Raw genomic sequence first — 66,060 nt, 5'->3', positions numbered from 1 at the left:
CCAGGATCATATGCAATTTGTTGCTGCTGATCCTCATAAGGTCCCTTTCCTAACAACATATCTAGATTTCTCTGAGGATAACCAGCTGCTGCATTTCGCCTAGCCGTCTCCTTGCAAAATTCCTCATTGGCAACCTTCCATAACAGGTATTGTCCTCCATTTAGCACAGCTTTACACATATTAGCCCAATCTGCTGGCGTCATGTTCAAGTTGTTAATGGATTCGACCATGCTTACAGTGAAGGGTGCTTGAGGACCATAGGTTGTTACAGCCTCTTTTAGCTGCTTCACTGTTTTGAAATTTAAAACTTGGTAAAATCGCTGCCCTCCTGCCTCAAATACAGGGCATGTTAATATTTGAGATCTTGTCTCAGGATCCCAACTATCAACTGCGGGGGTTGGGGACCTCCCAGCATATGGAGGTGGCCTTGTTAGTTGGACACTTACGTCCTCTGGTGATAGAAAGGTGTTAGTAGCAGTCTCCTGTTGTAACTTTCCCCCTGATGGCTTTTTCTGTTTTACACTTTCTTTCTCTGTCTGACTAGCTTGAGAGGCCTTCTCTTTTACTTGAATCTTTTCCTCTGTCTGACTAACTTGAGAGACCTTCTCTTTTACTTGAATCATTATGTCTTCTTCTTCCTCTACCATTGTCTGAACTGAAGGCTTTGGACTAAGCAAACAAGATATGAACGTCCACAATGGCAATGTGCCAACTGGCAGAGTCCCTGGGCTTTTCTTTTCTATTCTTTTTAAATCTTCACCATGATGGTTCCATTGTGATATATTTAACAACTCCTCCTTAAAAAGCCATGGGCTACATTTTTGTATTGTATCAACATATGCCCTGATTGTTCTTGATTTTACTGAGATGCCTCCTTCCTCTAACAATTTACTTAACACTCTTTCAGTTTGTTTTTTACTAATTTCTGATCCCGTATTTCTACTATAATACAACCCAACAAGATAACGCCTAACAAAACTGAAACAGAGTGAAACAAAATTGAAACAACACAAAATCATTATAATAGCCTCCTGAAATGTCCATCCGTCCTTTCTCCCTATCTGTTCCTCAGATGTGAGCGGTTTTTCTTCCATCTTACACATCTCCAGGGACAGGCAACTTAAAACAAAAGTGAAACAAAATAACAAAAGAAGAATCTTAAAATGGCTACCCATCCTCTTGCCCTGCCCTCAGGGGCGGCAGTTCACTTACCCTCAGTCGCTCCCCGTGCGAGCCACCAAATGCCGCAGTCTGGCTGGGCACAATCAGAAGCCACTTGTCAAAAGAAACTAACTTTATTTTTAGAACCACACACGCCAAACAAAACAGCCTCTCAGGAAAAATCCTCAGAGCCTCAACTGCCACCACCGGCTTTCCACAAGCCTCTCTCTCCCACACAAGCTTCTCTCCACCTCCCACAATCCTCCTGCTCTTGAGGCCGATTGGCTGGGTCACGTGGGTGGAGCCAAAAAAGTCCCCCAATGAGCAGCTCCGTGGTCTGAAAGGGCAGGGAAACAGCCCAATGAGCATCACCGCAGAGGAGCCAATCAGCTAGATGTTGCTGGGGCCGCTGTGAGCCAATCATCAGCCGGCAGCTGGAAGTTTGCTGGGGCCCCTTTGGCTGTGGCTCTCAACAGTAAAACATCAATATCAGATACTTAGTAATACCAGTTGCTAGTTACTAGTAAAAAATGCTACAGTTTTTGTGATTTCACCATGTTGTTGGATTACTGAGTTCCTACAATGTGTCAGGTACTCTCCCACACTTTTGAGGATACATCATTAAACAAAACAGACAAAATTCTGATTTTATCATAGGACTTTTGTCCTACTTGGAGAGGGCGTGTTTGTGAAGGAGGCTAACAAAACCAGGTAAAATATAAAGGATGTCAGATGTTGCTAAGATGATAGAGAAAGACACAGCAGGGAATGGGGTCACACATACAGGTTGGAGAGTGGTTACAATTTTAAATAAAATGTACAGAGAAAACCCCACAAAAAGCTTGAAGGGCATACATCTTTATGTCCGCCTTCAAAAACTATAAAAATCTAGTAGTTTTCCAATCTACTTATCAATAATTATTAGTGAGCCTATACCTGCCCACATGCACATACATACGAATAAAACCAGCATTTGCTTTTCAAACTAACTTCCAGCACTTTATGCACCTAAAAGACGAAATGAATTTGAATTTATGTTTTTGTAGAGATATAAGGATGTGGAATTTAGCTATTAGTAATCAGACCTCCCACTGTTTAGCTCTGTGATAAGATTCCACAATAAATTTTGACTTGAAAGATTTCAGGATATCACAAAAATGGGAATGACGAATGGAGGCTATGAGATGAGGCAAATATTTGGCAAATCCTGTGAAGAACTTAGAACAAGCTTTATTAAGTGTGGCGGAATCAGATGATCATTACTGTTTTTATTTTTATCTGGGGTCAAACATAATTAAAACATTTTCTGAGGGTTTCCAAATTAGCGTAACAATTTATTGGTCTCCAAAGATCTTTGTAGAGATGGCCATCTTGGCACAGAGTTCTAAAACAGAGGGCTCTCTCTTGATCTGGAAAGGAGTTGGGAAATAATTTGTTTAAAAACAAAACAAGTCCCAAGAAACACCGTATGAGAATGTTTTGTGTCATACTGAGAACTCAGTTGAAAGGTGGTTTTGGAGATTCTGTGGCAAGCTGAGACCCAGAATGCCCCATTGCTCCTGGTGGTTTAGAACTGCAAACATTTAGGAGAAAATGTTGCAGCTGCCCCCTTGTGGCCAACTACAAAGGTTTTTCTTCAATCTCAATATTTACAGGAAACAACCATATGTTTTTCCCCTGGAATTATTCATGAAATAATCTAAGAGTAATGAAGGATTTTGAATTTTCTTGTGGGCTGAAAAGACCTTCTCCCTCAAATCAATACCCTGCAGATCAGTAAATACATACTTCTCAGCTGAACAAAATCCCTGGCCATTAGTAGATTATATTAAAATTGTGACTCCTATTACCATACCCCAGGGGAAGTCATGTGTGTTTTCTGGGGTGGGAGGGAGCAGGGTTTAAAGATGAAATCCTTAAGTCTATGAGTAATTATTTTGCAGGGAGTAGTGTAGGTTGACTGCTGAGGAGAAGTTGGAAATAACAAAGGAAGGGCTTTGACATCTCTCAGCTGGATGATCAAGGTCATCACTTAACCTGAGAGTTTCCTCATATGTAAAATGAAATACTTCAAAGACAACATCTAGTATCCCTTTTAGCTCCGAAACTATAAATGTGAACTGATGGACAGGACAAGCTGCTTTTTGGGCTTTGGGATTTATTTCCTTTCTGGCTATATAGTTTTATAATCAGTGAACGAAAGAGCCACTGGGGATATATTGTGTTATGAAACCTTTGAAAATTGCAGAGCTACAGGGAAATTGGTGGAACTGCTCCCTTGATCTTATGAGGCTTTTCTCAGTTTATTCAGGCAAGTACTCACAAGTATATTCTCTTCTTCCTTATGCATTATTCTAATGTAACATTGGGTGGGGGAAGAATTCTTGTCTTCGAGGTGTGTATAGTTTGAAAAGTTTTAAATTCAATCATTTTTAACGTGGTTTTACACCATTGGTTTATATGTTCACATGCTTCTGAAATGTTAAGGGGAACTTACCTTAATTTTAAATGTCCCGATAGATCTTTGAGGTGGGATCATATTGAAGTTTAGCAAAACTCTCAAGAGTTGGATCTGGAGTCAAACCTTAGTTGGGGGAAAGTGTACTCTTTGGTGAAGCTTCTAAGTGAAAGTCACCCCAGGCCAACTTTGGTCATTCTGTAAGCTGCTCTTCAATGGGCGACATAAAAAGGAATTCCTACTAGGTCCTTCATGTTTTTGGAAAATGCTTTTTCCTTGTTCTGTGTGCAGATTCATTCTGGGGCATAGAATGTTTAATTCAAGAAGCAAGATCTATACATTTATTCAAAAATGTTATTCAGGTCAAAATTATTTTCCTTGGTTTGTTTTCTCCTTAGTTCCTTGTCCATGCTCCACTGTCTAAAGTAGAGAAGCACTCTTAAATTTGGCAACATTAATTGTTTGGGATGTTTGAAAACTTAAGCTGTAGGTTATTAAAATGAAAATTGACTTATATGGCCATACACAGCCATGCTATGATCAGTTTACAAGAGCTTGAGAAAAATGATTATTCCAGATTATAGAGAAATTTAGGGAGATTTCATGTTGACACAGGTTTTCCCCCCATGTTGCCTTGGTATTTTCGGAATATCTTGCACATCATCTGCTATATGTGGCTTTGTTGTAAGTCAGAGTTCGGTTAGATAGAACATTTGAACTCTGTTCAACTTGGCAATGTGAAGAGCCTGGAGTCCAATGATTTGTCTTTAGGGCGGTGTTTGGGGAATAACAAAATATTTCAGTATCATTAATGGTATTCCAAAAGGGAATTTGGGAGTGGTTGAAATGCTTTGTGTACTTCTAAGAAGGCAGGATGGGAGAGATTAGAGAAGGAAAATGGTTTTAAAATTTCACTGAGAGATTTATAAACATAATCAACATTACTGCAGGTTTGTAATAAAATGATAATAAAATAAAAACTGATAAAAAGTGTCTTTTTCTGTCTTTCTCAGTTTAATAAAACTGAGAAGGTAAAACAAAAATTCACATGTTGTAATGGCAGGGTCACTAATGAATGATATTAGAACTCCCTCCTGGCCAAAGATGTATCTGTTAAGAAAATACAGAGAGTGTGATATCATTTTTTTTATTGGTTGTTCAAAACATTATAAAGCTATTGACATATCATATTTCATACATTAGATTCAAGTTGGTTATGAACTCCCAATTTTACCCCAAATACAGATTGCAGAATCACATCGGTTACACATCCACAGTGTGATATCATTTTGGTGCAAATGGTGATGGCATAGATTGTTTCTTTAAACAGATTTTCAGATATCTAAAGGAGGCAGTGTGAAGTCTTGGGAGAACACAGACCTGGGTTCAGAATATGCTGGGCCACTCATCTGTTGGCTGTGTTGCCTTGGGTAGGTTCTTTTATCTGTTTCCTTACTTGTAAGTCAGGGTTATTCCTCTTCTCTTACAGGCTTAGCCAGAGAAGGCTACTTGCCTTTTTCTTGCCATACTTTCCAGATTTCAAGGAGAATTTTGCTCTATACCTGGCTGTTCTTCAATATCATGCCAATCAGCAAGGCCTAAAAAGCTGCAAGAACAAAATAAGTTGTTTAGATGTTATTGTTTGGATTAAGTAGCACATGAAAATTTAGACTCCCTCTTTGAACTATGCCAATAAAGAAGGATGCTTTTAACATTCAAGGCAAATGGGTCTTTGCCCCATAACCTGTAAGGAGACTTGCATTTTTAGCTTTTTGTTCAGGTGTGGTGATGTGGAGAGGTAGAACGGGTTTACAATTCCTACACATCTGGTTCAAAATCTTATCCAGGCATTTTCTGTTGGGTTGTGGTTTGAACCTGGTCATTGATTGCTTTTCAGGTAGACCTCTTTCCTACATTCATTTGTTCTGGCATGTCATTCAAATATTTCAACCATTGAGTGCACATTATTGAATATGGTTCTTGACTTTATGACTAAGACCTTGTTTGCAGCATTGCCTCATTCTGGATCACAAGCTTAATTCAGGCTATAAGTAGAACAGGCTTTACCAAATACCAAACATGAGCTCAGGAAACCTCAGTCCAGAGGTTAGCCACCTGTTAACAGCTGGTTGTCCCATCAGTATGTGGATTGCATAGTGCCAATCTTCCAGCTCTTTTGAGGATAGTCAGAAATAAAGGATTTAAATGTGAACTCTCTCCTGATTTTTAAAGCAGCATGCAAACAAAATGGAACCCCATTATCTGAGGATCACCAGTCTCTTAACTTGGATTCCAGCTGCATATAGCAACCTCTCTCCCTGTCTGCATCCTGGTAGCTGATAGTTAAGACCTAGCTCACCTACAGTCAAATCACAGCCACATCATTTATTAGCTATGTGACCTTGGCAAGGACTTGGCTTCTCATCTGTAAAATGATGATGGACTTATAGGGTTTTGGGGAATAATCAAATGAGTTATATATAAAGTGCTTAGAATAATGCCTGGAATGTAGTAGGTGCTATTGAAGTGTTTAATATCATTGGAGTCTCTTTTGTATTCTCTCACTAAGGAACCGCACTCCTTTAAGTGAGCTCTGGAAAGAACAAAGGAAGGAAAAGGGAAACTGACCTTTACTGAATGACTCCTATTTGCCAGGGATTATGCCAGGTGCCATTTCCTCATTTAGTCCTTAGGCAGATTGTCTAGGTAGGTTTTGTGCACATTTTACAGTAGAGGGAACTGGGGTTGAATGAGATTTAGTAACTTGTCCATGGTAGGTAGAGTTGGGATTTAAATTTAAGTGGATCTGATTCCAAATGCATCATTTTACTAGAAAGCTTATTGTCCTTGACTCAGGAGATTCATTGTGAATTTGATGCCTGCTAGGATCTCTATCATAGGGAAATTTGTGGGAAATTGCATTCTAAATTTTACTTGGCTCCACATTAACCAGGGAAAGCTGTGCTACTCAGGAACCCACTGTCCTTGCCAAGCACACCCCAGCCCCTTGGAGTGAGGGACTGGGTCTTTTCCCAAACTGAATCTCGCAGCATGACCATGAGTTCAAATGCTCCCAAAGGAATACGCCAAAGACTCACAATTTTAATAAGAGGCTCCAACAGTCTTGTAGACTGGATAGGACTTGTAATGATAGGTTTGCCAGGTCAGGTATTATAGCCTTTAATGACCACATTCCCACTGCTTCCCTTCCTAATGGGGTTCCTTATGGTATCAGTGGAAACAATCAGAGTGGATGGGAGGTGAGTGAGAGGAAGGAAGAAGGAAGGGAGAAAAGAACACAATGGGAAATGTGTCTGTAGAGATAAAAGAGAGCAGGCAGAAGCCACTAAGCAAACTTCCTATCAGATGCAGAAAACCTTCTGTGGCTTAGATGAACTTCCCAATGAGGACAGAATCAGAATGCACAGGCGACTGTTTCCTTGGAAAGCCCTTTTGTCTCAACTGGCTCCGCTGAAAACAGCTTTTGCTTTTGGTAGGTGGAATGAAAGAATGTGGAGAATTTACTGAAAAGAATATTTGCTGTGATAAATCACACGAAATCTTTCCCAATTAAGGCTTCAGTTACATCCATCTGTAATTCTGAAGGAGGAAAAAAAAATATGAACATGGCTAGTGAAATGTTGCTAAAGGACTTTTAATTCCTCTTCCATCTGAGCAGTTTGAACATATGCACAACTTGCTTGTCCTTGCCTCATTGACTCAAATGTGTTAGGAGTCAGTGAAAAGAAGGAAACGATGAACTGAATAATTGATAGGTCTGCTTTTAAGGATCCAGTGGAAAACAAACAGGCAAAGGAGAACTACAATTTCCCCCTCTGTCTCATTATCATCTTGCTCTGTCTCCCACTGCATTGAGGGAGTGTCTTCAGGGCTGCTGAGTCACCTCTTGCTGTTCCCTTTCATTCTCTCCAGATGGAGTGCCAAAGCTGGGAGGGCCATGCTCCCTGTGGCTGGGGCTAGGCAGGCTCACAGATGGATCTCTGGAAGTAATCCAGATGTAGAACAATGCTAGGCCCATCTTTACAGAGCCAAGGGTCAGTGTCTGGATGAATATGCAGCAAGTGCTCTTTAATGGGCTTAATCTAGGGCACCATGCTTCCAGGCTGAATGAGCTCTGGCATGTTACTTAACCACTTTGATTCTCAATTTTCTCATCTGTGCAAATGGAATAATCCTAAAATCCATCTCACATTAGTGTGATGATGGATTGGCGCAGTGATTGGTACCTATTAATAATACTTCAATAATGTTTTAGAGGTGAGACTAACCACAAGAGCAGGTGACCATATTTGTATTGGAAATAACCTTTCCCAAAGGCCTACTTTTACCTCTTTACATAAATCTTACAACTTGATACACTTATATAATATAGTCTTGTTCCTTAAAGGGGAATAGTATAATTATAAAGCAACTCTATGTAGACAGAGCAGGGATTAATTAGATGAATTAAGTATGATTTTTCAATACAAAATAGAGGTCTAAAATTCATTTTTAAGGAAATAACTGTTCCATACTTATTATTTCCAAATACTAAATTGCTTCTCATTTTCACTAAGTGGGATGCAAAATTCTCAGGCCCAAATAAATGTTTCACAAAGTTTGTTTTTCTAGTTCATACCAAAAAGTATCTTTTGCCCAATGGAAAGCAACATTATTAATTCTCAGGGACTGTGCTTTCACATTTTTCTGTGTCACATTATTACAGGTGGGAGAACTGAGGAGTGTTATAGTGACAAAGCAGAATTCAGGACTGTGCCCTGCAATCATGCTTCATTTAAAACATGTTCCATCCCCAAGATCTCCCTTTGGTAATGTTAGAGTGGGACGGGATAGAATAGAAAAGGCCACACGTTTCAGTACCACGTAGACCTGTACTTGAGTCCTGGATATACCACTTATTATTGGGTTTTGAACACATTAGTTATTTCAATCAATGTATGGAGCAGACAAATAGTTTTTAAACTTCAGCATGAATCAGAATGGACTAGGAGGCATGGTTTTAAAGCACAGATCATGGACACCATCCTAGAGTTTCTGATTCAGTTTATTTACGGTTCTGTCCTAGAGTCTGAATTATAATGAGTTCTCAGGTAATGATGGCAATGATGCTGGCTTGGGGACTACCTTACTTATCACTAGGATAAATTATGAGCCAGTAAATCAGATTCAGATGGTGGGTTGTGAACAGCTATTTGGGGTCAAGTTTCCGTATCTGTCAAAGGGAAGATAAATGAGAAAAGACTTGGATGGTTTTCTGCGAAGATCAGAGATGTCACGTAGAAGCACCTGGCCCTTAGTGGCAGTGAATGAATGGTAGACGTTATACCCTGGAGTCAGACAGCCTTCCATTCAAGTTAAAGCTCTTCTGATTGCTGACTGAGTGATCCATTATAAAGTCCTTAAACTCTCAAAAATATCATCTATTTGTATAGCGAATGCTATGGACTGAATTGTGGCCTCCCCATTCCTCTGCCTAAGCCCTAATCCCCAGTGATGGTAATTTGAAGATGGAATCTTTGGGAAGTAATTATTGCTAGATGAGGGATAGGGCTCCTATGATGAAATGAGTGCCCTCATAAAGAGAGGTATCGGCAAGCTTTCTTTCTCCCTCGCCCCTTCTCTCTCTCTCCTCACCACTTGAAGACACAATGAAACTCAACCATTTGCAAGCCAGAAAGAAGGCTCTCACCAGGGACTGAATTGGCTAGCACCTTGACCTTAGACTTTCCAGCTTCCAAATATGAGAAATAAATTTGTGTTTTTTAAGCCACCTGTCCATGGTGTTTTGTTATGACAGCCCCAGCTGACTAATACAGTAGAGGTAATCCCTACCCTGTAGTTATATATTAGGGATGTTCCATATATTAGTTATATATAATGAGATGTTCCATGTACGGGCACTCAGGACAGTACTAGAGGTAGCTAATAATGAGTATTAGTGTTATTATCTAAGAAGAGCAGTTATCACTCTGTCTTTTCTTTTAATTCCTTTGCAGGATTTCTCATGTTAACTTCAATAAGAACTCTCTAAATCTGTTGGACAATGATTTGAGGGGCATGCAGATAATTAGTGAGGGCTACTTCTAGTCACTGCCTTTCAACTTCATTGTTATAGATTAATTAATTTCTATCTCTGCATCTCATCTTTGGATCCACCCATATTTATATAAAAACAAAAATGGCCTCAAACATATTCCTGGGTTCAGCCTAATCGGGAGAGTAAGCCACCTTGGGTGGCATTCCTTTTTTTTCAGAGCATCCTGGTCAGTGATCTTCTGGGTGGTATCTTGCACATGTGTTTCCCATTAAAGTAGCTATTGAAGAGTGGCAACTGTGAATCTTTTCTGGCTGGTGCTCAGGTTCTATTTTCTGTAATTAGCCTGGGGTGGATGTTTTTGGAGGGAAAGACAGAGAGAGACTTTTTTTATGAATTAAAAGTTGGACTTGATGCATGTGACACTGGGTTAAATTGCTTAAATTGGCTGTGGTGAAAATTTTTTCCTGTTTCTCCCTCTCTCGCTAAAATTTCCTCAGTCATGAGTAGATTCCTCAAGGTCTTATGTTTCTACAATTGTCAAGCATCTAATTTTGTTTTAAAAATTGTGTTAAAAATATTAAGAGTTACTTGAAGCTTTCACAGTAGAAAGTAAAATCAAATGCCATTGATGATTTTGGGAGCAATATTTTATCATGGTGTCTAACATTATTGGAATCACCTAAACAAGGTAACAAGCCGGCAGGGGGCACTTTTAATAGTTTTTATTATTTCACCTTATGAGAAAGACATTATGTCAACTACTCTGGAAAAAGTCTGGCGGTTTCTAAACATACATGTACCACGTGATTGAGCACCCCCAGTCCTAGGTGTTTACCCAAGAGATCTGACAACTGATATTCACAGAAGAATTGGTACACAAATGTTATAGCTTTACCCATAATTCACAAAAACAAGGAAATAACTCAAGTGTCCTTCAATGGGTGAATGGATAAACAAACTGGCACTTCTCTACAGTGGACAGCTACCCAACAGGGCAAAGGAACAGGCTATGGACCTGTGCAGCTACTTGGTTGAACCTCAGTGGCATTGTGCTGAGTGAAATGTTACATGACAGTTATATGACATTCTTGAAAACATAAGACCAAGAACAGACTGGTAGTTTTCCAGTGCTTAAAGGTAGGTGGGGGACTAGAAAGTAGCATCACCAGATAATTTTGGGGAAATAGAATTGTTCTGCAACTAATTGCAGTGGTGGTTCCTTCTGTGCCTAACATTTAGAAAAGTTCATAGAACTGTACACCAAAAGTCATCAATTTCACTGTGTGAACTAAAAAAAAAATAATTGTAAGATTGTTTTTGATGGGGAGGGAATAGGAAAAGACATTTTGTCTCTTTCAGAAATATAAATGATTGTCCCCATGTGGTAGGCAGTAGAGTTTTGAATGTGCATTGAGTTGAATCTATTATGGGATATCTATGGAGGTAGGAAATGTCAGGAATGAATTTGGTTTTGATTGCTGTGTATGATGAAGGGATGGAGGAAGGATGGGTTCAGTCTTATCCTTGGCTTCACATACAACAACCAAAATCATAGGACAATATAATGAGTTAACAATACTCATAAATTGCTTTTCGAAATCTTTAATCCTCACCACTTATTAACTTTCTGATCCCCACTGCATTTCAAAAATGAATTGCATCTGGATTCTGAGTCTGAGATGCCCAAGAGGGGAAATGGTTGGGTCATAAGTGGGAGTTCACCTTCCTTTATACTGCACATCAGCTATTCACATCCTACATCTGAAACTAATTTGTTGTACGTAATTTATTCCATAAAGTTGCTGGGATAAACAATACATGCAAACCTCCTTAGATGTGTATTCAGCAGGGACTTGCTTGGCTGTGTGTACTTTTCAGCTGTCTCAGCACTTTCAGATGTACCATCCAGCACTTGGGATGTCATGTGGATTCTCAGAGGACCTATTATTTTAAAATAAACAGGGTGCTCATGTGGGTGGTTTGTTATCTGTGGCTGCTGTGACATGGGCTATGGCCCCCATTCCCAAGTTCACTGGGTTGGTAAGGGAGTATAGACATGTCCACTCTGTGCTTCTGATCTAAGTAAGAACAACGGGATTAGGGATTGTTTGGAAAAATGTGTGACAAGTTACAACATTGTGACTTGTCACTTACATGGAAAGGCACCTCAGAGGATGCATTTTTTTTATAGTGGTAGTTATTTGCTGGGTGTGGTTCAACTTCACTTCTGTTCCGTGGGTGCTAAAGCATTGCACAAGATTCCCAGAGCTTTTCCACCTGGCATCCTCACTGCTAGGAGCTTTGGGAGGGGATGGCATGATACAGAGGAACAAGACAGTCCTCCTCTGACTTCATGAATTTCAGTCCTTAAAACACTGTTCTTGGGGCTGGGGTTGTGGCTCAGAGGGTAGAGCTCGCCTAGCATGCCTGAGGCACTGGGTTCAATCCTCAGCATCACATAAAAATAAAATAAAGATTTTGTGTCCACCTAAAACCATATATATATATATATATATATATATATATATATATATATNTAGATTTTAGCCTGGTAATTAAAAAAAATATCTATATATATATATATATATATATATATATATATATATATATAATTTTTATACATTCCAAACTTCTTTTAAGAAGGAGGCTATAACAGGGCAAGTAATCCTTCTTCTAAGGCTCTTTCTCTTCAAAGTCCATATTTTCATTTTGTGTCCATAATTAAATCAAAGTAATGGGCTTAAAGATTTCCCATCTGAATCCTTATGACATCCGGATTACTTTAAGATGGAGTACAAATAATGATAGAACACTTTAGCATGCTCATCAGTTCTAGAGCTATGCTTCTGAATTTCTTCTTGTAGTGAAAGGATTGTCCTCCGTACAGGAATCTTCTGGCTCACTCTTGAATTTTGACACATGTCTCCTCTTGTCTTATTCTTGGAGGCCATCCTTCTACATGTTATTCAGAACATCTTCTAGGTACCAGGCACTGTTCTAAATACTGAAGAAATAAGACAAAGTCAAGAATTTGTGGAGGGCAGGGGGAGAAACAAGAAGTAGAAAAAAATTTCAGAGCGTGTGAAATGCCTGGGGAAGAATTAAAACCTGCAATAAGATAGTGAATAGAAGGGCATGGAAAGCTCATTCCTTAGAGAATAGATAGTCCTGAAAACAGCTTAAGAGATGGCCTTTGAGCTGAGTCAGAAGTAAGAAGCCAGCCCTGTAAAGATTGAGGGATGCACCTTATAGAGGAAGCTGCTTATTCGTTAAGCATTTCAAGAACTTTCCAAGTCTGAAGAATGAAAATGAGAATTGCTTCTCTCACTGTTTTACCTAATAATCCACATAAGGAATTGTCTTCTCTCCTTAAGACTTTGGATAAGGTAGGTTTGGAGGCCCTAGAGTTTCAGAGAAGACTGCTTCTATGTGAGTCTTAATTCCATGAAACTTGGGCTGCTGCAGTCCCTGCGTCTTAGCTGGTCATAAGGCCCATGCTGATAATCATGCTGTATTCTATGTTCTCTTGCTTTCTGCTGGAACCTTGGCCGATTGGAAATTTTTACCTGGTGGGATGAATCAAACCTCCATGCTTATAGGATACAAGTCAGAAGTGGTCTTGTCTTTACTGGATTACCATGATTTCCTACTGATGAGCATTCTGGGGATAGGGGAGAAGAGCTGTGTCCTTGCAAACCCCTTAGGTTCCAAATAATCTTCCTTGTTCCTACTGTCACAGCAACCCAATTTTCCCATGTTAATTGGGGTCAGTTGTCTTGGCTACTATAGAGAGGAAGTGCCTGATGGATAGGGTATGAGGACCCCAAAGGAGTCAGGCTCCTGATTTAAGAAAATTCCATTTGGATATGGATTGTATCCTTTCCTTCCCTGTTTCTGCTACCTTATTCGAAGCACACTGGTGGTGAGTAACTTTACAATTTAAGTTCAAAGTGGGTGAACTGACTATGTCAACATCACACCCAAGATCACTACAACACAGGACTGTTTTCCCTGAGTTGGGTTCATGAGTTTTCATCCAGATACAGGACAGAAGAGCATATTGAGGGACAAAGAAATCATCTATACTGGGCATTTTCCATTTGCCCTCTGTGCCACCGGTTCTGTGCATGGGTAGGCTCACCTTTCAAACTGCATTCCTGGATACTTGTGTCTTCTAGTCAAGTTTGTCCAATGGGAGGCACTGGCTGGAGTTCAGAGGGCAGGAGGAGAAAGCAGGTCAGAGTCTTTATTCCTGTCCTTCTAATCCTGCAGGCTATAAGATGGTAGTGGCTTCTTCCCTCTACCCAAGGACATGCGTGCTTCCTGCAACTGGCCTCATACCTCCAATTCTTTTATTTTTTTTTATTGGTTCATTTTTAAATACCTTTATTTATTTATTTTATGTGGTGCTGAGGATCAAACCCAGTGCCTCGCATGCACTAGTGAAGCACTACACTCCCAAGCCACAACCCCAGCCCCTGTTGGTTCTTTTTAGTTATACATGACAGAAGAATCCATTTTGAGATAATTATAAAATCATGGAATATGTCTTGTTCTAATTCAGTCCCCAGTACCTTTCCTTCCCCTCCCCTCCCCACTCTACCTGATCCTCCCTTCTATTGATTTCTTTGCCATTTACCCATAGTGTTTTTTTTTAATTAAGTGCTTGTGGATGTACATGATGGTAAGATTCACTGTGGTATATTCATATATATATATACACAGAAAACTTATATCAGATTTGTTCCACTGATTTTCCTTTCCCATCCCCTTTCCCTTCCCTTCACTCCCCATTTGCCTAATACAATGAACTTCTATTCTTCCTTCACCCCTTCCCCTTATTGTGTGTTAGTATCGACATATCAGAAAGAACATTTGGCCTTTTTTGGGGGGAGGGGGGATTGGCTTATTTCACTTAGCATAATACTCTCCAGGTCCAACCATTTACCAGAAAATGCCATATTTTCATTCTTCTTTATGGCTAATTAATATTCCATTGTGTGTATATATACCACATTTTCTTTATCCATTCATCCGTTGAAGGGCACCTAGGTTGGCTCCATAGATTAGCTATTGTGAATTAAGCTGCTATAAACATTGATGTGGCTGCATCACTGATGAATGCTGATTTTAACTTCTTTAGATATATACTGAGGAATAGGATAACTAGGTCAAATGATGGTTCCATTTCAAGTTTTCTGAGGAATTTCTATACTGCTTTCCAGAGTGGTTGTACCAATTTGCAGTCCCTACCAACAAAAGGTATGAGTGTATCCTTTTCCCTATATCCTCCTCATAGCTTCAATTCTGGTGACTCCCTCTACTGTTGTTCCTGCATGACTAGGGTGGCAATAGCTTTCTACTGTTCCAATAGTTGAAAGTCCTTGGGTCCTTTAAAGTCCCTGGGCCCTTTGACCCTGCCTTCACCTCTGTAAAGTTTCTTCAATTACCCTTTGGAGTGGGTTATCAGGTTCCTCCTGAACCCTTGACTAATACGGGGAAGGAAATAGCATGGTATAAAATTGGCAAGGGTAGTCATTAGTTAAAACATCCATGGTTATATAGGCAGTAATAAGCAGCTTTTATTTCATTGCAAATTTATTGGGAAGTTGAGAAGTTTTAGCAGAAAATATAATTCCTCCCCCTTTTAAAAAATTACTCTGGCTGTCTGGAGAGAACAGAGATTTGAGGAACACATGTAAACACACACACACACACACACACACACAGTAGTAAGAGGACAAATAATTATACTAATGGTTAAAACATTTGAATGTTTATTTTATAGCAGAAATTGTTTTAAACACTTAAATGTATGTTCTTCTGTAATTTTTATAACCTCCCCATTACATTATTATTTCCATTTTTGAGAGGGAAAAAACAAAGTCAAGCCACTTGCCCAATGACACATTTGTCGTTCATTTGGAGCATAGATAGCTTTCTGTGGAATCTTGTCCTAGCCCTACAAGGTAATGTCACCAGCTGACATTGGGACTGTCTTCAACCCTTCCATCATTATTTCAAGCCAGCCGCTTCAGGCTGGTGGGGAACATAAGACCAGAGAATTCAACAAGCATGAACTGAACCACTTGAAACACTTGGTTTGCTGTAAATTAATTTTCTTAATAAAAAGTAATGCTGTTTGGGGCACCTTGATGGTGGATGAAGCATCCTATAAGTCCATGAGTGGTAATTTTGGCAGAAGCAATGCATGCAGGGAAAGCAAATTTGTATCCAGAGTGTCTATGCAGTAGGATCAAAACATTGCCCTTTCCATGATGGAAGAGTTCCTATATAATTGGTTATTGGGTGGCTGACTGATCACTCTGGGGGGATTCAGTGTTGGTCTCTTAGATTTGGCTCAGCAGTGGTTATAGTTAGGTTGACTTTAGTAAATGGGAATCCATGTTGCTGGGTCAGTGCATAACCTCTACTCCTGCCACCATGGCCACTTTGTTGAGGAGCCCATTGGGCAATGATGGGGGTAGTAAGGGAAAGAAAGAGGCCATATTAACCATTTATTTATTAAAATTCTCCTTTCTGTCACCTTTTGATGTGCATTCATATGGATGCAAATATCTTCACTTTTATTTTTCAATTCAAAAATCCTTATCCATGTACCCATTCCCCACAATTTCCTTGTCATCAGTTTTTCAATTGCTTTCCTTCCAAGCCCGTGAACATGCAGCCAAATCATTAGCCACACCTATTAATTGGTATATAATAATCATATATCTGGTCATTATTACTTCCAAGTGAAGTGCACAGCAGGTACACTGCCCCAAATTTTGCCCACCGGGAAGATTTACTCTCATTACTCTCTTTCAAGGATGTGCCAGTAAGGGCTGGTGTACTGAAAATGAGGAATATGTTGCCTCCCAAATCCAAAGAGGTTCCTAGACATTGTGTCTCTTTCTTGGTTGTAAGAGGGACCAGATGCTTCACTTTAAAAGGGATATCTCAATATGCCTGACAACAGCAAACTTCTAGAAATCTCACTGAGGTAGAAGGTCCCTGAGTTTTTGTTTGACTTATTTTCCACTTTCGAACCTGCCAAGTACTTTACCAATGAATGTACAGTAGTTACTCCCTATTGCTCACTAGGTCAATCAGCATTATATCATGATTGAATATCACATCTTTTTTGTCATATTTTTGCATGGTTGAATGTCATGGGAAGCACAGGTGTCAAGATTCTTGTGAACTAAATTATAATGAGGTTGAAGAGTTGAGACAGGATGGTGAAGGTAGATAGCTCATTTTGCCAGCTAAAAGCAACTGTATCTGGTGGTCTTTACTAATAGATACTGAGAAAAAAGCATTTGATCCACCAGTAGCTACATACCAGGTATGAGGAAATGTGTTAATTTGCTCAAGCAATGAAAGCACATCTGGTATAGCAGCTGCCCAATGAGTCATCACCTGGTCAGGTGTATGATACTCCACTGTCATTCTCCAAGATTCAACTGTCTTCTGTATAGGTTAAATAGGAGAGTAGAATGGGGATATGGTGGGAATCACCACCTCTGCATCTTTCAAGACCTTTGTGATGCCACTAATTTATGAAGTCCCTCCAGAGTTTGCTTTTGGTTTATTACTTTTCTGGGTAAAGGCAGTTGTGGTGGCCTCTACTTGGCCTTTCCCACTATAGTAGTCCTTTTGCCAAAGCTCAGGAAACCAAGGTGGGAATTCTGCATACCAGAGTTTTGTCTATTCCAATTATCCATTCTGAAACAGGAGATATAACTGCAGTTTGGTTTTGGAGACACATTGGGCCTGCTGTGACATGGATCTGAGTCAAAACTTTCTTGATCATTTCACCTTCATAAGCCCCCACTCTGACTAGTGGACCACAGTGACCTTTGGATCTGATTCTGTAAGAGGGAAAGGGGTGGGAGAGAACTGGAAAGGTGGGAGGAAAGGAAGATAAGAATATATAAATAAGCCAAATGGGCTGGGGCTTTTACAATTGGCAAGCGTTTGGAAATTGAGATTGAGAGGCTCAGGAGCAACTGTGGGGGAATTAAGAACAAGAGAGGAGATTTCTAGAAGTATTGCTAAAGATTACGAATTGGTTTCTATTTAATGCTCTTTGTCAGATCTAAATAAAAGTGGGGATTATTTTTTAAATCACTATGGTCATTGGACTATAAATTTTTGTTTTAATACAATACTCCACTAGAAGTTGGCCATATGGTTTATATTTGGGTCAAATTTAAGTTTAATAAATATTAAATTTATGTCTCAGGTTTCCTGTAGGAAAGACTATTCAGAGGTCCTGCCTGGCAGCAATTTTTTTCCCTTCAGAGAACATGCTCAGCTGGGCCTATGAAAATACACAGAGTATATAGTGATATGGTGAGTGTCCACAAAAGCTGTATAATTACTTGTATGGAGTAATGTTTACTCTATGTTAAAGCATATTTATTTCAAGATTATTGCTCCTCTGAAAACTCTTGATTCCATAGAGAATATTATGAATTAGGTTTTTATTACAAATTAGTCAGCTACCTTCACTAGAATTCAGCTCCATTATGGTAGTAACTTTCTTTTGCTCACTGCTGCATCACAAGTGCCTAGAATAGTGCCTGGCATATAATAGGTGTTCAATACACCTTGATAAGTGAGCTAGTAAGTGCAGTAAAATGAGTAGGTCAAACCACCTTGACCCTCCAGCTAGAAAATGCTGAAAATACAAATGAATTTTGACTAGTTGAAAGTAGAATTTAACTACTATGCTATTTTTATAGTAATTGCTTTGAAACATTTTATCTTATACTATTTATTATAGTGGTACTAGAAAGAAATAATCCCTATTCAAAAACAGTACCTATTTAGACCCTATAAACCTTTAAGTTAAAAACAGAAATCAAAGAATAATATGTATCATTTTTCTCCTAAGATATAAAAATGACCAGCAACTTTTAAGTTATTTTATTCAATGATATGTTTAGCAAGCAAGCACAGTGTATTATAGGAATCAACATGGAACTAGATTAACTTTTCCAGTTTCAGTGATAAATCCATAGAGTGGTAGGCTAATTACAGGTGTTTAGCATCTTGGGATCATGTCCCTTGCAGAAGCATTTTTTCTTCGGGGTTGAATTAAGACTTCCTGTTTTATCCAATGACCATAAACAATTCACAGCAAATCTAACCTTAGGTTTACTGGTGCTTGTTTAGATGCTGAAGGTAATGCATTAGGAACTGATGGTAACTGATTCTTATCCAGTCAGTTCCTGATGCAGTATCCGCGACATCAAAAACTGTGTAATGATTGTTTGAAGTATAATTTATTTGCAAATGTAGCAACTTGTTCTTTTTTATTGTTTCGTATGAAATTTGTGGTTAAGAAACTCTTTATAATGTCATATAATAATGCAATCCAAAGTTATACTAATGAAAAAATTTCCCAATTTACCAACAGAGACATTATAAATATAACCATATAATATCTATACTTAGCATAATCATTTATTTCACAGCAACCTAGAGTGGATAAGTATTTTTTTTAAATATAATTTTCCTTAGGCCACTCATTCGTGTTTTGTCATAATTTTAAAAATATTAAAATCCTAAGGCAGATTTGAATGAGACAATTCTGATGAATTGCTTAATTTCAGATTCATTGGTTAGAAAAAACTGCATTTTATTTTCAAGATAAGTTTACAGTGTCTCTTTCCCTTCAATTTAATTGAAGGATAAACAGTATATAAAAATGGCAGAATGAATGTATATAATTTGGTGCGTTTGGACCTGTGTATACAGTTGTGTTACTATCACCCAAGTCAAGGTAATAAACATACCCATCAGTCCAAAATCTCCTTGTTTATCATGTTGTTTTTACCACATTAGAAGTCTAGCTCACTAAAATGATAGTTAGAATTAGTAGATATGAGAGGTTCATGACACCAAGAAGAATATAGTGGTCTATCACACAACCCCAAGAAGGAAACTGGTTTCCTACCTTATTGATGATTTTGCAGGCCAGTTTTTGGGAATCTCTTATTAGAAAATTCAAATTAATCCTCTAGAACTTCTCCACATATAGGATGAATGAATGTAGGACTCCAACATTACTTAATGAATTCACCATTTTGTCCAATGGAACTTCTGGCTTATAATAGACTTTTTTGGATATAAGGGATAGAAAATATCAAATAGGGGGATTTGGAAGTAGAATAAAGGTAGACCTGAGAGGTATAGATCACAGAAATGGAGATTTGAAAGTCCATTTATTACCTTCTTTCTGGCCTTTATTTATCTGTGTTCCAAACAGACCTGAGAGTTAAGCTTTTATATTTTATAGATGGTGAAAACTTGGAGTAGAGTAAAGCATTCCAAATAATAATATCTAGTTTATTGTCTCTCTCAAGTTCTCATCCATGATCAAATACATTATTTCAACTGCTTACCAGGAAGTTAACATGTTTATGCCTCTTGTAGAGTTATTTAAGTAGAAGATTTGTTAGCAGCGTGGTCTTGGGAATCCTAAAGGACTACTTACTGAAGAAGGAATCTCAGAACCAAGACCTAGAAAATTATCCCTGAAAGGTCATGACCTAGAAAATTATCCCCTACAGCTAGCATGGTCTCTCTATAGGTGTTATTTTTATTTTCTGGGGTTAGATTTGACAGGTTAGGGAATTTGGGTTAACAACTCCAGAGGTAGCTGGGAGATCAGTTAGTACTGTATAATCTGTGCTTGAAAATGGAATGTGATTAGGAAATAAAAGGCTGTAAAGAGAAGGGTCCCCCAGGATTTGTTTGTTTCAAATATGTTCTATGTGATTTTCTCTTAAGAGCTGTCTTTTATCAAAAATAATAGGACAGGAGCCCATAATTCTAGGCTTCTCCTGGCAACCAGACTGCAACAAGTTTTAAAAGCCTGGAGGATTGGGATAGGGTGACTGGGATGAAAGGATAGAGAAATGTCATCTTTCATGACAAACTTGTGTAATCATGTGGGGAAAGAGGGATTCAAGGAGATGAGTGAAAAGGTCCTAGGGACCAGAGGTTCTCAAAGCCGAGCAAACAACCAAATTATCCAAGGGCTTGTTAAAATGCAGTCCCCTTGTTGGGACCCATATCTAGAAATTCCAAACTAGCCAATCTTGGATGGGGCCCCCAAACCGTTATTTTTTGGAGGCGGGTACTGGGGGTTGAACGCAGGGGCATTTGGCCACTGAACCACATCCCCAGCCCTATTTTGTATTTTATTTAGAGACAGAGTCTTTGCACCTCACTTTTGCTGAGGCTGGACTTGATCTCACGATCCTCCTGACTCAGCCTCCAGAGCTGCTGGGATTATAGGTGTGCATCACTACACCTGGCCCCAAACTGATATTTTAAAGAAGTTGCCTGAGGGTGTGGTCCAGGAACCACAATTTGAGAACCATTGCCCTAAGTTAGTTAGGGAGTATCTGGGTTATTGGAACCAAGTGACCTTGAACAGGACCTTGATAAATGAGCATGATGATCTGGGGGAGAAACAGCCAGATTTAATCACCAAGTGAAGTTCAAGTCCTAGTAATGTATCATAGTTCAGGAAGGTTGTTTATTGAACTTTACTATGTTACTATAGGTCTTTTAGGAGTACATTTGCCACTACTTGTTTTCATTTCTTTTCACCACAGAAAAATCATAGAATAGAAACTCTGCTGTTCTCTGATCAGCTAATTCATGACTTGAGTTTGGAAATACAGTAAGTGTGCCTGTAGACAGTGCAAAATGATAGTAAGGGAAGACAACTCAGAGATTGGCCACCATAAAACAGAAACAAGAAGTCTAGGTCAGAGCTTTGAGCAATCTTTGGAGTACTGTATAGGCTGAAGGGCATCTCCCAGGAATTGAGGTGTCTGTAAAAGAACTGAAAAGTAGAGAATCACCCTTTTAGGAGTTGAGTTTTTCCGGAAAGCTCCTCCTGTTATATCCATGCCAGGTGACAAGCCATAGGGCAAACTCATCTATTCCTTGAGTTGATCAGAATCTTGCTGATTCCCCAAATTCCTGATCATTTTTCAAATGCCTGCCTCACTTATACTCTAGATAGTTTATGGTTCCATTCCCAGAAAGGAGCCTGGGACCTCACTGGCATTAAGTATTTTTCTTTTTCCTTCCATTCCCTTCCCTTCCCTTCATTTCATTTTTTGGGGAACTAGGGATGGAACCCAGGGACTTGCACAAACTAGGCAAGTGCTTTGATGTGAAGGTGCACTCCAACCCCTAAGAACTAGTTGAATGGAAAATGAAAACCAGCTGTATTTTATGGGTAAAGGAACTTAGAGCTAGATTTCTTCTTAGTTAAGCTGAGCTCTGCACCTTCCCCATTCCTGCTTTTTCCAGGTCATAGTATTCATTAGGGTGTGGGATATGAGTGCAGCAGGTTTTAAGAATAAAAATTAAATAATGCCATTATCCCCAAAGGAGTGTGGTTATTTTGAAGTCTGGACTTAAAGGATGATGCACAAGAATGGGTACTTGGCAGAGTTACCAAACCTGAGGGACTCTAGCGGATACAGGATTGAATCTTGACCAGGAGAAGTTTCTCTATCTCACTTTAACTTAATGATTGACAGTTCTGGCTTAGATAAGATGGGAAGCTTTAGATTCATGGCAATCTTGCAACAACCACTTGAAAACATAAGCCATTTTTGTTTTGCCATTGTCTTGATTTTGATTTATTTTGTGGGATTGGCATTGCCAAAGGAAGATAAAGATGGGACTTTTATGGGCATTCAATAACTGTTCATCCCCTAAGTGGATAGCAAGGAGGAAGGTAACAGTTCTGGTCTGGATTTGCACAGAACACAGACATTGCAAGCCTCAACCTACTTTGCAGACTTTATAGGGGTTGCTGTTGAGATGTCTCTGGCTGCTTTGACTCTGTCAGAGACTTCACAAGCCTTCTTGGTAACAGATGGGACTCTTGTTGGCCTAGCTGAAGCCTGCTCATATAGTTTACTGCATACATTCAGAGGCAGAGGAAAATTAAGTCCTTTGAAGGCAGAAGGGGGCCATCTAACTAACTTGTTCAAGAATAGAGTGAAATCTGCTCTCAGGGAAGAGTTTCCTCACAGTTCAAGGGCCCTGCAGCAACTGAAGGGATGGTATCACCTCCTGAGTCAGCTGAGCTGCTAGCACTAGCTGTCTGATGTGGGTGGAAGTCATACTGGTGTTTTTAGGCCAGGACTAGAATTTTGATTTATAGTATTAAGGAAATTTTAGCGAAGAGATGTCCAGAGGAATGAGCTCAGGTGACCTTTTCTAAGTTTGTGAACTGTCCAGTAGCATGGAAAATCAGGATATTGGGAGAAACAATTGACCTCTGGATTTCTGACACTCTGGTGGTGGTATGTACACCTGAGGATCAAGTCTCTACTTATGCAGGAATCCAGGAATGCTTAGGCAACATTCAGTACATGCTTTAGATCCCCAGAATGATGTGCAGTACATGATGGGACTTTGGGTCAGGGCACAGGCAGCATGAAAAGGTATAGGCTTGGGATGACCCTTTCATGGGGCTCCAAATAGCCAAGGGCTGTGGGAGGCATGTGGCCACTGTGAACTCTAAGGGCAAAGGCAAGTTCAGGTTTAGAGGTGAGGTCTGAGATGAACAACACTCAGAACTTCAGTGAGTTGGGGATCCATCATCAGACAGGTGCACACACAGGCTAAAGGATGAACAGATTATGACCACCTGTACTGGGCAAAATAGAATCTAGGTTTACAGCTCAGGATCACAAATTCAGCAGACATCCAAGGTTCAGGTCTTCAGTCTGGCAATAGGTTCTTTTTGCTCTGGATAAAAGGCTGCCTCTGCTGCTTCCCTGACTTGCATAGTCTTCATTGTTCAGGTAGAGAAGGGCTAACAGGTGCTGTGCTGTAGGTGCTGGTGATTAAGATGATGAGCTAGAATATTGAGGACTTGTTCCCAGAATCCTAACAAGTTCTTAGACAGCAAGCAAGACAGAGCCTTACTATAGATGTTTGGAAACTCAATTGTACTTTATCCTCAGTGACAACTGGCATAAACTAATCCAATCTTAAAAACAATATTTTGAATATCTGCTTGACAGATATGCCAAATACTTTACTTATTTTGATGCTAATTACTTCCAGAATGTGATTCTGAAATTTTTAAACTTAAAAACAACAACAATAACAACAACAACAAAACATTAGTGTCTATTTGGTTGAAAAGACAGCTCATAAGTCATAAAAAGAGTTGGCTTCTTGATTCTTGAGCCAGTTTCATTCTTGTTCTTTCATTAGCTTTTCTTGGTTGGAACCTGTCTATGATGTGGACTATATTTCTAAAGTTACAGTGCAAGAAAGTTATTTGAAATTCACCGTTATTTTTTATTTAGAGTTTATAAATCATTAGGTTCTGAGAAATCTATGTTATTGATAAACAAATCAGGTTACTACTCTAATGAAAAACTCTCTGGTTGTTTCTCAAGTCATTCACATTGAAACCCCAAATCTTTGCTGTGGTCCACCCAGTTATCTGCTCCAACCCCATTTCTTACCAGCCTTTTTCTTACTGTACTCCACCACTTTGCCTCCTTGGGCTCAAACACAGTGGGTCTTACTCCTGACTGCATATTAGATTCCCTGGGATATCTCTTAATAGTGATGCTCAGATCTCTACCTCCAGGCATTCTGCTTTAATCAATCTATGGTGCAGCCTTTCACACTGGCATTTTCAAAGGCTCTTCTAGTACTTCTAAGCTGCCAGCACCTGCAGGCAGTAACAACACGCTTACAGTGTGCACAAGCCTGGCAAAAACTGTGGTTCTTGAAACATATTGGATTTGCTTGCTACTTACAGTGCTTCTTCAATGCTACTTACTTACTTAAAAAACATATTTGCACATATTTTGCAAATACGTCTTATGCTGTTGAATTATGTTCATTTTTTTATTTTTGAAAAGTTGTCACTGAGAATTTGAGTTGAGAATTTGTTAACATTTTGGGAAAAATGGTTATTTCACGGAGCAGAAGGATGTAGACAGCATTTAGGCAGTTTCAGGAACTTGAAAAAGCTTAATGAACCATGAAGATTAACACAAAGCCCTTTCCTTAACAGAGGTAAGTTATTTCCTGGCTTATAGTTCAGTATTTGTCCTGTTCATCTGGGAATAACTCGTTCTCACACTGACCTCCTTCTATTCAACCTTAATTTCTGGTAAGAAAATTTAGTGGGTCATACTAATCTGCCTTGACACAGAATTGTAATTTAAGCAGAAGGAGACAATTCAGACATCTCTTCCTGAGGGTACCCAAGGAGCTACATGTCCATCAAGACCTTCGAATAGCATCTTTAATCATTTTGTTATAAAAGTTAATCATATATTTCATCATAAATTTGGTTCATTTGATTTCTTTGGTGTTCCTGGGTGAATGAGGAAGAGAACTGGCCTTGAATTTTCCATCCTGAGAAATTACATTTATTCTCATTCTTTGTACAGAAAAAGGGGTTTATACCTGTTCCAGGGTCAACAAGAAGTGGAGCTGGATATGGCTCAAAACTCTTGTGGCAACTCAGCCTAAGCCACAGTTAATTTTAAATTCTAGTATTAATTAGGACAGTCAAATGTGAAACATTCACAAGAGGAACGAGGAAGAGTGATTACATGTGATAATCTGGGGAGTTGAAGATTCAGGAGGCCCTGGCAGGAGATCATCCCCTTTTGGATCGCTAGGAATTTGATAGAGTAGTACCCACAGAAAGTGGGAAGAGCTTTCACAGGGAAAACATTTTGGGTTCAGCTTCTAAAATCCAAACTCACTTGGCTGCAGGTTTTTTTTTTTTTTTTTAAGTAAGTAGCATTGAAGAAGCACTGTAAGTAGCAAGCAAATCCAATAAAGGCAAATTAATTCCCAAGGCTGGTTTCCTTTCCAGCACAACAGCACTTCAGAAAAAGACCAAAGTAAGATTAAAAGAGGTTGAGCATAAAACAGTAACATCACAGCTTTTTTCCTCTTTCTTGGTCATGAAGTAGAAATTTGGGACTCTAATTTTGGCTGCCATGCAAATCTTTGGATCCAGGAGGGCAAGGAAATTGCTCTGTTTAGCATAATCCCAGAGACCACTGTGAGGGACTGTATGAACATCTCACAGTTGCCAGCTGAGATTAAGCCAACTCACAGCCATCCAGGTTGGACCTGCAAGAAAAATCATGTGAGCAGAGGGACATGGACACCTTATGTAGAAAAATGGCTTCATTCACTAAGTATCCCAGGCGATGAACGGACACTGACATCTCAAATGTCTTCCTGCATTTTTCTTGATGAGACATTACCAAGCTATTACTTCTCTTGCTGAATTAAAACTTATTTTCACAGATTTCTGGCATAAGCACCATTGCATGTTATGTCATAAAAGTATCATCTTTGTATTTAGAAAGGATCTGCTCTGATCATTACGTAATAAGAAACATAATCAAGCAGGAGTACAGGTGAATTGTAAAACTGATCACTGAAAAGCCATTTTTCACCCAAGCTTTATAAAGAATTTGGAAATACCAAAGCCAAACCCTCTAAGACACTTCCTCAGGCAAGAAAACTAGCATTAACATAAGCAAAAAGAGAAGTAATGACTATATACTCACCAAATGGGCAGGTGCGACAATGGAGGTCTGGCCCCTTACCTTTTATAGACTGTAGCTTCCACATTCACCCCTTTTGCCTGTGCTGCTTTATTATGGCTAAGTGAGATTGGACCCTGAGCCTCAGCTCCTTAAATCCGGTGGGTGGGGCTGATTAATGGTAGGAATAATGATCATGAAAGGAAGACGAAATTCCTTCAGAGGTTCTCCACCATCTGCCTCAGGTTGCTCAACTTCAGTAAACATAAGAAGCAGCAGAGGGACTTGATACAAATACAGATCCTCAGGACCCATTTCCTTGTTTTGATTGAGTAGGTCTGGTTTGGGGGCTGGGATTTGCACTTCAGTGGGGATTCTCCCCTGCCTTTCTTTCTAGCTTGATTTCAAACCAGACCATTTCTTCTCCTATGTTGTAGACTCCAGCCAAAACAAATTCTTTGGAGTTCCAAGAATCCTGTGATCTGTATCATGCCTTTGTTTATACTTGGCATGGTTTCATCTTCCCCTTTCCTTCCCATAACACACATGTACACCTGTGTGATGGACACACATTAAAAAGTAGCAGACAGTGTCTCCTTTTTCCTGTCTCCTTTCTTGGGAATCCCATTCAATTTGCAGTCTATCCATTTTGGCATTTGATATTACACAATGATGTCTTCTCACATGTTGTTGCTTTGATTAGACTGTGAACTTCTATATGTAGGGACCATGCTTATTTATCTTCATATTCTCACCTATATAATTCTGAGTATAGCATCTGATACTTAATAAGTGCTCAATAAAAATTTGTTGAACTAAATCAAATGTTTGCTGAGACAAAGAATTAAAGACTCTAGCTCATAACTTGTCCTTAAATAACCAAAACTTGACAGAATGAGGATAATGAAAATTTGCCGAGCTAGAAAAATGACACCATGAAAAAAGTTCAGTTAAATATAAAGTTATAAAATAATTGAGGAAGAATAAGTAAATGTAATCTTGTTCTTCATGTGAACTCCTAAGTAAAAGCATAATCTCAGAGACCACAGTGAGGAATTAAAATATAGTTTCAGGTTTATAGTTAAAACATAGCTTAAGCTTACTTTTAGAAATCAAATCACTCAGGATCAAAAATAAGCAGAAGATTCTATCCTAATTAAAAAACAAACAAACAACAACAACAACAACAAAAACCAAAGGCCCGTTTTTTTCTTTTAAGTTTGTAGGATAAATCAGACCCAATTTCAAAGCAACATAAATAATATTGTTTTTTCCTTTTCTTTTAGCATCAAATTTGATTTTCCTTTCTCTCTAAAAAGCTGAGCATTGAAAAGTGTCTGTAAAGCAGCATGAAGATTCCTCAAAAAACTAGCAATGAAAGCACCATTGGACCTAGCTATCCCACTCCTTGGTGTTTATCTAAAAGAACTAAAATCAGAATGCTATATAGTGATAAAGACACCTTAGTGTTAATAGCAGCACAATGCACAATAACCAAATTATGGAATCAGTCAATACATAAATGAATTAGGAAAATATTATATATATATTACTAAATAATATAAATATATATTACTAAACCATAAAGAAAAATGAAATTATGGCATTTGCCAGTAAATGGATGGACTAGAGAGTATCATGCTAAGTGAAATAAGCAAGAATCAGAAAACTAGGGGTCAAAAATGTTTTCTCTCATATGTGGAGGCTAGAGTGAAGTAAGGGGAAAAGAGGAGCAGGGGTGTTGGGTATCATACAGACATAGGGAAGATAGTTGAGTAGAAGGAGATTGAGAGGGAAAGAGGAGGAAAAAGAAAGGGGAGGAAATTCAGAATGAATTTAACAAAATCACTTTATGTGCATAAAAAATATGCCACAGGAAATTTCATCTTTATGTATAAGTAGAAATAACCCATCAAAAATAAATAAATAAGTGAAAGGAAGATCAGTAGATTAGAGGAAGGAGAATAGTGGGAGGGAAGAGGGAAGAGAGGAGGAGAATAGAGACTGAAATCAAATTTCATGCATGTGTGTTTTGTCAAAATGAACCCAACTGCTTTGCAAAATTATAATGTTCCAATAAAAAAGAAAGAGGAGGCATGAATAGAGATGTAGTTATTTCTTTCACTGGAAAGCATTAGAAAAAGGAGATTGCGAATGGAAATCGAAATTCTGTATTAGTTGTTGGTGAAGAAGATGAGACAGCAGGCGTGAATCCATACCCACATGTCATGTCCACACTGCTGAGGGAAGGACAGGGGCATACTTTGCTATCTTGTCTACTGTCTTGGTAGGTTGCTATTATGGGTGTTTAAGAAAAAAAAAGGAAGACATTGATACAAAGCAGTTTTGATAACAAAGCTATGCTAATGTGATAGAATATCCATTGAACAGATAAACTGGAAAAATAATAACAATAGAATATCAAGGGGTAAGCTGTTTCTAACACTGCCTATACATTTTTTTTTCAAATATTCTTGGGATACTACCAAATTCCTAGTAAGATACTTTTATTGATCTCTTGGTGAGCATAGAAATGTATGAATTTGTGATGTCAGAGATTTGTATTTGAGTGCCATAAAGAAAGAAATTTCTATCTAGTCATTGAATCTGTTCAGATGGTGACAATTTTAATATTTCTCTGAAGACTGGTGTTATTTTTTCAAAGCCAGAACTATTTGAATACCTTGTGAAAACTTGGAAGGTTTATTCTTCCTGCTGTTAGCTTGACTGTGGAGTGAAGCACATGAGCTTTGGAAGGAGGTGGACTTGTGATTCCTGCTTCTACCAGTTACTAGCTGTGGGCTGTAAGACAAATTGTTTTAGTTTTTTGAACCTCAGTTGCTGTGTTAATACTTGTGCATTAGATTTTTAAGAACTGAGTGTGATATATGTAAAAACATTCCACTAGTACAAAATTTGATACATGATCTTCAATAAACACTAAATTAATTTTGTTACCATGTGCTTTGGTTAACTCAATTACTTTTATATTAAAATCAAACTTTTTATATTACAATTCAAATTTTTAACCTCTAGATATTAGAAAAAATATCCAAGTTGTGCTTGTATTTTTTATGCTTGTGTCTTCTTTCTTGTTTTTTTTTTTTCTAGAAGTTTTTCAGATCCACTTTTTAACCTTGCTCAAGTTACTGATGTATCAGGGTATACTAGGGTGTGTATCAAGAGATGTCCCTATCTCTGTATTTGCTTCTGAATTTGCATGATTTCTATGTTTTCTCACAACCCAGTGGTATCTAGAGTTGATACAAACTATATTTACAATTTAGTTTTTCTCTTTTTTATGGACTTGAGCACTATGTCATCTGAGGCAAGTTGTTTAGAACTCTAATCCTCCCTTAGTCTTCAGGACTAAATTCTGAAACATCTCAAGTCCTTGAATGTTCAAACACATATAAATACTGGAATTTTACTAATTTTGTCACATTCAGTTGTCTTAAACATCCCCTTTTTTGGAAATTAACTTAAAGGCAGGGAATCTACAAAAGTCAATTGGAAAAGTGCTGGTATATAAGAGGACTCATAAGAACCCAATCAATGTTTCTTTTCTGTATCCTGATTTCCTAGCAGTTGTATTGAATGCCTGAAAGCTCTCCAAATGAACTACTGTTTGATTTCTGGTTGGGGGGTCACTAGCCAAGCCATAACCTTTCTCAGGTCTATTTCCTTTTACCTTGTCTTCTTGTTCTTTCTGTGATCGAGACTGAATCCTCCAAGGTTTGAAAGAGAGCCAAACATTATTTATTATTTTTGTAGCCTTGTAGGCATTCAGAAAATGTTTGGCTTCAAGTTGGTTTCAATAAAATAGTTGGCTAGAGTTACAAATGAGCATTTTGGCTGGAATTTTGTTAAATACCAGTTTGAAGTTGAATTTTGGTAAAGCTTCCCTGAATACATCTATCTTTGTCAATGGATCTGTTTGTTTATTAAGTGCATACTTTCTGGATTTTTGTGGGAAGAGAAGGTCAGACAGAGGAGCATGAGGATTAGAAATGATTACGAATAAAGAAAGGGATTCATGGAGAATGGTGTCTAGAGATAAGGCGTTACAAGAAGGGAGTTTGAGTCATACTGTGCATAAGTGGGTGTCCAGCCCAAGGCCAAAGCAGAACTGCCATGAAGCTAAGCTTCCCATTGGCGTGTTTTCCACATTCTGAAGGGTGGTCACAATTAACAACAAAGCCTAAGTGCTATTGATACAAAGGATGGACTCCATGGGATAAACTTTATCCTTCTTTAGTTTTAGCTTCTTCAAAGCTATAAAAAGAAGCCAGCCCTACTACAAGGGATTTGTTGCTGTCTCCAAAAGTGGAAGGTATAGCGATAATGACTTAAGTAATTAGAAATTAATTGCTATTAAAATAGTCAGGGGTTGCCTATGTACATTTGGGTTACAAATCTTAACACCTGGTGTATGCCACCTTCCCTTTCTTAAAAAAGAAAGAATATTTGAAGTTTCTCTTTTGAAGACTAGAGATAGCACCGACTAACTCCAGGGACATGAGCCCTGGATCTGGCTCAATAGTTTTGTTGTTCGAGTAATTGGATCATCTTGGACCTACCTTCTTTGATAGAGCACACCGACAGTCATAGAAGAAAGGAAGTTAATTCTAGAAATTTTTAGGCGAGACTGTTCAGAATCCAGGCTTCTGAAGATTCTTGCAACAGAGAAGTTTCTAAGAAGAAACTTCCAGCTTTCTAAGTGGATACTTGGTTTGGGAGAATGGAAGAGAAACTAAAAGCAACAAACACAAAAGAATAGAAGATAATTAGACAGTTGAAGCTGACAAACCCTTAAGTCTCAATGACAGAATGCTGAACAAAGGTTGCAAAAGGGTTGACTTACCCATTATCAGCTCCTCGGAGCAAGGACCAGGTTTGAGATGTTGGCTGGAGTTCTCACAGTGCCGAATGGGACTGGTGACTTCTTATTGAGGGGTTGAGTGCCATGCCACAATCTGGCAGGATTCGCATCCTGCAAGAAGGTGGTTATTTAGAAGCAAATGCATCCACTTGGTCAGTGACCCAGCAAAAATGTTCAACTCCCTATAAAAGCTCCGTTTCCTCATTTTAGAATGAGATCCCAAATCTATATCATAGGATTGCTAGGGGTTTAAATAAGACTATTTATATAAATGCGTAATAGTGTTTGTTATGAAACTATACTACAACGATTAACAATATCAAAAATTGCTATTAAATGAGTGTCTACTATGTGCCTGGGTTTGGATGAAGAATTTTCTGTACATCACCTTAATTGATCTTGATAACAACACTATCAGAAAAATTCTTAAATAACAAATGTATATGGGAGAATGTCTCATAGCAGTACTTTCCCAGGGAGTTCCAAAGCAACATGGGACCCATGTTTCAGAAACAAAAGTTCCAGAAATATGGTGAGGAAAGGGGAAAGGGAGAGAAATCAGGAGGCAAAGCCATTTTTAAATTGTAAGAGTACTTTGTGAAGAGGGGTCTGAGAAAGCCACCTGTGAAAGGACACTTGGAGATTTGTGGGGTAGCAGCAAGAGTGGCTAGAGATAGTGCTGCGAGGAAGAAATGAGAGGAACATTCTCTACTTCATTGGAGATATTAAGGGAAGTTCAGGACCTATGAGAGAGGACAGGGGCCCATAGAGTGAAGAAAGCCCACTGGGCATGGTAGTGCACGCATGTAATCCCAGGGGCTCGGGAGGCTGAGGCAGGAGGATTGTGAGTTCAAAGCCAGCCTCAGCAATGGCGAGGCCCTACACAACTCAGTGAGACCCTGCCTCTAAATCAAATACAGAATAGGGCTGGGGATGTGGCTCAGTGATCGAGTGCTCCTGAGTTCAATCCCCAGTACCAAAAAAAAAAAAAAAAAAAAAAAAAACAAAGCAGTTTTGATAACAAAGCTATGCTAATGTGATAGAATATCTGATGCCTAAGGTCTCTAAAACCACTTTATCAGGTTGAAGAATTAGTTTACAGGGTGAGCAGGGAGGGTCCTTGGAGGGGGAGAAAAACTTGGGCAATTGTGGGCTTGTATATGTTTGGGGAGAAGATGCTAGGATAAGATTCTTCAAAAATACATATTTTAAAGTTATTTTATTGAGGTAAATACACTTAGAGGAAAATGCAGGAATCACAAGTGTACAGTTCTGATGAATTATCATAAAGTGAACACACCCATGTAACCACCACCCAGGTCAAGAAAGAGAACATTACCATCTTTATAAATATTTACTACTCAGAGTTTTCACATGTTTGGTTTCTTAAATGAATTTGTGTCCTTCCCACAAAGATATTTAAAGTCAAATGTGAACAGTTAGGACATTTTATGCATGAGTGAGAAAAGAGGGCTTGTTCTAAAAAATAACTTGTTGGAGAAAACATTGAAATCCATAAAATTCCATAAAAGTGAGATAGGAAAATCAGCATATCATTAAAACCTGAAATAAAGGATAATTTTAATGCACCTTCCAAATCCAAGAGGGTTGAAAATGGAAGTTCAAAGAGGAATTCCCATTTTTTTTTTAAAGGAATGTGTTGTTTAAAGCCTTCAAGAGTATACAGCTTTTGGCACTGTTCCAAACACATTGTGTGCTCTACAAATATTTTTTGATAATGACAATGGTGATAAGTTACTTTTAAAATATATAATTCATGATGATCTCCTTAAAGCAATAACCTGTGCAAAGAAATAATGACTTGGAGTTCTTCTGAAATTCCTGGTTGGAGCCTTGAGAGACGGAATATTCTGTGTGTATTAGTAATGATGTTTTACACCCCAGCAGAAATTCTTCTGCCCTTTACCTCCCTTCTTCCTAACAACAAAACACAGTTCTGAGTTTTGCAGAGATAGAAGGAGGGAAAGAAAGTAAGAAGCAAGAGATTGAGGAGAAAAAAATGTTGAGCCAAAGACACTCCAAAAAACTTCCTTTGTACTTTCTTTTGTGTCAAGGAATCAATATTACAACTTAGTGTAGCAATTAATCATACCTTTTAGCAAATCAAATTTCATCAAACACATATTTTATTTTGATAGATAGTCAATTTGTGAACTGAAAAGGGTTCTCCATGGCATCTATTGATGATGAGTGATCAATAAGATAGAAAATAAAAAGCATTTGCCAGGCATTTGTCTGCTTTTTTGCAGACTCTCATATTCTTAATGGAGCCTTCTGTTGAAAGTTTACAGAAGACAGAATTTACATGTAATGTATAACTTTGACAATGAATAATAAATAGAGAGCATTTACCTGTTTATAAGTGCTAAACCAAATCTGGTTTTATGAACTCCCCATATGATCCCTGCATTGTCACAAATACATTGATGATTTGTTTTGTCTTAATTTTTTAAAATTGCCAGAGATCTTTGGAAGGGACAAGGCATCTATTTCATAAGAATGTATGAAATTTATAGTTTGCTGTGTCCTCAGCATTAGAAATGGGTGATTTTAGCATTTAGCCATTAGGGTTAATTAAGGTATAAATAAATTTAGAATTCATAAGAACCTTCCTAGATGTCCACTTTAGCCAGCGGATTATAATTGAGCAGGTTTGCTTTCAGATCCACTACTTGGCTATGACAAAGTGAATAATGCTGTAGAGCACCTTTTATAAGAATACAGGCAATTCAAGTAAATTCTTCAGAAATAAGTGAGATGTGGTACAAAGAAAACTGAGACCTACTTTCAGGTTTACCATTAATTAGTTGTATGACCTACGGCCACTTTATCTTTGGGCAGTAGTTGAGATTATGGGCTTTGGGATCAATTAGACATGGTTCAAGGACCTAAGCATACCTACAGGAGCTTCAGATTTTTTTCATCTGCAAAATGGGCCCATTAACAGTCAAACTTCATACAAGGTTGTTATTCGAACAAAATGGAACTGTGAAGAAAATGCCTACCACAAAACCAGCGATCATTAAGTAATTGAATTGGAATAAGTGGTCACTAATTTCCTTTCCAGATCTGAATGTTACAATTCTATGAATGGTGGATCTTCTAAACTGTCTTGTCAAGATTGTGGCCAGTTAGGAATTTCAGGTCCCTGAGAGGTGGCATGAGGTAACCCAGCTTTACTTTTGCGTAGACCCTTGGACATTGGAATATTTTAGTTATACATTTATTGAAAACCTTGACATCCCTTGAAAGAAGAGGAGAAAACTGTCACCCAGTCAGAAGAGGAGAGACCATGTGGACTCATCTGGCACAGTGTTTCAAGAGAAGCTGTGTGCTTGCCCTCAGGGTTGATGTTCTTAGGATCATTAGGGTTTGAACCAGGCAGCCTGGCTGGGCCTGGGAACAAGGCAGCTCAAAGACAGAAGGCCAGTGTCCTTCGGAGACATGGAAGGAGACAAGTGATCACTCCCTCCACCTTCTATCAACATTCTTTCTCTTGCAGTTTCTGTATCTATGGATGCAGTCTGGGGTGGCAACAAATAGTAGCTGGAAACCAAGCCATCCCCAAAGTTTGTCTAGTGTCTCCCAAACATAATAACAACATCCTACATCTTTCCAGTTCTATCATTGACAAGCATTTTTTTCCAGTCATGGGAAGTAAACAGGAAAGAGAACACTTTGCTTGTCTTGAAGATGTAGAAATTTAATGCAGAGAGGCTTAGTTTAAGTTGAGGAATCCAGTATTTAAACCATGGTTCCTGGGTTCCATGCTTATTCCTCTTACCTTTTTAATCCCAGATATTGGGTTGTGTAGATTCAGGTCATTTCTTTCCTTCCCATTTATGTCTAAGTTCAATTTCTTTGTTTATAGACTAGAACTGTCAATAATAACTTTACTAGATTTGTGAGAAAATGAAATTAGATAATATATATGCAGTGCTTCATGCTGTTATGGCCGTTAGTAGTGGATCAGGTAGCTATAACCCTCTCCTGCCTGGGAGGATTTAAAGTTCCTAGTATTACTTTCTATTGTTTCTTCCAGTGAAATCCCATGTTTTAAAGATTTTGTATATCAAATTGAAATACATTGGTTAATAACTGTTTTCTTTTATTATCAAAGGCATTTAAGATTGTCAATTGGAGCTTTTGATCAGCAACTGCACTGAAATTGAACTGATTTAATTCCAATAAAAGTAAAGGAGTGGGATATTTAGAGAACCTTTTAATCCTTATCTAAGTAAAAGTACTTCCTTCAGGTCATTTAAAGAGTTTAAAACATCTTGCCGATCTCAAGCATTGTCTTTGTACATTCTGGACATAGTTGGGCTCTCACTTTTCAATGAATGAGCCAAACCTCATTATTACCATCTGAGTCAGTTGACGTTTTCTGTGTGATCTAATTCAATTTTTGAATGTTACAATTTTGTTCCATCACATCATGGGAAATTGGGATGGTCCAGAAATAATCAAAATGAATTCATTAAGAATAAAACTGAAGATAAATTTTTAACATGCCACCAGAAGTTATTGGTTAACAGGCATACCAATCTTTCAGATATTACAATCTGATGTATAAGATTCAATTATGTAGTTTTGTATAAGACTCATTTATGTAGTCATTAAATGGCAGATTTGATTATATTTTTAAATACTTTTTACTCTGAAATTTTTATAAAAAATTAAATTAAATGCCAGATTTATTTTTTACCCTGAGATTTTTATAATATTCAAAAGGGAAAATTTTTTCTTAAGATACATAAATTAGATCATTTGTAACCAAATTTAACTATTTAGAGGGAAAATTTTAAAGGATGTTGAAAGAGACAAATTTATATAAAGTCATCACTTATCTTGCCAAGATACATTACATAGAGAATAAGTCTTGAGCCTTTCAAGTATTATTGGGCCAACCTAAAATAATTTCATTGTGAGAGCATGTTCCTTCTCTGTGTGCAGTCTAAGTGCATATTTTGTGCTCTTAGGAATAACTTTCCAAAGCTGTGTGAAGAATGTAGCAATAAAATCTAATAAGAATTATGGCTCATGATTTGAATGATGTCAGTACCCTTTTAATCCTCCCAAACATGAAAACGTTTTCTCCTCCTAAATAAGATTTCTTAACTCTTTGTTTCTAAGGAAATAAGCAGAGCTCTGAAATTTCATTGGCAAAATAAGAGTTAAAGGAAGATGTTTCTTTCCATTGTTAATGCTTATGCTTATCATTAAGATCATCACTTTAGAAAAGAAATGCATTCTGGACAATAATATCTTTATGAACATATATTATTTTTGTCTGATTTTATTCATACACTATTTAACATCAGAGGATCTCTTGAGTTCAGTGTTCCAGTTTTAATCTTTTTTTTTTTTTTTTAAGCCAGTGGTTGCAAACTTGAGCATGAAGCTGCATTACCTGGAGATCTTGTTAGAATACAGGTTGCTGGGTCTACTTGGAAGGTCCCATTTTGGAGGCCTGGGTGTGTTTAAGAAACTGCATTTCTAAATGGTTCCCAGGTGATGCTGATGATGCCAATTGGAGGAGTCACACTTTGATCACTACTAACTTTAAGCATATCACAAACAACCTTTGTATTTTACAATTTCACTGGTGAGACCCAGCTATCATGAAGCATGTTCTCTTCTTAGTTTAGATGAATTCCAAGTTCAATAAATTAGTTATCCCTTAGTTATATGGCTATAATATTTATTCCAAGTCAAAGAAACACATGCAGGAAAGCACAGTTGATGAAATGGTTCGATGCTCGAAGCTGCCAGACCAAAGAATCTCTACGGGTAAGTGTGTGATTTCTTCAGTGACATCACATTTGCCTGCAGAGATTTTCTAGTCTGCCACTTTGAAAATTGTATTTAGGAGGGAAAATAATTTGTCTTTGTTTTACAGTGATCTTTCTTGTCCTGTTAGATTTGTAAAATCTAATGTTTATTCAAGATTGAAATAGATGGAAGTTGGAATTATAGTTGGGATTCAGATAGGAGTTTAACACCGATGTACACTCTAATTCTGCCACTCATCTCCATGGAGAATGAAGGAAAAGGGGGAAAGTGAAGCTTCTCCAAACTACAACCAATATAATTTGTAACAGTATGGTTAAAATAGGATGGGGAAACTCATATCCATGAGTCTTGAGTCTCAAGCAACTTTATCTACATATTAGACTTTGCATGTCTTCCTTAATCTACAATAATTCCTAAATAATCATAAGAGATGAGTAGAATGAGGAGGTATGCTTCTCACTTTTCATTTCTCATCTGTCTTCCACCTAATAAGCCAAAATTCCCATAGAAGACTTGGAGATCTGATAAACAAATTTAGCAAAGTTGCACAATATAAGATCAACCTACAAAAATCAATAGCTTTCCTATATTTCAATGATGAATCTGCTGAGAAAGAAATCAAGAAAACTACTCCATTTACAATAGTGTAAAAAAGTGAGAATAAATCTAAGGAGGTGAAAAACCTTTAAAATGAAAATTATATAACACCAAGATGGAAGGACTTCCCACGTTCATGGATAGGCAGAATTAAAATTGTCAAAATAGGCATATTACCAAAAGCAGTCTACAGATTCAATGCAATCCCCATCAAAATATTAGTAACAGTCTTCACAGAATAAAATATACTCTTAAAATTTATAAGGAAGAGTAAAAGACCCATAACAGCCAAAGCAATCCTGAGCAAGAAGAGTGATGCTAGAGGCATCGCAATACCTGATCTCAAATTATGCTACAGAGTAACAGAACAGCATGGTATTGGCATGCATAAAATAGATATGAAGACCAATGGAATACAATAGAAGATACACAGACAAATTCCCATAGATATAGTCATCTGATACTTGACAGAGGTGCCAAAAACATACTTTGGAGAAAAGATAGCTTGTTAAACAAATGGTGCTCACCCTGCACAAAAATCTACTCAAAGTAGATCAATGACCTAGAAATTACATCAGAAACATTGAAACTCCTAAAAAAAAAAAAAGGATAACAGTCCAACATATTGACACAGGCACTGCTGACTTCTTTAATAAGGTTTCTAAAACTCAAGAAATATAACCAAGAATTAATAAGTGAGGTGCCATCATATTTAGAAGCTTCTGCACAGCAAAGGAAATAAAAGCATGAAGAGACAGCCTATAGAATGGAAAAATCTTTCCCAGAAATTCTTCCAACAGGGAATTGATATCCAGAATATATAAAGAACTCAAAAAACTTAACACTGAGAAAAGTAATAACACTCAATAAATAGGCAAAAGATCTAAAGAAACATTTCTCAAAAGAAGAGATCCAAATGGCCAACAAATGTATGAAAAAAAAAAAACTCAATATCCTTAGCAATCAGGCAAATGCACTGAGATTTTATCTCACTCCAGTTAGAATGACAATCATCAAAAATACAAAGAACAATCATTGCTGGTGAGGATGAGGGGGAAATGGTTCACTTATACATTTTCAGTGGGAATGCAAATTAGCACAACCACTTTGGAAAGCAGTATGGAGATTTCTCAATAGACTAGGACCCACCATATGATCCAGCAATTTCACTCCTTGATGCTTATCCAAAAGATCTAAAAATAAGCACACTGTAGTGATACAAGTATACAAATATTTATAGCAGTGTAGTTCACTATAGCCAATTTATATATATATATATATATATATATATATATATATATACATACATATATGGTATATATACACAAAAAAGTTTTACTCTGTCATAAATTATTTTATGAAATAAAATTATTTTTATTTTAAAAGAAATTATTTTATTATTTTATTTTAAAAGAAATTATTTTCAGGTAAATGGATGGAATTGGAGAACATTATGCTAAGTGAAATATGCCGACTCAAAGTCAACAGTCAAAGGTTTTCTCGTATGTGGAAATGCACACGTGCACAAGGGAGCAGGGATCTCATGAAAATAGAAGGAAGACCATTGGAATAATGAAGAGGGATGGAGGAGGGAAGGGTATGGGGAAGTACTGGGGAATGAAATCTACTGTTATGCTATGTTTATATATAAATACCACAATGAATCCCGTGTGTGTGTGTGTGTGTGTGTGTACATTAATTAAAATTACAGTAATAGAAAAGGGACATCAGTAAAGCAATCCAATTGGGAAAGAGAAGAAAGGAGGAAAAGGGAAAGCACTTGGGGAAAAAAAATAGTCTTATAGTAAAGTACACTATAATGAACATTTTTCATAATATTTGGCTTAGTCATGGAATTAATAATTTTATAAAAGTTGTATGATATTATATTGTCTTTTAGGCATATAGCTGTATTTCAGATGAGCTTTTTTAGTTCTGGGTTATATTCCAAATTTATGTAGCAGTGAATCCCAAAATTAGGTTTGATTATGTTTACCCAACACAGTGTCTTGATTATCTGTTAATCTACCCTATACACATCTTTGGACCTCAAAATTACTTTAAAAGTATCCTCTCAATTGCATTATGACTTTTCTAAATAAACCATAAATACAAACTTAACATTAAATCTCTCATAAGTGTGTAGAGGATATAACAGGTGGCCCTGATCTGATTTGAGTGGAGCTAAAATCATGTGTTGAAGTAATTGCAACTTACAAAGATAGAAAACATCTGGGCTTCAAGGGAGAACATTTCCATCCTTTAAAAATAGAGAACTACTTCCTTCTGGGTTATGAAGAGAGGAGGAGCTTCTTCTGGGAATTCCATGATTTTCAGTCTCTTCTTCTAAGCTCCAAGGGATGGGAGCAGTACACCTTGGTTATGTAAGGAAGACAAGGCTTCTTATGCCATTATTAATTTTCTCAAATCACGCTTTTTGTTTTACATGTGTTAGCAGGGCCTGGTCCAAATTATTACTTGTTCCCTTGAAGGGAAACTGAACTGTGAATAATGGAATCATAGTCGCCCTGTCCCTGATTTTTTATCTTGATTATTTCTTTGCTTCATGTGAGGCGTGGATGAAGCACAGCTCTGGAACAGCCTCAACATTTTGGTTGCCTCTGTAACTAGGCTGTTTAGAAACAGGCAGCCCATAATATAGGGCTCCTGTTCATTTAAGCACATGGGTAAATAAATATCACTTCATAAACATAAATACCTGTTATGTAAGCATTGTCGGCTATTGGCATATTCATACAAATAAATTTGTAAGATTATTCCTAGCAGAGACTAAAGGTCTGAAAAAATTAGACAGCATACATTCATTTTTGAAAGATCAGGCCAAGATCTGCCCAGTGATTCTTAACCCTGGTTGAACATTGGAAATATCTTAGATTTATGATATCCAAGCCCCAACCAAGATCTCTTAAACCTAAATTTCGAAAATGTGGATTTAAGAAGTCTCTTAAAAAATCATTGAGAGCAGTTTTTGATTCACAGCAAAATAGAGTAGAAAGTGCAGAGTACCTGTATACCCTCTCCCTACAAATGTACAACTTCCCCCACTATTGACAGCACCTACCAGTGGTTCCAATCGATGAACCTACAATTATAAATCATTATCCCAAATCCATAGTTTTCATTAGAGTTCATTTTTGGCATTTTATGTAGGTTTTTTGACAAATACATAATGATATATATCTAACACTATAGTCTTATACAGAATAGTTTCACTGCCTTAAAAATCCTCTGTGCTCTGCCTATTCACTCCTACTCCCTCTATAGCTCCTGGCAACCATTGATCTTTTTACTGTCTTCATAATTTTGCCTTTTCCCCAGTGTAATATTATTGGAATCATGCAGTAGTATATATAGTCATTTCAGATTGCCTTCTTTTGCTTAATAATATGTACTTGGGTTTCTTCCACTTCTTTTCATGGCTTGGCAGATCATTTCTTTTTAATGACCAATAATTTCCTTTGTCTTGATATATCACAGTTTATTTATCCATTCATCTACTGAAAGACATATTGGCTACTTTCAAGTTTGGCAATTATGAACAAAGCTTCTATAAACACCTGAGTATAGATTTTTTTTTTGTGTGTGGACATGTTTCTAGCGCCTTTGGGTAAATAGCAAGGACTATGACTGCTGTACTATGTACTACAAGTATGTTTAGTTTTGTAAGAAATTGAAAAATTCTCTTCCAAAGTATATGTACAGTTTTGCTTTCTCATCAACAATGAGTTCTTGTGCTCCAAATCCTTGCCAGCATTTGATATTTTCAGTGTTCTGGAGTTTGGCACTTCTACTAGGAGTATGATGGTTGTTTTAATTTGCAATTGCCTAATGACATATGATACTGAATATCTATTATATGCTACTTACCATATCTTCTTTCGTGAAGTGTCTATTCAGAACCTTTGCCCATTTTTAATTGGGTTAATTTTCTTACTATGGAGTTTAAAAGTTCTCTCTGTATTTTTGATAACAGTCCTTTATCAGATGGTCTTTTACAAGTATTTTCTCCTAGTCTGTGGCTTATCTTCTTAATCATTTGACATCTTCTTCTTTTTTTATTTGTTTTAATTAGTTACAAATGACAGTACAATGATCTTGACATATCATACATTTGAATCAGATGGTATAATTTCTCATTTTTCTGAGTGTACAGGTTGCAGAATTACATTGGTCATGCAGTCATGTATATATCCACAGCAATAATAATGTCTATTATATTCTGCAGTCCTTCCATTCCCCGCTTCCCCTCTCCTCCCCCCCATCACTTCTCTCTACCCAATCTAATGTGTCTTGACATCTTTTTTTTAAGAGCCAAAGTTTTAAATTTTGATTAAGTCCAGCTTATCAGTTATTTCGCTCATGAGTCATACCTGTGGTGTTATATCTAAAACTGGGACTGTGTTGACTCATAGTTCAAGTTAAGAAGAACTGATATCTTGACAATATTGAATCTTTTTGTTCATGAAAATGTTACATCTTTCCATTTACTTAGTTGTTCCTTGATAACTTTTATCAGAATTTTATAGTTTTCTCATGTAGATCTTGTACATCTTTGGTTAAAATTTTCCCTAAGTATTTCATTATTGGGGGTGCTTATGTAAATGTAATGTATTTTTAATGTCAAATTTCATTGTTCATTACTGGTGTATAGGAAAGTGATTTGCTTTTATTTATTAATCTTATATCCTGAAAATTTGCTACAATTGCTGGTTCTAGGAGTTTCTTTGATTCTTTCAGGCTTTCTAGATAGATGTTCTTTCATAAGCCAGTATTATTTCTTGCTCTAAATGTGTATATCTTCTATTTATTTTTCTTGTTTTATTGCATTAGCTATGACTTCTAATACAGTGTTGAAAAGAGGTGGTGAAAAAGGACATTCTTGTCTTATTCCCTATTCTTAGTAGGAAATTTCCAAGTTTCTTCTCATTAAATATGATGTTAACTATGGGTATTTTGTAGATGTTCTTTATAAAGTTGAAGAAATTCCTTTCTTCCTAGTTTGCAGAGTTTTTACCATGAATGAATATTGAATTTTGTCTAATTTTTTTTTCTGAATTCATTAATATAATCATGTGATTTTTATTCTTTAGCTTGTTGATATGATATATTATGTAAATGAATTTTCAAATGTTGAACCTGCCTGGCATACCTGGGATAAATCCCAGTTGGTTATGGAGTATAATTATTTTTATATATGGTTGAACTTGATTTTGCTAATACTTTGTTGAGAAGTAATAGTTTGTAGTTTTCCTTTCTTGAAACTTCTCTTTTTGTTTTGGTATTAAGATAATGCTAGCTTCCTAATGCTAATTCCTTAGGAATGAATTAGGGAATATTACCTATTCATCTATTTTCTGCAAGAAATTTCAGAGAATTGGTAAAATGTTTTCCTTAAATGTTTGATAGAAGCCACCAGTGAACCCATGTGGGTTCTTTGCTTACTGTTTTTTAATTTTTGGCCAATATCATGGATAGATACAAGTTATTCCAATTGTCTCTTTCTTCTTGTGTGAGTTTTGGCAGGTTGTCTCTTTAAAAGAATTGGTCCATTTCATTTAGATTATTAAATTTTGTGGGTACATAATTATCCATAATATTCCTTTATTATTCTTTTAATGCCCATGGTATCTCTAATGATGTCTCTTATTTCTGATTTTAGTCCTTATATTTGATATCTTAATCTTATTTTTTCCCTTAGCCTATCTACAGATTGATCAATTTTATTGGTCTTTTCATAGAACCAACTTTTGGTTTTTTGAAATTTTCTACTAATTTCTGGTTTTCAATTACACTGATTTCATCTCTACTTTTTATTATTTCTTTTCTTTTGCTTACTTTGGATTTAATTTATTTTCTTTTATAGTTTGCTAAATTGGAACTTAGATTATTGATTTTAAGTATTTCTTTTTTTCTAACATATGTATTTAATGCTATAAATTTCCCTCTATGTGCTGCTTTGACTCATCCTGCCTCTCCCTTTCCACCCCGCCCCAGTACTGAGGACTCAATGCAGGACCTTGAGCATGCTAGGCAAGCACTCTACCACTGAGCTACATTTCCACTCTCATCCTAAGCATGATAAGTTGTATTTTCATTTCTATTGGTTTTGAAATGTTTTTAATTTCCCAGAGGATTCATTTTTTGACTCATAGTTTACTTAGAAGTATGTTTAATACCATTTTTTTCCTGCCACTATCTTTCTATTGTTGATTTTTAGTTTGATTCTCTGTGGCAAGATGGTATACATTGTTCTGATTTCTATTCTTTAAAGCTTTTAAGGTATGCTCTTTTGTCCAGAATGGTCTGTTTTGGTGAACGTTCCAAGTAAGCCCCAGAAGGATGCATTATTATCATTGAATAAATTGTCTGAGCTCATCTATATCCTTACTGATTTTCTGTCCATTACTAATAAAGAAGTATGAAACTCTCCAACAGTAACAGTGGATTGGTTCATCTATTTCACTTTTCAGTCTATCAGCTTTTTTTCTCAGATATTTTGGCACTTTCTTGTTATATATATACATGCTAATTATTATTATTTATTCCTTTTGGAGGCTTATCATCATGTTATACCCCTCTTTATTTCAAATAACACCCCTACTCTGAAGCCTGTTTTGTCTAAAATTGGTATAACCAGTTGCATTTTCTTTTGATTAATGTTAGCATGAAATATCTTTTGCCATACACTCACTTTTAATCTATGTATTTTTATATTTAAATAGGGGCTCCTGCAGACAATAACAAATAGTGGGTCATTCTTGATCTCTGTTATTTATAGACAGATACCATGGTATATAGCCCATGGATGGTTAAAGTGATTATTGTTATAGTTGGAGTAATAGCTACCATATTCGTTACTGTTTTCTATTTGTTAAAAACAATCCTATTGTTTCTATTTGTTGCCCTTGCTTTTCATTCCCATTTTTGTCTTCCACACTTCTTTTACAGTTTAAGCATTTTATATTATTCAATTTTTGCTCCTTTCTTAGCATATCAATTATGATTTTTTTTTATTTTTTAAAAGTAGTTGCCCCCCCAAAAAAAGTAGTTGCCCCAGGTTTTATAACATACATTTGCAATTAATCCAAATCAATTCATGCTATACAGCTTCATGAGTAATGCAAGTACTTTATAATAAAATATTCCTAATTCCCTCATTCTGTCACATATGTCATTGCTGTTACCTATGAATGCATAAGCATATGTTTATTTGTGGGCATTTATGAATGAAACACAGTGTATGTAACTGAATACATAGTTGCTATCATTTTTAACATTTAAACACAGTTTAACATTTTGAAAACATATATCAAATCAATTAATAAGAAAAAGCTTTTATTTTAACTTCCATTATTCTTTTAATGATGTTCTTCCTTTCTTTACCTTCATCTGGGTTTCTGACCTATATCATTCTCTTCTCTTGGGAAAACTTTTAAATATTTCTTTCAAGGTAGATCTATTGGCAACAGATTCTATCGATTTTTGTTTGGAAAAAGTCTTTATTACTTTTGAAAGGATAATTTCATACACTTGGTACAGAATTTTAGATCGGATTTTTCCTCTCTCAATGTATATATTCTACACTACTCTGCTTGCTTGGTTTCTGAAAAGCAGTCAGATGCAATTCTCCTTATCTGTGCTCTTCCATAGTTAGGTGTTGGGTGTGTTTGTGTTGGGTGTGTGTGTGTGGGGGGGGGGGTTACTATGACTGGGTCTCCCTGGAGTTTTTAACTCTCAGACCTATCCACACTGATCCTGTAGCAATTGGAGTTTGGATTTTCCTACCCAGCACTGGTTCTCAAGGAAGTTTCTGCCCCAGTAAATTGGGATTCTCTGTATTTACTTGTCTCCAATTTGGGGAGTGGGGCAAGGCTCTGTCATCTCAATCTTCAGACAGACTAAGAAGAGTTGTTGCTATTTCTGTTTGTTCATCCTTTTATTTGTTGTTAAGGCCAAATGGTGACTTCTAATCTCCTAATGCAAGTGTCCAAAAATATAAATGTAGTTATCTCTATTTTTTAAAATATGTCTGATGATTGGATAGGTTTATCTATCATTCATCTGTTTTTAAGCTTTAAAGGTCAAAGCCATCTATGTAATTTTAAATTTAGAAAAAGTCTAACTTTGGTAACAGTGAGGCTGTTCAGAAGGTTGAAGTCTGCATGTTGGTAGGAAGAGATCCAAAGCTTTGTCTTCTCAGCCCCTCTCCTTATGGCTGCAGCAAATGCCTTTGTAGAGCACGTCAGTTGCCAATCATATTGGTCTCTCCAGCAGGGAGTTCCTGGAGGGTGGTGTGAAAGCTCTGGGTGCCTGAAGTGTAGGGGGTGTGTATCTGAGTAGCCAATCAAGGAAAGGAGGAACAGCACCCAACCCGGCTTCCTTCAGATATTTGCCCTGTAATAGACACTGGAAAGCCAAGGGGACAGGAGGATGATGCCCTTGGAATCAAAGGTAGAAATCTGTTTGCTGCGCAAAAAGACCATTTTGCAACTTGCCTCCTTTAAATAATCCTGCCGTGAAGGGTGTTATTTAGTTAACCCGGCCTAAGGCGATGTTTTAAAGGTGGAGGATTGCCCTGGTGATGAACAAATATGAGAAATAAACTTCCAGTGGGGCTGGGTTGCCTGCTGACTGTGATTTCCTGATGATCTATAACAATGGTTATTCACTAACAGCTGGCGCATGTCTCCCTAGGACAAAGCCACTGGGAAGAGCAGGCCTTCTGATTGGTGAACCAGAACCGTTTCCCTGGCAACCGTTAACTAGCACGTGTTTTATTGTTTCCAACTGCTTTTCCTGGGGTATTTGCAGGTGGTGGGAGATGCTTTCTTAAAGAGGGGTCATAACCTCATGAACTTTCAGATGTTGTTACAAATTGGGGAACAAAACATTTTTTTTTTCTTTCAAATATTTTAAGTAAATCTTATTAAGTAGCATTTTCAGGACAGATGCAGCCCAACAGTTTTTCTTTTTTCCTTTTTGCCATTATTTCCAGATGTTATTAATTTTAAAGGCAAAGTTTCATATTACAATCATGATCTATAGGAAGGTAGTATTAGAAGTATGGTGACAGAATATGGTTTTGGCCTTTTGAGGTGTGTGTTCTGGGTCCACATTTTTCCGGAAAATGTGAGATAAACCATAAAATTTGAGTGTATTTTTAGTTGGCTTTTTAAAGCTTTGCATATTTTGCCTCTTCATAAATTAACTCAATGTTTTTTGCCTTTATTGCACTTCTCTTCCCATTTTGAACACACCAGAAAATTAATAGTGTTGTTATAAAACACAAAACTACATTAAACTTAATCATAATAGACTATCATTCTATATTTACTTGAAATATTTTGAAAGGACTGGTTAATTTCCAGATGGATAGCTCCCTCTTCTGTTTGGTTTGCAAAATTTGCATCTTTTGAAAGCACAGAAGGAAGATGCTCTATTTATCACAGAATTCTCTTTTGTGGCTGAAAGTGAATGTAGATAGCAAATTCGTAAATTGAAATATGGAGGATGCTTCCATTGTTCTATAATTTGGTTTAAAATAAAGCCATCTATCCTGCTGTAAATGGTGGCTAACAGAAAATGAAAGCATTCTTTTCAATTAATATTGAGGTTTATCTACATCCATTTCTGAAAAAAAATTTTGCAGACCTGATCAATCACCTGCCTGAACTCTATTTGAAACACCTGGATTTTGGTCAAGTAAGCATTTGCCACTCAATTTGCACAGCATTCAAATAACATGGCCATTCTTCTCTTCAACCTGATTTGCAAGCCATTCCTGGTGAGTGTACTTCCTGGGTTTGTGAACCTGCACCTACTGATAAATAAGACCTCTGGCATTCAAATGATCGTCTGCAGGACCTCCTGATTTTTAAAGGTCTTTATGAAACTTTGTTCTTGAAATATTTTTCCTTTGTTTCCTTGGATACAATTCATTCATTACAGCCAGTTAAGCTTATGCTCTGAAAATGAACACAGAATGATCTACAACCTAATTTTACAACCATAGAATCAAAAGAGCTGGTTAAACTATTTATGATAATGAGGGTACTCAGGTCCACCTTTCTAGAGATCAATGAAGTAATAATTTTTGACTATGAAGAGGAAAATGTTAATTAACTCAGACTTATCCTTCTCATTTCCCTCAATGGCAGGTGGTAGAAATTATATAACCCTAATTATATGAATGTATATTAGATGAACACTGTTCTCTCCAGTTTCCTTTTTTTAATTGATGCGTTATAATTATACATAATAGTGGGATATGTTGTTATATATTTTTACATGAACATAACATAATTTGTTCCATTCCATTTGGAATTCTGTTGTTGGGAGGGCACACCTCAGGCTTTTCTGAAAGAGAAATGACATTTTGCCTCATATCTTCCTGTAATATGTCTTTGTATTCTTTCTTATAAGTTTTTATGGGGGCACAAATTATATTGTATTAAAGAATACATTTGAATATTAGTGGAATAAGATCAGGAAACTATTCATTATAAATTTGGAGAATTTATCATATATTTGAAAATTTTAAATTACCTATTTATCTTGAAGTAGGCAAAATAACCAAGGCATCAAGTGTTAGATAATAAATTTCATATGGGATGAAGGATTGTTGGAAACTATAGACCAGAGCACACTTGATTAACTTTTCTTTTCATAGATGACCCTCTCAGGGATCTTTCAGGGTCCTGCAGCTAGCAGGTGTGGTTTTTTTTTTTTTTTTTCTGGCTCCCAGTGCTCTTTAGCCCAGGCCACAGAGCACAGCATTCAAGGAGTTTTTGCCTTAGGGTGCTTGGCTGTGGCTCCATGAATACTGATTCCCTGATTTCTTTCCTTTTCTGAGGGCAGACTCTAGCTCCATTTTACAGAATTGCATCTCACTGACTTCTTAACTGAGTGACTTTAGGCTAGTTAACCAGCCTCTCTCTACTTCAGTTTTTACTTCTGTGAAATGACAGTAATAATAGTGCATCTCTCAGAGTTGAGACCAATAATATGTGTGGCACTATGCCTGACACAAGGTAAGTACTCAATAAACATTAGCTATTATTGCCTTTCTTCTTCCAGTGTGTATGTTGTGTTCTTAATTTAGGCTGCAGCATGCACCATTTTTTTTTTAAATCATGTTCTAAAATAACTGAAGGCTGTATGCTTATTTTCATAGCCAGCATTATATGTAATAGCCAAAAGGTGGGAGCAACTGAAGTGTACATTGACAGATGAATGGATAAGCAGAATGTTGGTATATACAGACAATGGAATATTATTCAGCCTTAAGAAGAAAATAAATTCTGATACATGATACATCATGGATTAACTTTGATGACATTTTGCCAAGTAAAATTAGCCAGTCTCAAAAAGACAAATATAGTATGATTCCTTATATAGGAGATACCTAGAATAGTCACAGACATAAAAACAAAAAGTAGAATGGTGATTGCCAGGGGCTGGAAGGAGAGGGAAATGGAAAGCTCTTGTTTAATGGGTATAAAGTTTTGCAAGATGAACAGAGTTCTGGAGACTGGTTGCACAACAATGTGAATGCACTCTTAAAAATGGCTTAGATGATAAGTTCCGTGTGTATTTTACTACAGTTAAAACAAAAACAATTAAAGGGCCTAGTGCAATTAGAACAAATTAATTACATTAGTTAGCCCTGGACATGTGGACACTCAGGTCCCAGGGCTCTGGGCCAGTGCTGTAGGTTAAAACTGAAAAGATCTGGGTGAGTGGCTAAGTATGAGATTGTGATGCCCAAACATCTTTTTTAGTTCTGTTTCCTTCCTCCAGGATTGCTGACTTCCTGTCAAGGATGGACTTAATTCCCAGGGCCTTAAAGTTTATGGACTTGGATGAAATTTCAGAAGCACACTTCCCCATAGTCACGTGAAGAAAACCCTCAGAGACTCTTTAAAAAATGCAAATGCATGAAAAGCAAATTTGATTCAGCAAGTTTACCATTAACAAAACCTTCTTGGGGGTGGGGGTGGTACAGGCTGTTAGGAAGAAGCTTAGCAACTGCCCTGTTGAACAAAGCAAGCAAAGACGCAGAGAGGAGGGGAGAGGGGGAAAAAGCTGCATTTTGGTTTAGGACTTTTTTTTTTTAATTCCAAATTTCTGTTTAATTATCATTATTATCTACAAGTGATAAAAACAAGTGTTACCAAGATAAAATAAAAAACAACTGGAGAAGGGCTTATGCTAAATTGGCATTTGAAAATTTCTTATAATAATCAGATGTAAAAGCTGTCTCCTTTTTATTTAAATTAAGGAATTACTTTTTACATTTGATATTTGGTATGCATTTAATTTCAGTGCAATAATATTTAGTTAATATCTACCATGTAGTGAAGGCCAAGGGTCTCAGTAGAAAAACCACTGGGTTAGGGCTTAAAAAAAAGTTTTAAAAGAAGGTAAAGACTTCAAAGCTTTTTAAAAAATTTTTAATTTAATGATTAAAATAATTAAATATACTGGGAATCATAACATAGTATGATCCATATAAAATTCCTTTTATGGATCATGGAATTTATATATATATATATATATATAAATCATGGAATTTATATATATATATATATAAATATATATATATATATAAATTTATATATATATAAATATATATATATAAATTTATATATATATATATAAATTTATATGTATATATAAATATATATATATAAATTTATATATATATATATAAATCCCATGATCCATAAAAGGAATTTTATATACATATATAAAAAATTTTTGCAGAGGAAATTATTCATTTATATTTTAGGGAGACAAGCATCTTTTTAGACACACTTGTAGGGAACAACCACTATACTAGTGGATGTACTTGCTCAAGCTAGCATTAAAAAGAGAAGGTATCCTTCTTTAGTCAACTTCTCAAAAATAGCAACTAAAATGCTGGGTAATAAGTCAGGTTTAAAGTCTGTCATTTTCAAAGTTCTTCTTTAAAATTTGTAGTTTTTGTCCCTTTGAAATAACAGGAATTGTTCTTTAAATGTTATATGCATAAAATAAAATTAGCATTGAAATATAATTATTAATTTATTCAGGACCACCACCCCAACACTAATTTCAGCAGTCTTAATAAAAAGCCTGGGCTTATGATTTTGCCAAAAGGCTCTTTTATTATCACCCCAGCAGATCAATAATAATCTTGAAATTACGGAATATACATAAAGGAAAACATCAGACTTACCAAAGCTTACAGCTGTAACAGTGCATGACACAAGGCATATTTGGGTGACATTGTTCAATTTCCTGCCTTTCAGCATCAGGTACTTTCTCTGAGCAGCTGAAGTCTTTAGACATAGGCAAAACAAGAAAGGGGGCAGTTATCAAAAATCAGGAGCTCTGAAAGGTAAAAACAGGCCTGACAAACACCTCTAAACATATCAATGTCTTAAAAGAAACATTTCCCTTTTCATTCTCAATGTTTCTATTTGAAAAAATACCCACCTCCCTAAGGATTCTTTTTAAAAACATGTACCCTTCTGAGAGGTAGACACCATTAAGTTAATTTTTAAGGGTTCACAGTTAGCTTATAACCAAAAGTGAACCTTTGGCGGCTTTTGAATCCTTTTCAAGTCATGAAACCTTAGAGACAAACTAAAGAGAAAAAGATCAGATCCCAGCCTACCTCTTTCAGCCCAAGAGAATTCCCTTTCCAAGTAATTTCTTAAGTAGGGAGGCTGTGTCAGAACCCCCAGTTCTCCTTAGAAGTTACTAAATCAGCAGAAAGACCGACAATAATGGCACATGAAATCTAAGTTTTGTATAGGAAACAGTCAGGCCGTCTACACTTTGTTATTCACTTGATAGACAGAGCCATTTTGACAGCCCTAACCTTGGAAACCACAGGTCCTGCTGAGCTCAGCAGGAGTCAAACGCTGAGTACCATCTGTCAAAGCTTTATTTCCCCCTCCTTATCCACGCCTTTACTATAAGATGCTAACAAGAGCACAAGAGCGCTGAATGAAACTCTCTAACTACAGTTAAACTTGTGTGCATTGTAACAGTAATGTTCGGGAAAGAATTCACTCTCAGAATCTACCAAATTTGAGTGAACCATATTGATTATTCTGTGCTCTTTCTTAATGGTTATCGACAGAAGGAAGTATGGGTTAAGGAACTCCATAATCACACTCTAAATAACAAATATCCCCCCAATTAGGAAACTGCGCAACATTATTTTATGGTTTTGCCAACTTTGTAACTAAAATAATGGATGGTTTGGAAAGTTGTCAATGTGTACAAAAACAACAAATTCACTTCTTTCCAAAACAGAGATTTTGATAAGTTAAATTCTGGCTTTATAAAAGAAATCTCATTCCGAACACATACTCTCTCCCTCTCTCTGGCATAATCAATTCTAAAAAATTAACAGGTCTAATCATAATAAAATCAATTAAATCAAGTCTGGTATTGGCTCATGCAGCATTTGTGTAGAAGAAAATATATCAACTGAAAACAACAGAACTAGAAAGGGCATTTCTTTCCATTAATTGTTACCAAAATGTTGCAATTTTTTTTACATGAAATACTTTTAATCCTTAAGCATTTGGCATATTTTTTTTGAAGTAGAAGTTTATTTTATATTTCATTTAAAAATTTTGCATTTAGTGAAAAATTTGGACAGTTATTAAAATCCTTAAATTTAAAGTACCATTTCCAACACACAGTACAGAATTTTAGAGGACATTTCTATAAATAGGGAATCATAAAATAACAGAAATTTAGAATTTAAAAGTTGAAGAAATAGAGGTCTTTTTAGCATAATTATTCACATTTTAATTTTCAGTTATTTTCCTTAAAATATCACAGTTTCATTTTGCTGTTATTTCCCTGTATATTTCCTCAAATGCTGAAAATATAGTTATTTGAGATACTACATGTCATAAGAATAATGTTATATGTACTTTATAATATACTGAAGCAAAAATTGTGTACTGGTTATTCACATTGTCAAGAAGATATTGTGAAGAATTTTAAAAGTAACTAATGACTGCTTCACCCAGATCTGCACTTTTCACATTTTTCTGAATGTGCTGTGCACATAAATCTTGCAGATTTGAGAACCCTGACATGTAAACTCTTGAATGTATTTATTTAAAATATTTTAAATAAATTGCTCATCCAGAAGGAGATTTTATTATATAGAGTAACTAAGACATGATTTGTTTTGCAATGTCAAAACTAGATAACTAAAAAGTTTCTAATATGAAGTCTGTTTTTTTTTTTTTTTGTCCATCAATTTCAAAGACATTGCTATTTGTATGTTTGTGAACATATACTCGAAGACATTTTAAAGAAATACGAATAGATAATATGAGAGTTGAGGCTGCTTTGCCCCTTGTCTGGTCTTCCTTCACCTGCCTTCATCCTACCACGAGAGAGGCTGATCTCATTTAGGAAGCTGTCTTTGCCTACAGGCAGGGTCCCTGCTCAGCACACACTATCTCCACCTGCATGCTGATGCCTGGGATCCTTTCTCCTGAGGGCAGGATGCAACTTTCATTGCATTGAGAGGGAAGGTTCCAGTGCCCCGGGAGGGTGAGCCGGCGGTCTTAAGAGAGTCTTACTGACATTTACTCTGAGAGCAAAGAGTAGCAGAGGAGCACAGGAGGGGAGGTATCTCCAGATGGAAAAGGAGTGAAGACAGCAGGGGAGACTGGCTTCCGCAGGGTTTTACCTAAGAAGGACTGTTGGATGTGTCCACCCAGTCGCCTTGCTTTGCATCACGGTGTGTAGACTTTCTTGATCCTCATTGTTTTGCTGTTAATTGTCAGAATCTCAGAGTTAAACAGATGTTAAGGGTCATTTAGTCCAACCCTTCATTATAGAGATGACGAAACTGAGACCCAGACAAGTGTACTCTGTGGTTTATCTACACCCTGATTTAAAAACAAGACAAGAAAAGAAAAAAGAAAAAGCCAAGTTTTTAATGGGATTCAAATGTGTTTAAATCCATCCAGAGATGTTGTTCCTGTAATTTAATTTAATAAATTGGTACCATCAATATACAACTCCATTGCACAGGTGGGGCAGCCGTAACAGAAGAACTGATATAAATGGATTCTGACCCCTTGTCTCTGGATTACCAGGCTGGGTGTCACCTACAGAACTATTGCATCTTAAAATGCAAAACAGGTTTCTGTTGCTTGCTGTGTGTGCACCAAAACTGATATTGCTTCAGGGGTATTTAAAGATGCCACCTAAAACTGTGCCTTCTTCAAGGCACACACACTCTAGTGTGTTGACAAGTCTGTAGGGCCACCACAATTAGGGAGCTGTTTTTGTCCCCATCTTAGAAAGTGGAGAGTTTTTCTCCCAAGTTACTTTCTACCTTTTCTGTGATCTTTCTTTAGAACTATACAGATGTGAGACCCAATATCTGGTTTAAACCACATGAGGAAGTAGATAGTATCATCTCTCTATTTCTAAGAAGCTGAGTGTGCTCCAGCTTCTGTTTTCCTCATCTGTAAAATGGGGATGATCATATTACTGATCTCTGAGGGTTTAATGAGCATGAGCAATGCTGGTGAAGATTTCAGTGTTGAGTGAGTGCTCAGGAATGTTCAATTTGTTATTAGTATCCACGGAGTTCAGGGTCAGAGTTAATGATAATTTATGGTAACTGTATTAGGTCTCATGATTACTATATTTGTCTTCATTTTTCCATCTGTAATATTTGTTTTCTTTTAAGGAAATAATAAAAACAATTGAATAACTACTGAAAATTAGAAAACAATAATCTGTATCCTATTTATCTTGATACAGAATATGATGGGTTTCACAAATATTTTCCTTTTTTTTCCTAGAAGTCTACCTAACTTTACACAGTTGGAATCATGATATACTACCATTTTATAACCTGTTTTTCCTCTTGACACTATACCAGAGTTTTTCATGTGGCTGCTAAGTCTAGGGGAATATCATTTTAAGTGAACAAATATTCTGTAATTTGTCATATCCTGATGAGAGAGTATTTTGGTTGCTTTTAGTTTTTCTGTTACAAATTATATACAATTTTATTGTATATAACATTTTCTTCTTTGAAAATATTTTCTTAGATGATATTTGTAGAAATTAGATTCTAAATTAGAATTTGAATAGTTTTGTAATATTGCTACTTATTGCTCAATCTGCTTTTCTATTTCCACTAATCTTATTTTATAAGGTTTATCATATCATTGTTTTACAAATATCTCCATGAGGATCTGTATTGGACTTCCACTCTGCTTTTGAAAGATGTGATTTGCTCAAAGTCAGGGGTTCTGCCAGCACTTGAAGCCCTCTTTCAGCTATACCAGTGATGCTAGTGGGAAGTAATTCTCAAGGTCCAGACATAGAACAGCAAGCCATATATATGTTCAGGACCAGTTGAAACAGCAGAAAGGGCAGAAATTCAGGAGTTGGGAGTTCTGAATACAAATCCTGCTACCACTAATCATCTACTGTTTGACCTTGGTCTCTTAACCAAACTATAGATCCAATGATGCTTGCCCATATTTTCTGGGGAGTTTGAGGCTTAGATAAAGCACCAGAGTGCTCTTTATGCAGGTGAATCACTATGGGAGCAAAGATAGCTTCTTGTTCTCTGAATCCTGAGTATGAGTTGCTCTAAGAAGCTGCAGTACAGTGTTTCTCAGACTTGACTATGCATGTGAATTATCTGGGGATCTTGTTAAATTCTCTTTCAGTAGGCTTGGGTGTGCTTGAGATTTTGTGTTTCTAACAAACTCTCAGACAGTTCTGCTGTTGCTGCTGCTGCTGTTTCATGGACCACACTTTGAGAAGCAGCCACAGAGTACCAGTGGTCGGTCTTTCATTTGCATGGATGACTGAATCAGTTGTACAGAGCAGTTTACCCATGAAGCAGTTCTAATAAGTGAATAAAGGATGAAGATTAATAGTAGCTGGCCAGATGCCCTTAGAGTGGTGTCTAATATGCTAGAATGTGTGACTATTCTGACCTGTTTGTGGAGGAAATATTGCCTGATCTGTTTCCTCTTTAAAGCTGGAGATCCCCTGAACCTAGTAATGTCCCTTTCACTAAAATGTGGTAGGAAGTGGAAGGCAGCAACCTGGAATCATGGAGTAATGTGGAAAAGCCCTAGCCTTTTGCTCTTATCATTTCCCTTATCTGAGCACAAACTTAAAAGTGACCTCTTCTATGCTCATTTTCTTATTTTGTATGGTCAGTGATTCTACCCAAATCCCCTTAAAAGCTAAGAAAATTTGCCAACGGCACCTTTGAAGCCACAATGCCTTGTTACAAATCTTTCCAAACATCTGCTGCATGAAAAGAAGCAAGATCCTGCCATGGCTGGGGGGCAGGAGGGCAATTCGGAAGTGGGATATCCAGGGGCAGCTCTGCAGAGGCCCTTTCTCTGCGTGCAGGGGGCTGGGGAGGCTCCTGCACCTGTTCTTACATTCCTGCTGGCTTCTGTTGTTTGTAGTTGCTGTCGAAGGCATCCCAGGAGAGGACTGGGCCAAGCCTTGTCAGGCAACAAGAAAAGCCCGGAGTGTGGCGGTTGGCCTCACAAATGTTAGGATGTTCACTGTCCCTGTAGGGACTCTCATTTCCCTTTCACATCACCACGAGGCTGATGTCAAAAGGAACTCCTTTGAGTTTAGGTATTGTGGCAGAGAATGGTCTTTTGAAACTCAGGTGACATGGATAGCTTAGTTTCATTTTTCTAGAACTAGAATGCTACCAGCAGGACTCAGAGGTCCATGACCATCTGGCCCTGTGGAATTATTCCCTAGAGAGTAGAAAGCACATTTTCAAGAAGAAAGAAGAAATCCTAGGTTGGGAGAGGAAAAGTGGTGGGTCTGAGCATTACACCCAGGCCTTGAAAGATGAGCCTTGCTTTCAAGGAAAATAGTTGAAGGGAGAATATAATATGCACTTTTGTTTTTCTCTGCAAACCTTTTTGGTGGGTTGCTGCATGCAGTTATTTTAACTTAATAATGCTTTGTCCTTACTATCATTGTAAGCCTTCACTTTAGGGTGTGTGAACAGTTCATGATAGAAGAAAGACACAGATTTTTGACTGTGTGTGTATGTGTGTGTGCTATTTATCTTATAAGTGGTTGGCCATAGGATTCTTTTGTCTACGATTAAAAGTTTTTCTTCTTGTTCCTTCATCATCAAAATCTTGGTTTATAATCTAAAGCTCAGAAAATAGCTTCTGAAGTACAGTGAACTAGTTTTTAGGGGATGCTTAGCCAGCAGATCTTATGTTATTAAAAGATAATTCAGTAAAAAATGAATTTTTTAATTGCTAAGAAGATAGTGTTTGCAATCAAAAGCTGATGCCCCTCTTTAGCACAGACACCCCTTAATTCTCTGATGGCTTTAGGGCAACATAAAGTTACAGTCTATATTTCAGAATAAACTTATTTATCAGAAATATAATCACTCAAAACATATCAGGAGTGCTGGAGTTGTAGCTCTGTGGTAGAGCACTTGCTTCACAAGTGTGAGACACTTGGTTCGATCCTAGTACCACATAAAAACAAATAAAGGCATGGAGTCCATATACAACTTGAAAATATATATGTATTTTTAAAAAAATCAGGAATTCTGGATTTTATTTCCTCAAAATCTTAATATTTTAGGTTTCAGTGTATTTTGATTATTACAAACAATGTTTGTGCTACTAAGGTTTTTGGAGCCTTTTAAAATCTAAATTGGAACTTTTGCAAGATCTCTTCCTGAGGATATTATTTTCCGGCTATTCAGTGGGAAGAATCTCTGCAAGCTTGGTTCTTACCCTAACAATTGTGCTTGGCTATGAATAGGGGAACTGACTAAGCTTAGGATAGTTGGAAGTGTTGTCAGAGGAGAGATAGAACTACTGTAAAGGGGACAGAAATTGCCAGTCTTTCTGCCCCTCAAAGTCTTTCTTCCTGCTTTTAAAGTCAGCAGGAGGATATTGACTCCAGAGAAAAGCCTGTCACTTCAGGGAAAGAACTAGCCTGTGGTATTGTGAACTGTTTCTTTCTAACTTCCAGCTGGAGCACAAGAGAGACTGCTTAGAAGCCCAACTCTCTGGGAGAGCTGCCTTTTGCTGGGAGACTGTCAGTAAAGGGTTATCTTCCACATGGTCATCCAGCAGCCTTTACATGAGTTTTTACATTTCATTTTGGAGGGGCTCCAAAAAGGAATAAATATTTTATTATAGGAAAAAAAATAAAAAAGGTAAACCCTAGTATGAACTCATCAAACCAAATTTAATTTTTTTCTTGGAGGTAAAGGAAAAACCACGATGACATTGTACTCCTGAAAGTTGTATTTTTTAAGCACCCTAAAAGCATACATATTCATTTGTAAACTCATGTAGTAATTGACTTATAGAAACCTTGAAACATGTTCTGTCAGAGTAAAATGCTGTTTCATGATATTTATTCAGCCTATAGAATAGATTTCTCCACACAGTAGCCTTCCTGGCAATGCATATATTGTTTATTGGTATATGCTTTATGGGAGTAAGCACTTCTAGTACATTTTTCATGCCTAAGGAAGCCAACAGAGGTATGGCATGATTAAGTTTATAGGTCATGAGATAAATTTACATGGAGAGCCAAGTTTCCAGCTTTGAGCAAATGACTTATCTGTAATTTGATGCAAGTAAAATGACTGACCTTTCAAATGTTTGTTGGGCTTCAAGTGTCCGGAACAATCAATATGTACATTATTGTTTATATTTTATGCTCCTGATCCCATTAATGTATGCCTATAGAGTGCTGGGACACCATTAGTTTCTGATACTTCTGAAGCTATTGGGTGGCATTTATCAAACAGGAAGGCAGCACATATTGACTTGTGACAGTTTTTGCATTTCTTGAGCTCAATGTTTCATGAGCTGCTTATCCAGTTTGGATAAGCAAGGCTTTTATTGCTCCAAAGCCTCCTCAATTAAATAATAATGAACCAATTTGTTTAAAATGAATCTTTAACTTGCAGACTCATTAATTTCTCCATTGTTAAGTGTCAGAAGAAGGGTTCTTAGGCAAGGGAAATCAGAGAAGTGTGGTGGAGTGGAATGGTGGCTCATGGAAGAATGACTGGCCCTGTCTCTAACTAGCTGTGTGACCATAGCTAAGTTTCCTAATGTTCTTGAGTCTCTGGTTCCCCAATTATGAAGGGGGTGAGGTGGACCCGAAAATCACCAAAATCCCTTCCAGCTTAGACATTTAATGGATAATGGAAAGTCAACAGGTAAATAACATGAGCAATGGTGCAGCCCTACCAGTAAGCGTAAACCTGAGAAGTTGGGGAGTTCTTTAAACTCCCCTTTGAGTAAGGAAATAAGAAAAATCAGCATTCCCTCCTTTTGCCTGGAATATACTGAACCCATTTTGGTTGTCTGGGAGGGAAGTATTACACACGCACACACACACACACACACGTTTACTTTCTCTTTACCTCATTCTTTCCCATTGCAGTCACCTTGGCCCTATCCTATCTAAAGGTACTTAGAGTGAAAAGTGCCACCTGTTATGGGGGGGGGGGGACAGGAACTCTTGAGTTATTCATTGAAGAGATAGGGGACAGGTACTCCTATATTAATTAACTCTCTACGTTTGTGTAATTTGAGATTCTAATGACTTAAAATTAACCATCCACAGTCCAATTAAAAAATCATGAATTGATGAATTGGATTCTAAATTCTCTGTGTTATCAACAAGCTGCTGCATCATTGAAGCCATAAGACATGTCATCCATTATTAACTTTGATGGCATTAAAAAGGATAAATTAGATCTTTTAAGCAGAAATGAGTTCTTGCAAAGACTGCCTTTCTAAAGTGGACATGGTTTCAATTTTCTCTGAATTTCAGCCCACTTATTTGTTTGAATTTATTCTTGTTTCACTTAGATTTTATTGATTGTTTAGTAAACAGTAACTGATGATAGAGGCTTCTTAATATGAGCAGATAATTGATAATCAATGTGTAATGCAGTTTAAATGATAAAATACTTTTGCTAGGAATATAAGGCCTGACACGAGGAACAGAAATACCTTCATTTAAAAATTAAAGTTCACAATGATAATTTTTAAAAGAAAAATGTACAAAAATTTATATTTATTAAGACAACAGCAAATATATAGCAACCTAAACATAAAACATGCTATTTCTAAGGCATATTTAGACTATAAACATATACATTTAGGAATAAATTAATGTTCTCAGAACTCTTGTGATTTGCCTTAAGATAAGACAAGAACTAATAAACACAATACAAAATAACATTCAAAATTTAAACTCAGTAACTGATTTATAACAGAGGCAAAATATTCTTACCTTGACTTTTGCAAAACTCCTTAGTATCAGTGACTTCAACCTAAGCCAAACTTTAGTTTCAAATATAGAATCTTGCTTTTCTATCTTTATAGATATGAATTTCCCATTAACAGCTCCAATATCTATTGCACTACAAGTTGTACTGGGGATAAAAATGACTTAGGCAAGTTTTTATTACTTCAAATTGAGCCTGCCCCCTTTCCCATGATCCCTTTGCGTATCTCATTATTGATTAAAGTTATGCTGTGTTTTGAAACTCAGGAATTACCAGGGCAGTGTTTTATTTGACTGTTTATCTTTTTAGCAAAACTGTTGCCATCTCTGACCTTTCAAAAATGTTTATGACAAGGTGTTTGCCATTAATTGCATGCAGTGGGGAGTAAGAAGCTTCCTGGTTGGGTCTTGTATTTATTAAAGAGGTAAAGTTTCCTTGCAAAATTGGAGTTTTAGAGGAGACAATTTTTAGTTGTTTTTACTTTTAAAATAGAAATATAGCTTGAGAAAATTACTATTTTATGATGAGCAGATCTATTAACAGAAGGACAAAGTAGGAAAACACATAGTGTTATATAAAGTATGCCATAGCTCTGCTGGCCCAGGTCTGTTTGTCATCTTTAGTGAAAATGCAAAAAAAAAAAAAAAAAAAGAGATATATAATTGCAGGTTGTAAAGAACTTAAAAGTCATACTATCATACCACTAGGTGCAGGAAAATCCCTTAATTAATGTTAGACACCATCCTATGAACTTACAGAATGTATGTATTCATTTAACCTTCAAAACAACTTTGGAAGCATGAAGTATTATTATTTCCATTTTATAGGCAAGGAAATTGAAAAACAAGGAGGTGATACACTTTCCTAGAACTAATGGTAGTGGTAGAGTCAGGATATCAACCCAGGTGGTTTGGCCCTAGCAGATAAAGCCTCCTTTGTCCTTCTGTACCCTTCTTCCCATCAGTGTGCAGCCTAATACCCTATTTGATTTTAGTTGTAGCATTTATTTGCTAGGTGAAATGATCCTGTCCCTTTTCCTTTGCCCACCTACTGTCTATCTATACCTCATCCACTCCTTTGGACTCTTAAGTTCCATAATAGCAGGAACTCTCTTTTTCACTCTTTTCCCCCAGGCCTAGAGCAATGATACATGAAGTGGTTTCTTAATAAATACTACATGAATGAATGATTAGAGAAAAATGCAATAGGGACATTGCATTTTTCTCCTCTAGTGAATGTGGATGGGGAATCCTCCCAGCAGCAGAAGCCAGAATGATGAGAATGGGAACATCAAGAGTGGGCTCAGCGCTTACAAAGGTTGACGGTAAGGGAAGACGGGACTGAGTAACAGCAAATGTGGTTTTATGCTTTCACCAGAAAACCCAATAGGAACCTTCCTCCCTTGCAGCTTAAGAATGCCCCTTACCATTCTTTAATGGTTGTGTCTATGTGAAGACTAATCGTTTTTCCATCTACTTAATCTGCTTAAAAACTGAAGTGATGGTTTGACAGAATTATCACCTGACTTCAAGCAGGGTGCACCACTGGGCAGTCATTCCCTAGGATCATCACTGAAAGAGCTGACCTTCATTCATTCCTTTCTGTGCAGTCAGAATTTCTATAAAATACCAGCCACTTGTCTTTGAATCCCAGGAAACACATCATTCTGTTCTTTTCTACATGCTCTTTGAAGATGCCAGGGACATTACAGGTATAATTTCTTTTCCTGAATTTTTATGCCAAGAGAGAGGCTGTAGAAAGAAATAGCATCAGCTGGAGTAGCTCTGAACCATCATCTCTGTGGTCTCTGCCCTGCGTGGCTGACAGACATGCTTTCATTACAAAGTTCTGTCCCCTGATGTGTGAAATGAGCAGCCCCTCCTCCCTCCCACAGCACGTACTACCATTTAAAAGGAGGTGATGCCAGATATTTCATATTTGAAAGCTAAAAGGTGGTTTTGATTAGCTCTCCCTCTTGTTTCTCTAATTAGGTGCTGGTATGAAATCACAGTGGAAGGGACATCTTGATTTTCTAAAGACTCTCTTTACTTTGAGGCCAGATACCACGTACTATTTCAGGGGAAAACATTTTTTGTTTTATTTTCAAATGTAACCAAACATGTTATTTTCTTTCTCAGCATCATCAATTGCTAAGATTCTCTTTGGAATTTTTAAATGTTCTTTTGTTGTTCGAAATCTAGAAAGGTTACTAACTTAGGTAGAACCAGTATTATAAATCAGGCAATAATCATTAGCATTTCAAGTAAAAATGTTGTAGCATGACATCATCTGGCCTCATGGTCCAGGTATTCTGGGACAGGCAAGTCTTCCTTGTAAGATGCTTTCCCAGGCACTGCAGGATGAGGAACTCCCTTGCTTCTGGGTCACAAACATCCAGTAGCACATCCCAGTTATTGGGATGACCCAAAACATCCTCACATGTTTGCAATCGGCCTGTGTGGGTTGGCTTATTATTTCCCTTAGCCATGACCTGGCTCAGGAATCATTAATACAAATGCCAATTGGGTCAGAGGCTGGACCATAACATAAATGTGTTCCTCTGTCCCAGTGTAAGAAGGTTGTAGTGGTGTATTGTGTACTTGCTGGAAAAAGGTGCATGATTTCTTCAGAGGTATTCAAAAATCAAAGCTTTAACAACTACTGTTCTGATCAACACAATTCTCCCTTGTGCCAAATTTGGCTGTAGCCATTAGGGTTCTACTGCTACTTAGCTCCTATCTATCCAGTTCCTGTCTCCACTCCCCACTTGGTACCTTATGATTTAGCCATACTGTCTTGGCACATATTAGGTCTACCATAAATGCTAGCTTAATGAATGAACCAATGGATGAGAATTATTTCAGGTCTTTAAAACTCTGTGTGCTCCCTAAATGTGTCAGGATCATTCCTCCCTCCTCTATTCTTCTGCTTTTCCATCTGCCCCCTTTTTATTTTTACCCGACACTGTCCTCTAGCCACCTCTGCACATCATAAGGTATTATATTGAAGTAATGCCATGGTGTGAGCTCTTTGAGGATAAGGACCTTTATTTTATTTTGCCTCTGTACCTCTGGCACCTAATACTGTACTCAGCACATAGTTGAACTGCCTTAAATGCTGGCTGAATAAATGAACAAATACATGAAAATTATTCCAGGTCACCAGCTAAGTTATGGATGTTTGTAAGAGGAGTATTGATGTTTTAAATTTCCTCTTAGGCCAGATCTACTGTGGGTCCTTAGTTGGCATTCCTGGGTTTCCTTTAAGTTCTCTTCTGGCACGTTAATCGGGGCTTATTTTTATGTCCCTACATCTGTAGTGCACTGGTTTTGCTATAGAATTCAAATAATTCACACCTGAAATTGTAAAAATTTGCCTTGTGAACTCTCATTTTTGTGTTTTGCTGGTATCGTGTGCTGCTTTCTCAGAAATGTCAGGGTGTGGTGGCCTGTGATTCTTCTATACCAGCAACGTACTCAGTGTCTTGGTCTAGTGCATGGCAGGAGTCAAAGAATTGCCCCTGCTGCAGACAGATCTGCCTCTTTGGTTCTGGGAAGTGGTTTCAGTGGAACTAAAATCTCCCAATGGTCCCTTAGATCCTCCCACCTTCCCCTCAATTTTAAACTGTTCCTTTGAGAACTATCTATGAGGAATAAATTTTTCCAATTCTCTACCTTCTTCCTGACATCTTATTTGGCTACAGAGCCCTCAAACAGAGCAGGGAATGTGGCATTCAAAGGTAAAAGGGTCAATTTCTCTGTACCCAGGATAAGTAACTGGGCCCCAGGATTTTATGTAGAAAATCTTCTAATGTATCAAAGATTCTCAGGTGCTCACCGCAAACCTCCTTATTTCCATTTATATTTTTATTTCCTGAGAATGTTTTTCAACAAAGAGATACTGTCAGTGCACACATTACTTTTTTCTGCTTTCTGTCCTTTCCCATCCGTGGTCTGCATTTTTAAATTTGGTTGATATGTAAGGAGAACACACACTTGACCAGCCGTTTAGTTTCCCACAGCCAATGTGCACATGCCCAGGGTGTTCTCCTGTGATTTTCAAGGCCTGGCTTTCTTCTGATAAGGTCAGCAACACACACAGTTTATCCACATCTGCTGTGTTCCTCGAGGTCAATCAAAGTATTCTTCCTTCTGGGACTAATGGGAATCTCCCAGAGAGAAACAATTATTGCACTTGAAAAATCTATTGATCCATGTTGTACAGTTCACCTGGTATTTGGGGTTCAGGGACACTTTTTGAAGCAGGGAGATCAATTCCAGGAATTCAAAACAAGATACTAGTGAACACATTCATTTTTGAGTATTTGCTTCTACTGCTATTAGAATCTCAGAATGCTGAATTCAGTTGCCATAAAATGTCAATAATCTAAGTCATCTAGCCTTATTGACTTCATTGGTTGAATTATAAGTTTATGATAATAGTGTAGTGCATAGTCACAGATTAAAAAGAAAAACAATCAATGGAATCATGAGTGGTCCCAATGGTGTGTTTTCTCATTTCTTTTTCTTTGCTGTAAATGTGAGGCTTGTTTTCTGCCTCCTAATGCTGATCTGGATGGAAATAGAAGCAGATGACTCCATATTGCAGACAGCAAAGCACTGGGCTGCTAGCTGTTAGGATTCACATCTCATATGGTTCATACCGAAATTTCCAAAAGAAATTTGAGACCATGACAACATCCTATATATTGCTACCCACAACCAAGAACTGAATAAATAATTAAAACCCCTTGATGACCTATCTGACCTTTGACTTTCTGTTTCAATCCATTTTTGCTGCAAAATATCCTCCTCCCTCTCCCCGACAGTTGCCAAGTGATTAACTGGAGTCTTAGTCTCATACTCTCCTTTAGGAATTAGAAAATCTACCTCTAAATCCCAGTCACAGCCCTTATCAGCTGTCTGCCTCTTTGTTCTGGGTTTATAACTATAGATTATAAAAGATTTCAACCATCTCACAACTGTCTTATGAAAAAAATGAGCAACTCACAAAATATTCAACATAATACGTGGTACATAGTAGATCCTTAAAAACATTAGTAAAATTTGTATCTTTATATTCTAGAAAGTTTAATGAGCAATGAAGCAATATAAGTGAGTAGTCTCAGGGTGATAGAACCAACATTTCTTAAGAAAATACTTTGATATGAACTTTTTGAAAAAGTGAAGATATTTTCTGACAGCTCCGGAGATGAAAACTTGAGACTTATCATCCCATTTGGGGTTAGGACTGAAGCACCTCTCTCAAAATTTTGTACTGAGATGCTCATTGCCCTTACACTTTGACACCTACCACAGAATTCAACAGCATGCTCATTAACTGGTAATCTCAGTCTTATCTATGAAATGGGGCTAGTAGTTGTGACAATCTCCTAGGTTTGGTGATGATCAAATGAGATGAAGTACATATAAAGCTTTGCATAGCACCTGCCATACAGTAGGTGTACAATAAGCAGTCCATTAATAGTATTATCATTATTTATACAGATCCTACCACAGGGTTGTTGCATTTCCATAGGGAGATTGACAAGGATTAAAGAAATTATTTCTAAATTCATTATAGCTGTAAAATACACACTTTTGTAATTTTGATAAATTTAAGCACTAGAACAGTATTGAAGTCTCCATTTTTTTGCTAACTTGGATAATTCCAAATGTCATTTCTCATACATGAAAATCCATTGCTGCCCGCGACTTTCGCGGGCAGCTGAACTTAAGATCACTCCTGTGAATTTGCAGGGACATCAAATAAAACACAGACACAATTTACCTTTACTCAAGCTTCAGGATGGCTTCCTGGCTCTAGGCCTCAGACTCCCCAAGAAGAAGAGCAAAAGAAAGTCACGAGAGGCTAGAGGGGGTGGGAGGGAGGAGAACATTCCAAAGTAAGCTTTTATTGGGGGGACTCTTGTTCTTTAGAAAGTTCTATCCAAAAAAGGCCAGATGGGGCAGGCTACAAGGAACAGGTGGGTGTAACTCAACCCTGGGGGGTACATCCCTCAAAGAAGACCTTCTTAGTACCTGAGTTAGACCCTGCCCAAACCAGAGCGAATACAGTGGTTGGTCAGAATCTGAGGTATCAGGGCTGGAAGAGTGTATTCATTCATTGTGGCTCTCCACAGTA

The 66,060-nt window shown here is 37.1% G+C and overlaps 1 long non-coding RNA gene across 2 annotated transcripts; it reads right to left on the bottom strand.

Annotated features, from left to right (window-relative positions):
* Positions 1–12,266: 12,266 nt before the first annotated feature.
* Positions 12,267–60,042, bottom strand: LOC125617165. 2 transcript variants are annotated; one of them, XR_007348063.1, is made up of 7 exons: positions 59,922–60,042; positions 53,299–53,500; positions 50,806–50,908; positions 31,134–31,262; positions 30,850–31,022; positions 13,819–13,882; positions 12,267–12,681 (listed from the first exon to the last, which is right to left on the bottom strand). It is a non-coding gene; the product is annotated as an uncharacterized LOC125617165 (long non-coding RNA). The 2 variants fall into 2 exon arrangements; XR_007348064.1 differs by lacking the exon at positions 53,299–53,500.
* Between the last annotated feature and the right edge of the window lie 6,018 nt (positions 60,043–66,060).

This window comes from Marmota marmota, unplaced genomic scaffold, assembly GCF_001458135.2.
Source record: "Marmota marmota marmota unplaced genomic scaffold, marMar, whole genome shotgun sequence".
NCBI lineage: Eukaryota > Metazoa > Chordata > Mammalia > Rodentia > Sciuridae > Marmota > Marmota marmota.
Note: the sequence above shows the minus strand (reverse complement) of the source record. Positions and strands in the feature narration are given on the sequence as shown.